This window comes from Schistocerca nitens, chromosome 5 (assembly GCF_023898315.1).
Source record: "Schistocerca nitens isolate TAMUIC-IGC-003100 chromosome 5, iqSchNite1.1, whole genome shotgun sequence".
In the NCBI taxonomy this organism is placed as follows: Eukaryota; Metazoa; Arthropoda; class Insecta; order Orthoptera; family Acrididae; genus Schistocerca; species Schistocerca nitens.
The window spans coordinates 315,195,577-315,267,665 of NC_064618.1; the positions used below are offsets into that span (position 1 = coordinate 315,195,577).

Genomic DNA, 72,089 nt, shown 5'->3' on the forward strand with positions numbered 1-72,089 from the left:
TAACCTTGAAGCAAATGATCATGGAAATGGTTGGGTGACGGTAGCAATTGTGCGGTAACCAGGAGACAAAGTGTCCAGTGTTAGAGGACTCGAGAGCTTCAATGAAAGAGACGTTTTGCTTATCGCACCTTTCAAATATCTTAAGTTTTCGGGGGAACAAGGGGAAGGTCTTGTTTTGTGTCTGGTATGCCGTTGGTTCTTCGCTCAAGCAACCACCGCAAAATAAGTGAACATGAATGCCTGTATTTTTGTTAAAGGTGGAGAATGCTGTTCAATCTGATATTAACTGCCAAGACTTTCAGTTGATGCCATTTATGTGTAAATAAATGGTTCAAATGGCTCTGAGCACTATGGGCCTTAACATCTGAGGTCATCAGTCCCCTAGAACTTAGAACTACTTAAACCTAACTAACCTAAGGGCATCACACACATCCAAGCCCGAGGCAGGATTCGAACCTGCGACCATAGCGGTCGCGGGGCTCCAGACTGTAGCGCCTAGAACCGCTCGGCCACTCCGGCCGGCTATGTGTAAATACGTGTTTGTTAATAAATGCCATTGTAAAATAAGCCCAAGCTTGCACAACCTCTAGCCCAAACCCCACATCTTCCAATACTGTGATACATTTGCTTTCATTTTCGTCATTGCATTTTCAATGTACACTTTGAAGGGTAAGGGTAAACGAGTGTATCGCTGTCTTTCACCCTTTTTAATCCGAGTATTTTTCTGCTGTTCTTCCGTTGTTATTGTTTCCTCTTGGTTCTTGAACATAAACGTAACCCGACTTCCCTTGTGGCACATAACTATTTTTCAGAGACATTTAAAGGCCTTTATTATACATTGTAGGACGCTTCTTCTCGAACGACAAATCATATGATGCTGTCTTGATTTTTCCCCGCTATTCTTGAACAATGCGAGGCTCGTGCTCCATCTCTAACGACCTCGGTCTGCTCGGGGCGCTAAGCCCTAATCCTCTTCCCTCCTCCTGCTGTACCTATTGGCCCGTTACCTATCGTGTGTACCGCCCAACTTGCTCTTCGTGAGATGCGGTGATTCAGCGCTACTGGAGATCCGCTTCGTCACCGCTAGCAGAACCCCGTCGCGTGTAGGCGGCCGCAGCTGTCGTGGGAAGCTGCCGGCCGCTGGTCGTGATCCGCAGGGTCGCGCGAACTGGGCCGCTAGCGGCTCGTCACGGCGCGCGAGCAAACACCGCGCCGCCACAGCTGCGCTAGCACAGGGCCGGCACACTTCTGCCGCGCGCCGCGCGCCGCTTCCGGACAGGGGCAGCGGAGGCGCATGCGCGTAGCAGACGCAGCCGTATGGTCACGGGCGTGCGTGCATACTGGAGAGAGGCGCGCCGGCCCGCCGTTATCTCGAGCTGCAAGGGCTCCGGCGTTCCCAGCGCTGTGCACTGCGCACAGTGGCTGTTATTTCCAGTGCCTCTTTGTTCTGCTAGAAGGGACAAGACGTGGCGGCGGGGCTGGGTACGCTGTCTGCCAAAGTCTTACACGTTGTCACGGCCATATCACACTTTTATGGCTTCCGCGAACCATTTCGCTGACCTCAAGGCAGTTTGCAGCCAAATATTTCAATCCATTGTTACCCAACGAACCCACCAGCACCTTGCAATCCGCCTACACATTCCCACGATCCAATGTGGTTTTTATATTAAAAATGAAGAAATTCTACCAGCTGTATTTGAGGTGTCGATTTTACTTTGGCAACTACACTACTGGCCATTACAATTGCTACACCTCGAAGAAGACGTGCTACAGACGCGAAATTTAAACGACAGGAAGAAGATGCTGTGATATGCAATGATTAGCTTTTCAGAGCATTCACACAAGGTTGGCGCCGGTGGCGACACCTAAAACGTGCTGACATGAGGAAAGTTTCTAACCGATTTCTCATACACAAAAAGCAGTTGACGAGCGTTGCCTGCTGAAACGTTGTTGTGATGCCTCGTGTAAGGAGGAGAAATGCGTACCATCACGTTTCCGACTTTGATAAAGGTCGGATTATAGCCAATCGCGATTACTGTTTATCGTATCGCGACATTGTTGCTCGCGTTCGTCGAGATCCAATGACTGTTAGCAGAATATGGAATCGGTGGGTTCAGGAGGGTAATACAGAACGCCGTGCTGGATCCCAACGGCCTCGTATCACTTGCGGTCGAGATGACAGGCATCTTATCCGCATTGCTGTAACGGATCGTGCAGCCACGTCTAGATCCCTGAGTCAACAAATGGACGTTTGCAAAACAACAACCATCTGCACGAACAGTTCGACGACGTTTGCAGCAACATGGACTATCAGCTCGGAGACCATGGCTGCGGTTACCATTGACGCTGCGTCACAAACAGAAGTGCCTGCGATGGTGTACTCAACGACAAACCTGGGTGCACGAATGGCAAAACGTCATTTTCTCGGATGAATCCAGATGATGGTCGCATCCGTGTTTGGCGACATCGCGGTGAACGCACATTGGAAACGTGTATTCTTTATCACCTGGCGTGTTGGTATGGGGTGCCATTGGTTACACGTCTCGGGCACCTCTTGTTGGCATTGACGGCACTTTGAACAGTGGACGTTACATTTCAGACGTGTTACGACTCGTGGCTCTACCTTTCATTCGATCCCTGCAAAACCCTACATCTCAGCAGGATAATGCACGACCGCATGTTGCAGGCCCTGTACGGGCCTTTCTGGGTACAGAAAATGTTCGACTGCTGCCCTGGCCAGCACATTCTCCAGATCTCTAACCAATTGAAAACGTCTGGTCAATGGTGGCCGAGCAACTGGTTCGTCACAATACGCAAGTCACTACTCTTGATGAACTGTGGTATCGTGTTGAAGCTTCATGGGCAGCTGTACATGTACACGCCATCCAAGATCTGTTTGACTCAATGCCCAGGCATATCAAGGCCGTTATTACGGCCAGAGGTGGTTCTTCTGGGCATTGATTTCTCAGGATCTATGCACCGAAATTGCGTGAAAATGTAATCACATGTCAGTTCTAGTATAATATATTTGTCCAATGAATACCCGTTTCTCATCTGCATTTCTTCTTGTTGTAGCAATTTTAATGGCCAGTAGTGTAGTTTCAACACTGTAACATCATCATCTTCAGACCCATACACTTACTGACGTCAACTGCGTGGGGCTGACTTCTAGTATTAGCCGCACGCAGTTGACGTCAACAAGTGTATGGGCCTGAAGATGACGTTGTTACAGCGTTGAAACTAGTTGCGAAAATAAAATCGACACCTTAAATACATCTGGAGGAATTTATTCATTTTTAATATAAATTTATACCAGCTGACGTCACACTGTCCTCCATTTCAACTATGGATGTACGAAGAATGTGACATTTGTCCCAACTGTATCAAAGGTGACTAACTACTTCAACTTTTAAACCTTATCTCCTACCACCTAAATAACCGGAAAACCGCTATATTTACCTTTCCTGACATGCAAAATGTTTTTGACCCAGTATGGAATTCTGCTCTTCAAACTTTTCACCACCGTCCTAAGTGTCTCACAATCAACGACACCTGCTCCATCATATGTCACTCAAATGCAGGACTGCCGTAAGGTTCGGTCCTTTCCCCGCTCAGAAGGCTTTCGACACCGTTTTAGAACATATACTGTATTCGAACATTATGAAGTACCTCGAAGAAAACGATTTATTGACGCATAGTCAACACGGATTCAGAAAATATCGTTCTCGTGAAACACAACTAGCTCTTTATACTGATGAAGAAATTAAGTGCTATCGACAGCGGGTGTCAGATAGATTCCATATTTTTAGATTTCCAGAAGGCTTTCGACACCGTTCCTCACAAGAGTCTTCTAACCAAAATGCGTGCCTACGGAGTATCGCCTCAGTTGTGCGACTGGATTCGTGATTCCCCGTCAGAAAGGTCACAGTTCGTAGTAATACACGGAAAATCATCGAGTGAAACAGAAGTAATATCCGGCATTCCCCAAGGAAGTGTTATAGGCCCTTTTTTGTTCCTGATCTATATTAACGACATAGGAGACAATCTGCTTAGCCGTCTTAGATTGTTTGCAGATGATGCTGTCATTTACCGTCTTGTAAAGTCATCAGATGATCAAAACGACTTGCAAAATGATTTAGATAAGATATATGTATGGTGCGAAAAGTGGCAATTGACCCTGAATAAAGAAAAGCGTGAAGTTATTCACATGAGTGCTAAACGAAATCAGCTAAATTTCGATTACGCGATAAGTCACACACATCTGAGAGCTGTAAATTCAACTAAATACTTAGGGATTACAATTACAAATAACCTAAATTGGAAGGATCACATAGATAATATTGTGGGTAGAGCAAATCAAAGACTGCGATTCATTGGCAGAACACTTAGAAGGTGCAACAGGTCTACCAAAGAGACTGCTTACACTACACTTGTCCGCCCTATTCTGCAGTATTGCTGTGCGGTGTGGGATCCGCATCAGGTGGGACCGACGGATGACATCGAAAAAGTACAAAGAAGGGCAGTTTGTTGTGTATTATCGCGAAATAGGGGAGATAGTGTCATAGACATGATACGTGAATTGGAGTGGCAATCATTAAGACAAAGGCATTTTTCGTTGCGACGGTATCTTCTCATGAAATTTCAGTCACCAGTTTTCTCCTCCGATTGCGAAAACATTCTGTTGGCACCCATCTACATAGGGAGAAATGATTATCACGATAAAATAAGAGGAATCAGGGCCCGCACAGAAAAATTTAAGATCTCGTTTTTCCCGCGTGCCATTCGAGAGTGGAACGGTAGAGAGATAGCAAGAAGGTGGTTCATTGAACCCTCTACCAGGCACATTATTGTGAATAGCAGAGTAATCATGTAGATGTAGATGTACATCCTGTACGTTGCAGACATTCCCAAACCGCCCCCCCCCCCCCCCCAAACTACCTCCTGCAATATGCTGCCGACACTACCTACCTAATCACTCACCACAGCCTTCAACTCCCCCATATCTCCATCCAATGCCATTTGAATCTCCCATTCCGATGATGTAACACATGGAGACATCAAGTAAATCCACAGAAAAGCCAAGCCAACAACTTTAGTCGCACCACTAGGCGTTTCCGTCGAACAGATTTCCATCTCTCCACCTGCAACGAGTCCAGCTCTCTTACCAATGCACTAAAGTACACTCAAACACAAAAAAGTGGTCAACAACGAAGGAATTATCCGAATTGGAAGGAAACCAGTAGATGTGATGTACATGTGCAAACAAACAAGTGATTAAAATTTCAGAAAACTGGATGACTTATTCAAAAGAATAACAGCTTGCATAAGTGCCAGAGATGGAGCAACGTGTTATTGACTTGCTCAATTTGTGAAGCTCTTTCTCTTGAATAAATCGTCAATTTTTTTCTGAAACTATAATCATTTTTTCTGTAAATGTACATCGCATCTAACAATTTCCATCACATTCGGATAATTTCTTCGTGGTACGTCGTTCGTTTTATTTTTATTATTATTTAAAAGAATGAATATTTCTTGCCGCATCTCCTGTCCACAACGCCACAATGTGGCATTCAGTCTCATGATGGGTAGTTACAATATTTTGGCTGACCAGTGTATTCTGCTTCCGCCACTACTTCAAATTCCTGCATATGGCTTTGTTTTAAATTATTTTCTTATCGCCATCTTAAGCATTTCACTTTTTTTATGTACTACTGTGAGCTAAGCGAATAAATATACTGACTTCTACGTCGACAGCCTTTAAGAGCTAATATTTCGTAGTAGTTGAAATTACATCGCGCTCACCAATAAAGGGTGATCTCGAACTGCACTTACAAAATTTCAGGGCTAGTTCAGAGATTTTTTTAAGCGTCGTGTTCGGTGGGTCGTTCCGGAGTAATAGTGCTACTATGATTTATTCAATTTCTAACCACAGTTTCGTTTGTTTCTGTGAAACACTGAGAAGCCTTTAATATCGAGTCATCAAAAAGTTCAACACAAAACACAGGCCAATTAACATCTCTCACACGATAAAAACGTACTGGTGATATGGTTGCTCTTGCTGCAAAAATAACTCTGCTCCTCTTCGACAGTATTCAGGAGACTGTACAAGAGATGCATATCGGCCAACTCTTCGCCATAGAAGTTATTCAAACTGCCGTGTATGACTGTTAGTGACCGGCCGCTGTGACCGAGCGGTTGTAGGAGCTTCAGTCCAGACCGCGCTGCTGCTACAGTCGCAGGTTCAAATCCTGCCTCGGGCATGGATGTGTGTGGTGTCCTTAGGTTAGTTATGTTTAAGTAGTTCTAAGTCTAGGGGCTGATGACCCCAGATGTTAAGTCCCATAGTGCTTAGAGTCATTCGAGCCATTTGACTGTTAGTGCACAGCTAACACTGCCGTTAAAGACAAACTCGAGACAGAACCGACCAGTAATGAATAGAAGTTTGAGGGCGAAGAGTAAAGTGGGCGTTACTGTTATCAACCTCGTATACTGGGCGAAAGGAACAAGTTTGTTTCCTGAAATGACATAAACTTGCATGTTTTGAAGACATTTTCAATGCAATATAGACACGAAGACAAATGGGTTTAAAAGATCAAATGAAATGCATTTAGGTTGTAACGAACTACCGAAAATCGTAATACTCAAAAAATATAAACAACTTCCGAAATTTTGTCAGTAGATTTCAAGTTTACCCTGTATAAGTTACCGCTCAAAAATATCTTTTTACTCTCTGCCAGTTTCGATCCGTTATCAGGTCCATAAAGAAACAAGAATTATGTTGGAAACTGGATGAGTATATTGCGTTGCTATAAGGAGGTGCTGAACAGAATTGAGGAGAAAACGACATTGTGGCACAATTTGACTATCAGGAGGGATTGGATATAGGACACATTCTGAAACATCAAGTAGCAGTATAGCACTTTAATATTGGAGGAAAGCCGGCCGGGGTGGCCGAGCTGTTCTAGGCGCTACAGTCTGCAACCGCGCTATCGCTACGGTCGCAGGTTCGAATTCTGCCTCGGGCATGGATGTGTGTGATGTCCTTAGGATGGTTTGGTTTAAGTAGTTCTAAGTTCTAGGGGACTGATGACCTCAGAAGTTAAGTCCCATAGTGCTGAGAGCCATTTGAGCCATTGGAGGAAAGTGTGTGAAGTAAACATTGCAGAGGAAGACCAAGAGGTGAATACAGTACGTAGATTCAGCAGTATGTAGGTTGCAGTAGTTACTCGGAGATTAAGGAGCTTACACAGGTTAGAGTAGCACGGAGAGCTGCATCAAACCAGTCTTCGGGCTGAAAATCATAATGACAAACTATCAACCGAATGTACTTAATTAATACTGTTACATCAAAATGGTTCAAATGGCTCTGAGCACGATGGGACTTAACATCTGAGGTCATCAGTCCCGTAGAACTTAGAACTACTTAAACCTAACTAACCTAAGGTCATCACACACATCCATGATCGAGGCAGGATTCGAACCTGCGACCGTAGCGGTTGCCGGTTCCAGACTGAAGCGCCTAGAACCGTCGGCCACACCGGCCGGCACTGTTACATCAATATACAAAATGTAAACTGAGGGCTGCTTTTATAACCATACCCACTGAATATTAAGAAACCAGCAGTTTAATATGTCGTAAATGAAAACAGAAAGACAGAAGGAATGGTAGGTGCAAGACGGAGTGAAAATCAGTTTGGATTCCACAGAAATATGTGAACCAAAACTCACCTAGCAGCTTGTCTTAGAAGTTAGATTTAAAAGAAAAAAAAATGTATACTTACAACACTTGTAGATTTAGAAAAGATTTTTCATGATTTGGACTCGAATAAACTCTTTAAAATGCAGAACGTGAAACCTTATTTACAACTTTTACAGAAACGAAACTGCAGTTGCAGGAGTTGCAGGACATGAAAGACAGTAATTCAGATCGAAAATGAGACTGTCTTATAGTCTATCCGCCATGTTATTTAATCTCCACATTCAGCAAGCAGTAAAGAAAACCAACGAAAAATTTAGATAAGGTACCAAATTTCATGGGGAAGAAATAAAATCTCTAAGCTTTGCTGAGGCCAATACAATTCAGTCGAAGACAGCAAAGACATGGAAGATCAGATTGACGGACTGTGGAATGGACAGTATCTTCAAAGGAAGAGTACAGGAGAAACATCAACATTAAAACAAGCGTAATGGAATTTATTCGAGTTACAGCAGGTGAAGGCGAGGGTATTACATTGAAACATGAGACACTAAAAGTAGTAGAAGAGATTCACTGTTTGAGCAGCAAAATAAATGATGGTGACAGAAGAAGCCATGATTTACAATACTGACTGCCAGTAGCAAGAAAACCGTTTCTAATCAAGATAAATGCGTTAAAGTCTAATATACGAGGAGCGTTCAATAAGTAACACAACAAATTTTTTCAGAAGCAAGTTAGTTTTATTCAGGATTCCAAAACACCTTATTATTTCTCACCCTTTGGCTACAAAGCCCTATTTTTCAACATAATCTCCGTTCAATGCGATGGCCTTACGCCACCTACCTGCATGCCATCTAGTACCACTCTACTGGTCGATGTCAGAGACAACGTCTTGCTGCATCAGCACCCCTCCAGTCCCCTTAACCACGTACTGCTTCCTACGGAGTGTATCCTTCACTAGGTCAAACAGATGGTCCATCGTTGCTCTTTATAGTCTTCTGTTAGGGACGAGGAACCCCAACTGGTGGATGCTAGCGTCAGCATTACCAACAGAGACATCCAGTTGAGCACCGCGGTATTTGATTCTGATCTGTAGATCACCTCGAATGAGAGTGTAGGCGCGTTTCAACACTGCAGGAGTCACAGCTGTTTGCAGCAGACTGGCATGCGGGAGCTCGTAAAAGTTTGTGCGACTTGGTTGTGGTGATGACAGACGGCTCGTTCAGCGATTTACTGCGCGACTTTCAATGCCAGGTCTCCGAAGATATTCTGCGAGCGCCTATCAATATCTGCATTGCTCCGATTTTCCCACGAAAGAAACTCAATGACAGCTCTCTCTTGGAATGCATCTCCGTTACAGACGCCATTTTGAAGGCTGAATATAGCGCCGCCGCCTATCGGAACTTCTTTTTATTGGCTGAAGCGAGAATATTGCATCATGTCCCAAAACGATTTCCGCATTTTTCAATCGAAACTGGCCAAGAAAAAGAAACGTGCTGTGTTACTTACTGAACGTCCCTCGTAAATTTAATAGGTGGAGTATCTCTTCTGAAAGTAGGTGCTTGTAGTGCAGCCTTATGTGGAAGTGAAATTCAGCCAAGACAAGAAAATAAAGTAGTGAAATGCAGTGCTATGAAAGAACACTGAAGATTGAATCGGTAGACTGGAATACTAGCGACGAGATACTTATAGAATTAGGGAGGAAATAAATTTATGACTAAACTTGACCAAAAGAAACGTACATTGATAGGATACATCCTGAGACATGAGGAAATAATTACTTTAATAATGGACGGAAGTGTGCCGCTAAGACAGAGAGAGAGAGAGAGAGAGCAGAACTCGCCTACAAATTGAAATGGCTCTGAGCACTATGGAACTTAACATCTGAGGTCATCAGTCCCCTAGAAATTGGAACCACTTAAACCTAACTAACCTAAGGACATCACACAGACCCATGCCCGAGGCAGGATTCGAACCTGCGACCGTAGCAGTCTCGCGGTTCCGGACTGAAGCGCCTAGAACCGCTCGGCTCAAGCAGAAGTGGGTTACAGCAGTTAGGTAGAGACGATGGTGTGAACAAGTAAGACTAGGATGTAGAACTGCATTAATAAATCTTTGCACTAAAGACCAGAACAACAAGCAGCCACTGACATAAAATTATTTGGCATCGCAGCTGTAATGATCAACAACCATTTCACTTTTGAACAAAATACGCTGAGGAGCCAAAGAAACTGGTACACGTGCCTAATATCGCGTAGGGCCTCCGGGAGCACGTAGAAGTGCTGCAGCATGACGTGGCATGGACTCGACTAATGTCTGAAGTAGTGCTGGAGGGAGTTCACACCATGAATCCTGCAGGGCTGTCCATAAATCCGTAGGAGTACGAGGGGGTGGTGATAGCTTGTGAACAACACGTCGCAAGGCATCCCAGACATTTTCAATAATGTTCATGTCCGGGGAACTTGGTGGCCAGCGAAAACGTTTAAGCTCAGAAGAGTGTTCCTGAAGCCACTCTGTAGCAATTCTGGACGTTCGGGCGTCGCATTGTTCTGCTGGAATTGCCGAAGTCCATAGGAATACACAATAGACAGGAATGGATGCAGGTGATCAGACAGGATGATTACGTACGTGTCACCTGTCAGAGTCGTATCTAGACATATCAGGGGGCCCATAACACTCCAACTGCACACCCCCCACACCATTACACAGACATGCAGGGTCCATGGATTCATGAGGTTGTCTCCATATCCGTACACGTCCATCCGCTCGATACAATTCGAAACGACATTCGTCCGACCAAGGAACATGTTTCCAGTCATCAACAGTCCACTTTGGTGTTGACGGCCCTAGGCGATGCGTGAAGCTTTGTGTCATGCAGTCATCAAGGGTACGTGAGTGGGCCTTCGGGTCCGAAAGCTCATACTGATGTGTTTCGTTGAATGGTTCGCACGCTGACGCTTGGTGACGGCCCAGTATTGATATCTGCAGCAGTAAGCGGAAGGACTGCACTTTTGTCACGTTGAACGATTCTCTTTAGTCGCCGTTCGTCCTGTTCTTGCAGGATCTTCTTCTGGCCGCAGTGAAGTCGGAGATCTGATGTTTTACCGTATCCCAGATGTTCACGACACACTCGTGAAATGTCGTACGGGAAAATCCCTACTTCATCGCTACCTCGGAGATGCTGTATCCCATCGCTCGTGCGCCGACTAAACACCACGTTCAAACTCACTTAAATCTTGATAACCTGCCACTGCAGCAGCAGTAACCGATCCAACAGCTGCGCCAGTCACTAGTTATATAGGCGTTGCCGACCGCAGCGCCGTATTCTGCCTGTTTAAATAGCTCTGTATTTGAATAAGCATGCCTATACCAGTTTCTTTGGCGCTTCAGTATACTTGTGATGCCATATAAGTTTTTGTCAGTGTATATGATTATAAGAGAATTATTATTGACGTGTTTACCTAGTTAATTGCGTTGCCTTCATTTTTCATGAACCAGAAAATAAACTGTATATACAAGTTGTCAGTCACTATCTGCACGAAATTTGATTAGCACTTGTCGTAGAGCTTCACCAGCGTCTAGTCGACTGAAAATTAGCCAATTCGAACCCTCGGTGTTGGAAGAAATTTACATCGGCGGCATTTAGACTGCCTTACTGGATATTTCAAGAACTTGGAAGCTAATATGAAGGACATTCCTCCAGAAAGGATTCTAAACTATGGCGAAACAAATTTCACAGATCATCCTGGATCTTTCAGGGTCATTGTAAGAAGATCTCGACGTCCAGAAAGAGTTACTGACCATAGCAACCAGTCAACCAGTGTGATGTTTACTGTTTCTGCTAATGGAGAAATGCTCCCCCCTTTTATTGTGTACAAGACCTCGTGCACAAGTCTCTACCCAAGTTGGGTAGAAGGTGGTGTTAAAGGTTCACGTTATGCAGTAAGCAAATCTGTTTGGTTTGACGTGCCCTTATTTGAAGAATTGTTTGTCAAAATAGCTCTGCCATATCTGAGAAGGTTCATGGAAGAAAAGTTGTCATAGGGGACAATCTTCAAAGTCATCTCTCTAAGGAAGTGACAAGATTGTGTCATAATCATAACATAGCCTTTATAATGCTGTCTCCAAATTCTACACGTCTAACACAGCCCTTGGATGTTGCAGTATTCAGACCAATTAAAGCAGCATGGAGAGATGTTTCGCTGAATTGGAAGAAACTATACAAGGGCTGTCTGCCTAAAGTCCAGTTTCCAAAAAAAAACTGAAGGAAGCACTGGAGAAGGTTCATAATATGCAGAGGAACATCACCTCTGCCTTTAGAGCATGTGGTATAATACCATTAGGTCCTGAAAAAGTGCTGCAGAAGATTCCAAGTCGAGTTCAGCATTCCGAGTCTGGGAAAGTTTGGACAGATGTTCTGACTGAAAAGTTTGTCATAGCCAGATCTAGTGATTCCACAAGAAGCAGAGGTAGAAAAGTAAATGTTCATCCAGGTATAAGTATTTCTCCTGCAGATTTTGTCATGAATGTTTCTACAACTTCTGCCAACCATAGTAGTGTCTGCAAGCACCAGCCGTCCATTGGTACCCAACAAGGTATTCAAATTCCTGGAGGTAAGAACAAAAGAAGGAAAATGAAACCTAAATTTGCATTGTCGACAAGAGAACAGCCCAGAGACTTCATTGTGGTGAAATTCATCACAGAGCGAGACCACCGAACAAAATTCTACGTGGGAGAAATCGTTGGAGTACCAAAGGACACAATAGTTGAAATAAAATTTCTAAGGAAAAAAGTACGGAAAAAAGTGACAATGTTCCATTTCCCTCAAGTGAATGACATCCAAGATGTTCTCTACACTGATATTGTTTGGAAAATTGACGTATATCAAGACATCAGAGGAGGAAGATTTATCTCCCCAACACTGTACAAGATTGTTGACATTGCAAAAGTCCGATGAAAGAAAATTAGCGATGAACAGTATAGCAAAGCTGCATATAGATTTGTAAGACCTTATTATCATGTTATAGTGTATTAAAATAGTCTCATATTCAAAGTTTTATTCAGAAAAAGTTCCTGAATTTAAAATAAAAGGTTTCCTCTATAAAACTTTTTTTATACTGTAGCATATAATAAAAAGAATTTCTGCTTACCATACTCATTTGTGTAATTTCCCTCTCCTACTTCACCTCCATAGTGAACTTGAGGGTATTTTGAACACAAAGAAATGTCTGTCCCACTTCACCCCAGATGGGGTGAAGTGGGACACACATTTCAGCACTTTAAACAGTCCCTCTATCTAACATATTTAAAAATATGAACCCAAACATAGCATAAAACGTTTTTAAAAGATTATGTATTTAAAGTTTCATAAAGTTGGGAATCAAACTTGGTAGGTAAATTTACCAAAACCTGAAAATCTGTCCCACTTCACCGCATTCTACGGTAATTCCAATATGAAGAACCTTGCACAAGATGGAGATTTTAAAATTCTACCATCAGTTGCCTTGTTTCCAAAATAAAAATGTGGTGGTTCTTTTATGTATTGGTATCTATATGTTATGAAAAGTTGGAGTTCGTGTTATTCTGGCTGCTTCCCAATTGGGAAATTATTTATGTCAGTGACTCAGTTGAGGTACTTCGCCGGCCGCGGTGGTCTCGTGGTTCTAGGCGCGCAGTCCGGAGCCGTGCGACTGCTGCGGTCGCAGGTTCGAATCCTGCCTCGGGCATGGATGTGTGTGATGTCCTTAGGTTAGTTAGGTTTAAGTAGTTCTAAGTTCTAGGGGACTGATGACCACAGCTGTTAAGTCCCATAGTGCTCAGAGCCATTTGAACCATTTTTTTGAGGTACTTCTCGCAGTTAGTTTCCCCTACAAGATGTTTTTATATTAAAAGACACCACTAATACAATAAGTTTTAAGTTTTAGTTATCTACATGCATATGTGCTCTTTCTTAATTCACTGCTTGTTTGTTCCTGATTAGGAATAGGCATACTTCCGTGTACATGCATATCTGCTTTTTCTGAATTCACTGCTGGTTGATAGAAAGCGTGCGTATTCTTTATATTGGCGTAGGTATTCCTCCTGATCGTATCGCCGTTGTTGTTCGGAATTTGCGCTTGCGATTACGCACACTTGGTTTGTTAAGGTTGAGTTTTGGTAATTCATTTTGTTACTTTTATGTCTATGCAAGGCTAGGGAGACTCTCGTAGTTCAAGTCAGGCGGGGATCATAAGTACTTCACTGAAGCCACTATACTAAAATATGATTTACTTTTGGAAAAACGGATTACTATTACTGTATCAAAGAAAGAATAATCAAGCGAATTCTCCTACATTTAGTTTTATTTTTGTTTGTCAATATTAGCAAATATTAAGATATTTATTACTACTCTCAGCCGTTATCATTTAGAACAATGGCGCTGACCACTGCACCAATGTTCCCCCTGTAAAATTTGAATAAGTTATTGAAATCTATCACTTCATGTATATAGGAGCTGTTACAGGAAAACGTTAGTGACACTTTTAAGTAATATTTGATTATACTCAGGCTAAATATTACACGTTTTCTTGCCTCGTCACAAAATGGTTTCCTACAATACGAAGAAACAAAAGGGAAGGGAGGGCGACCTTTTTTGGAAAAGATCAGAGATTCTAATTACATTCGCAGATCATATTAATTTATTACAGAGCCTATTACTTTTCTGCGATAATATTTATTTCGTTACGACGTCAATTTTGTTATATTTGCGAAGTTATTCAATATCATTTTTATCACGTTATGTGGCGAACCGCCACAAAAATCAGGAGTAAATTAAATTCTGGTGGTAGCTGCTCAGATATTTTAGATTTTGTTGATGTGGCAATAAAGTTGTTTATTTCTTATTAAATTTTTTAACAAAATTACGGCCAAAACCCTACCACTCTACATTACCTCCATACCGCATTCCACTAGAAGAGTTGCGCCCATATCGGCATTCAGCGTTCCTGCTCTTCCTTCAGTTTCTATTACCTTACACAACAAAAGGAGGAGGGAGGAGACTAGTGTTTAACGTCCCGTCGACAACGAAGTCCTTAGAGACAGAGCACAAGCTCGTGTTAGGGAAGGACAGAGAAGGAAAGCTGCAGTGCCCTTTCGAGAGAACCATACCGGCATTTGCATTAAGCGATTTCTGGAAATCACGGAAAACCTAAATCACACAACAAAATAAAAACACGGCAACTTTACAAGCACTTATGACACTCTTCTGGAGTATTGTTGCACGGTATGGGATAACACTGACGGAGGACATCGAAAAAGTTCGTGTAATGATAGCTCCTTTAGTATTATCGTAGAATAGGGTACAGAATGTCACAGCTATTACGTGAGTTGGAATGGCAGTCGTAAAAGCAAAGGCGTTACTCGTTGCGGTGAGACGTTTTCACGAAACTTCCATCAACAACTTCTTCCTCGGAATGCCGAAAATATTCTGTTTACTCCCATCCAAATAGGGAGAAATGATCATTGCAATAAAATAAGAGAGCTTGTGCATAGAAAGTTTTGTGTTAATTTTTCGCACGTATTATTCGCGATTGGAACGGTCAAGAAATGGTGTGAGAATGATTCTATGAAGCCTCTGCTATGCACATAAGTGCAAGTTGCAGATTACTCAAGTAGATGTAGATGTACAACTCGTGGAAATAATATCATTCAAGACAAATTGCCTTATTCCCGCTGGTGAATGTAGAGAACGGTTGCTTTCTGAGGCAAAATGTAAGACTGTAACAACGAAGGCAGTCCTAGTGTTGAATTACCTTATGGTATACAGTTACTTGTGCAGAAATGTAATGAAAAGGCGGAAAGATGAGGGTAAACAAATATGAAGCACCTTTTATGTTCAAAGTGCTATTTAAGAATTCAGAAAGTGAGTAACGAACAGGGAGGTGCCTTCAGTGGGCAGCACATTTCTATCTATATGTAGTATAGGCACTGATTCGAGACGTCCTACATATTTACAACTCACTGTAATTTGGGCGCTTGCCAGACAGACTTCAGGTTTCCCGTCTTAATTCTAGCAGCCCATCCTCTGAGAGTTTCTCAGAAGCCATTGAACCTGCACGCAAAACGCATGTGTACGTGGTGCGCGTACATCGAAGTCAAGGGTAAAATTAGTACTTTCCAGTACATTGTTCACACAGTTCCATTGTCTACGGTTCCGGAAGACGAAAATTTGCTTCCACTTACGAGTACTCTTCTTTCCAAGTCTCAGAGAGCCTGTCTGTACAATCGTGCCACCTACTTCCTCTTTCTACGTTTCCCGTACTTTACTTTTTATCCCCAACCCGTAAAATTTTGCTACGGTTCTTCAGGTTTTTTCCCAGAGAGAAAAATACGTTTTCGCATTTCATTGACAACTCCCTAATCTAAAAGTTGCTGGAGGCATTCCGCGGGCTTAGTTGCTAAGGCAAGTTGACAATAAAAAATTACAGTACAGTGAAAGCCTAAAGATAAGTGGCTCGCAGCTTGTGATATAATCTAACCCAATAACGTACTTCCTTAAATTACCTATCATAGAGTAACACAAGGAGGTGCGGAAGCATTTAAGTATTTGTCTTATATGTATCTAGCGAGTTATTTAGTTGGAAATTACAGGGTGGCGCACGAAATGTGTTACCAATTGTTTCTTTAACAATTTACGACGCACATTAGATATCCCGCAGGGATCTCTACAGCAGAGCTTGGAAAAACAAATGAGTTACGAAATGACGTGTAATTCACGATACTGCCGCTAGGAGACTTGTAAGCAGCAATGGCTGACTATGGAAGATTGACGACACAGCAACCATCGGCAATTGTGTTAGTTTTTCATGAAACGAAAAGCCTTGTTGTGACTCAAGAGGCGTTTTCGACAACAGTTTAACACACGATGAGTCCCTTGCAAGAAGACCATCCACAGGTTGTACGATAAATTTGTACAGGAAGGAACAGTATTGGAAGCGAAGCGACCTCGTCCTAAGCCTGTTTGTTCGCCGGAGAATATTGAAGCGGTACGAGTCGCTGTACAGAGAAGTCCTGGGAAATCGTGTAGAAAGGCAGCAGTGCAACTGGGAATATCCAGACGCTCTGTTCAACGCATTCTTAAAAGTAACCTCCATTTATACCCACACAAGATGACCTGTGCACAGAAGATCATTGAAGAACACAAGCAGCAGAGACTCAGTGGGCGAAGGATAGGGAAGAAACTCTCAACAACGTTTGGTTTTCAGACGAGGCGCATTTTCATTTAGACGGTGTGCTTAACAAACAAAATGTACGCTTTTGGGCCACTGAAAACCCACAAGTGCTTCATGAACAACAACATTATGCTTCGAGGATTACAGCGTGGGCAGCAACTTCCGGTCACGGACTTTTTGGACCCTTTTTCTTTGAAGCAACTGTGAACAGCGAGCGTTATTTGAGCATGCTTCGCAATACCTTCATTCCACAGCTTCTTGCTACTGCCTTGCCCTTCAACACGCAGTGGTTCAAGCAAGATGGAGCAAGGCCACATACTGCAAACACTGTGTTGTAGTTTTTACACGAGCATTTCGACATGCGGATCATTTCACTCAGGTTTCCAGGTCGCTTCAGTGACGGACAAAATTGGCCCACCAATAGTCCAGACCTCAATCCATGTGACTTTTTTCTTTGGGGGTACCTAAAGGAAAAAATTTTCCCGAAACGTCCACGTGATTTAATGGAGCTCAGAAGACTTATTCTTCAAGCTTGCAGTGAAATTACGGAAGACATGTGCCGTAGGGTAATCACTAACTTCAGTGTTCGTTTGAAGGAAGTTAGGAAACGAAATGGTGGACATATTGAGCATGTGCTGAGTTGGAACAAATCTCCATGGAACCTCATTGTAGTATATGTTCCTTTTAGATTGTATTGACAATGAAGTTTATTTTCAAAAACAAAATGGTAACACATTTCGTGCGCCATCCTGTATGTTTATTACTAACGTCGTACTGTGTGTCTCGTGTTGTTGTTGCTGCTGTTGTCTTCAGTCCGAAGATTGGTTTTATACATCTTACCATGCTATTATGTCCTGTATAAGGCTCGTCATCTCCGCGTAACTAACACAACCTACATCCATTTGCAGTTGCTTACTATATTCCACACGGTCTCCCTCCACAATTCTCCCTCCCCTCCTCTCGCCCCCTACACACACATGCACACTTTCTTCCATTACCAACGTGGCGAATCCTTCATGCCTCATGGTGTGTCCAGTCAACGGATCCCTTCATTTGGTCAAACAGTGTGTCATCAGTAGAGTAGCTGTAACAGTAGAATGGGCCCTCAGGAGAGCTCAGTGGCTTCGAATGGCGGCTAGGCATTGGATGTCACCTGAGTAACATATTCACAGGGAAAATTCAACCCTTCTAAAGCTGCCCGAGTCGTCTGTTTGTGACGTAATTGTGAAGTGGAAATGCAAAGGAACAATAACACCTAAACCAAGACCAGACACATCTCATTACTGAAGGATAGTGGCTGTTGAACATCGCGGTGGGTGGTCGTTAAAATTTGCATGGCATTAGCTGAAGAAATCACTCGTGAGTTCTAAACTACTACCAACCGCCCAGCTGGCGCAAAGGCTGTGGATAGGGAGCTAATACGAATGGGTTACAATGGTCCAGCAGCTCCTCATATGCCACATACTTCTGTAGTCAGCGTTATACGACGCTTGAGATACTGTAGAAACCGACGCCAATGGATGGTGGTTAACTGAAAACAAGTGATTTTGAGTAACGAATCACGCTATATCCTGCCACAATCCGGGACTGGTGTTTGGGTTTGGCAGATGCCTGGAGAACGTTATCTGGCATCATGAGCAATGCCAATAATGAAGTGTGGAGGACGTGGTATTACGGTACGGGGGTGTATTTCATGTTTACGGTGAGACCCCTTACTGCGGTTAAAAAACTGCTAAATGCAGATGGATACGATTGTATTTTACAGCAGAGGAACAGTCGGGGGACTATGATTGTTTGAATCAGCATGACAATGCACCGTGTCATAACTTCTGTGAAGCAACGGTTTGTGGACAATAACATTCTTGAAACGGACTGTGATGCGTAGAATACCGACCTGGAGCCAAAGGACCACCGTTGGGATGAGTTAGAACGTCACTTCGCTCCAGACCTCAGCGTCCAGAATTACTACCTTCTCCGGTTTTGACCCTTGAGGAAGAGTGTGCTGCCTCCATAGACAGAAACTTCACTCAAAGTGTCGCCGGCAGAGTTCAAGCTATCGTAAAGGTCAAAAGTGGTCACACCTCACATTAACGTCCACTAGAAAGTGTCTGGATAACATGATGAAACAGTGTATCTTAATGATCTCTAGGCAGTTACGAAAGCAGACAATTATTTAACAGCGCTTATAAACACAAATAATGTTTCCGCAGTTGTGCTACACCGTATGGCCTTGGAAGCGACAGACTCGATATTACTTGAAGACGTGTATCAAGCAGTTAGTTTCAACGTTTATTAACCAAAACTTTAGGCCTGTAGGTGAACAAGAAGGTCCGTACCACAATCATAAGAAAGAGAGGATCATAAACTTGACTGATTGAAATATATTATCTACTTAAGATATATAAACAACCAGAAAAATGAATATTAAACTTTGGGCACTATATTGTCGAAAGAGATATTATTAGAACCGTCGCTGCAATACAATTACGAGGTGCATAGTTGAAAATAATGACCTGCTAGAAGTACGAATAACGACTACAGAATGAGGCCCCACCAGAAAAGCAAGAAAACCTCTAAGAGCCGCCAGGAGATGGATTTGAATAAATCCGATATCGGTAACATTTTCATTTGAATAAACCGTTTTAAAGCATCCAAGTGGTGATTGCATTTTAAGATTATAAACTTTAAAGACTGAAATTTGGAGGATAGTTCAGAATCAAACATTAATAAGGTTACAAAACTGCATCAGGGAAGTAACAGTTTGATTTAAATAAACTGTTTTAAAGCTTGCAAATGGCTATTGCTGTTTTAAATTATAACTTTAAGCACTGAAATCTGGAGGAAAGTTGGCACTAGTAATCAAAATCGAACATTAAAATGACGTTACAAAATTATATTAAGCAAGCGACTTTAGGGTTGAGACGAGTGAATGAGAGAAATATTGCCAATGAGGAACAACACTGGAACATGATGGAGTGTTACTTAGGCGATGGCAGTGTGCGGTTGTTTGCTGAAGATGCCGCGGTGTACGTTAAGGTGTCGAAGCTGAGTGACTGTAGGAAGATACAAGACGAGTTAGACACAATATCCAGTTGATATGCTGAATGGCAGCTAGCCCTAAATATGGAAAAATGTAAATTTATACAGATGAGTAGGAAGATCAAACCTGTAATGTTCGAATACAGTATAATTAGTGTTCTCCTTGACACAGTCACGTCTTTTAAATACCTGGGCGTAACGTTGCAAAGCGATATGAGATGAAACGAACATGTGAGAACCGTAGTAGGGAAGGCGTATGGTCGACTTCGGTTTACTGGGAGAAATATAGGAAAGTGTAGTTCATCTATAAAGGAGACTGCATATAGGACACAGGTGCGACCTGTACTTGAGTACTCCTCGAACACTGGGATCCGTACCAGGTCGGATTAAAGGAAGACATCGAAGCAATTCAGAGGCGGGCTGCTAGATTTACTACCGGTAGGTTCGACAACACCTAAGTGTCACGGAGTTGTTTCGGGAACTCAAATTGGAATCCCTGGAGAGAAGGCGACGTTCCTTTCGAGAAACACTATTGAGAAAATTTAGAGAACCGACACTTGAAGCTGATTGCCGAACGATTCTACTGCCGCCAACAGGACTACGAAGGTAAGATACGTGAAATTAGGACTCATGCGGAGGCATATAGACAGTCGACTTTCCCTCGCTCTATTTGCGAGCCGAATAGGAAAGAAAATGACCAGTAGTGGTACAGGATACCAGCCGCCACGCACTTGCGGATTATCTATGTAGGTGTAGGCTGTAGCTTCTCGCCGTATCATGCAGATGGCTGCCGATGGTTGTCTTCCAATCGCGTGAGTAACGAGAGTCATTAACGTATCGTACTTGATTATCAAAGGCTCTAACTACCCCTATAAGTGCATGACGCCTTAGTGATCATCTAATATCATGCTCTGTCTGACTGTATAGCCATCCGCGAAAGGAAAAAAACTTCTGAGGAGAAACCCAAGAGAGACATCGAAACGTCGATTTTTGAGAACATTTCTGAAGAGCGACACAATGTAATAAACCACGAATGTACACCTCAAATCTAATACACATTGTGCAATTGATTCCTGTCTTTTCTCGTCTGCGGCCGCTGTCTTTTTGTGTGATTTTGTTTCTTGTAAGGTATGGCCACATTTTAATTCATCCATTCGGTCCTAATCTGCTGGAAATGCAGGAGCAGATTCTTTATAAATTTCATCTCCTTCAGTATTAATTACCGATCGCGGGAAAGCGCCCAAAACAAGAATTTTATGACGTTGCAGGAACTAGTTAATCCGTTCGTATGCATCACACTCCACTGTTACGCTTTAAGAAGCCATGTTAACGAATTTGCCACTTGATTTGCGCATTTACGAGACATTTACCAACGTAAAAAAAGAGAATTTCTTTGATGTCAGTTACAGCTCTGTACCAGACGGGAATTTTCACGTTTTAAGTGTTTCACTCCGATCTCACTAGTACGATGCTGCATGAACAGATTGTGCCTCTCTATCACTGCACCCAGAAAGCATGGTCGGATGTCACTTTAGCTTCTTACACAGCATCTGCCGATATGAAAATGATTAGAACTGTTTCTGTGACAGGTAGAAAGGCCATCGGAGGACATTAACGTTGTACGTGTTTATTTTTGTTACCAAGGCAGTTCATATAAGGAGTGAACTGTGTCAGATGTTGAGTGACTATGATGTCGCGTATTCAGGTGAGCCAGCATTCAAAAATGGTTCAAATGGCTCTGAACACTATGGGACTTAACATCTGAGGTCAGCAGTCCCCTAGAACTTAGAACTACTTAAACCTAACTAATCTAAGGACATCACCAACATCCATGCCCGAGGCAGGATTCGAACCTGCGACCGTAGCAGTCCCGCAGGTCCAGAATGAAGCGCCTAGAACCGCTCGGCCACCACGGCCGGCGAGCCAGCATTGTCAGCACAGGACAGAGTTTGAAAGAAACCTCATCATGGCAGGTCTCGGTGGTGACAGTGGCCCCATGTTGGAACGTGAGGGCAGACTTACTCCCCGTTAGTATTCTGGACCATGTCTGACCACCACAATGGAGGATCGTAACCCCTTCACATCTGCACCTGCGATAAGAGGATAAGGAATGGATTCCCTGCAACGTTCTGAGTCATCCCCCACCATTCGTCGAACTCTAGCAGCAGCTGTACTAGGGAATTACCTTCCATTGTGTAGCCTGTTATTAACATTACAAATAGCTGCGTTTGGAGTGATGTCGTGAGCAGGAAGCATGGACTGCTGATGAACTGTGTCGTAATGTGTTCAGCAACGAGTCGCAGTTCTGCATTACCTCGAATGACTATCATCGGCGTACATATATGCGACTCGGGAGAGGTCCCATTCTTCCAATATTTTGGGGAGGCGCAGCGGTGTTAATCCTGGCTCAGTTACGTGGGGAGTCATTGAGTATGACTTTAGATCACGGCTGGTAGTAATATAGGAAACCCTGACATCCTCCATCCTCATGTGTGATCTCTCATCTGACAGTACAGTGCTGCCATTTTCAATAGGATAATGCTCGCTCACATTTGGCACGTGTATCTATGAACTCTCTAAGTGATTTGGTTGAAAATGGCTCTGAGCACTATGACTTAACATCTGAGGTCATAAGTCCCCTAGAACTTAGAACTACTTAAACCTAACTAACCTAAGGATATCACACACATCCATGCGCGAGGCAGGATTCAAACCTGCGAACGTAGCGGTCACGCGGTTCCAGACTGAAGTGCCTAGAACCGCTCGGCCACAACGACCGGCTCTAAGTGATTTGGAGCTACTCCCATGGACAGTGAGATTCTCAGATTGTCCCCGATAGGAGAATTGTGGGATCAGCTCGCACAAGAACTCCACCCCTGTGCCGGCATCCGGGATGTCAAGGACCATGTACAACTGTTGCGGGCCATCTTGCCTCAGGAGAGAATACAACGGCTTTTTAACATCCTTGCCAACCTTTTTGGCGCATACATCCAGGCCAGAAGAGAAGCAACGTCATACTGGTACGTGGGTTCATACGTCCAAGTTCCTTGTAAATTCGACTCGATTTTATTATCACTAAAATAACGTTACTCACTCTCTCTCTCTCTCTCTCTCTCTCTCTCTCTCTATATATATATATATATATATATATATATATATATATCTTCACCCAGGGAGTCTCAGTTCGTTTTCTCCTCCCTTTGTATGTTCTTCACTTTTTATGCGAATATTTAACAGGTGTAGACTTCATTATTCCAAACGTGCTCTATATACGAGAGAGAATGCTATTTAAAACATCGCAGTTCAGTATCAGAGAGGCTGTGTCTATAGATGGGAATTCGGAAGAAAGTGGGTTACACAGTAACACTTTATCGACATTTAAGTAAATAGACGGTGCAGTAACTAAATTCAGCAAATACACTGCTGGCCACCGTAAATGCAACACCAAGAAAGACAAGATGTAGCACAACAAAATTTATGTTGTAGATAACATGTTGACCAAGTATCAAATGATTACGTTTACAGACGTCTGTGACATGTGGTTCCTGCCAGAATCAGTAGCCAGAGTAGCCGCCATTGTTGGAGATCACCGCTGCCACACGTCTCGGCATTAAGTCAAAGAGACGTTGGATGTGTTCCTGGGGTACAGCAGCCCAAGCAGCTTCCACACGTTGCCAAAGATCATCTGGTGTGGCAGCTGGGGATGTAATCTGGGTCACTCGTTGAGCAACCATGGACCACATGTTTTCTATCGGCGAAAGATCCGGAGAGCGAGCCGGCCAGGGAAGCAATTCAATCTGGTTATTGACGAAGAACCTTTGGACAATGCGTGCCACTTGTGGTCGCGCATTATCCTTTTGAAATATGGCTGTGGCCGAGCCCTGAAGGTAAGGAAGGACAACTGGCTCCAGCACCTCGGATATGTAGCGCCGGCTATTTAAAGTACCGGCAATGCGTACTAGAGGCGTGCGAGAGTAATATCCAATACCGCCCCATACCATAATACCCGGTGCAAGACTAGTGTGGCGGTGCATAATGCAGATGTCCAGTATCATCTCTCCACGGTGTCTCCACACTCGAATCCGACCATCGTGGTGCTGCAGACAGAAGCGTGCCTCGTCAGTAAAGACAACGTCATTCCATTCTGCCGTCCACATCAGTCTGTCATCACACCATTGGCGACGGAGACGTCTGTGGTTCTGCGTCAATGGTAGACGAAGCAATGGACGTCTTGCGGACAGACCACTCTGCTGTAAACGGCGTCGAATGGTACGCGCAGACACTGGATGATGCGTTACAGACGCAATGTGCTGTGCTATGGTTCGGGATGTCACTGAGCGATCCGTCCCTGCCATGCGCACAATTTACCTATCAGCACGTGCAGTGGTGCACCGAGGTGAATGCGATCGACCACGTCGGTCCGTCGTACCCTCCTGCATCCAACGGTCACATATCCACATTACAGTTGTTTGGTTTCGTCCAACACGACTAGCGATTTCTCTGTATGATAATCCACAATCTCGGTAAGCCACTATCCTTCCTCTGTCGAACTCGGATACTTGATCAAACGATGTTCGCTGTTGTCTACGAGGCATAACTGATCGTCTTGTGAAACAACCACAATGTAAACACACGTGCCGAACGTACACTCGTCGAAATCGCCAAGTCTTAAATGGCGCTATGAGGTGGCGCCACAGGCGCGCGTGATGTGCGTCTGCGCTGAAATTCTAATCAGTTGCATATCTCATCGCTGCAAACCCATGGTGTAAATTTCACTTGATTCGGATGCTTCCTTCAGGGTGTTGCATTTACGGTGGCCAGCAGTGTACATATGAACTTTTTCAAGGAATTATTCCGGCATTCGCCGATACTACTAAACTGAAACCGCCAGAAATGTATCTTTGATTGCTTCACTGGAATTTAAATCATGTCCTTCCGGAGCACGAAACCAGCGTCTCATCCCTGTCGTGGTAGATAGATGTCGCTGTGGAATAAGCTGCACTTAGTTCTATGTTTTTAATATCGCTCATAGTACATGGTTGAATTTGCTTTTTGTGATGGACGCCCACATCAGCATAAGAGTAGTGAGTCAGAGTGTCGCTCCACAACAATTTTAGGACGAGTACACGTACACGGCCTTTGTTAGTGCGTAGACAGAACGCATACTCGTCTCTAAAGCCACCACTGTTACAAACGGGTGTAATCCCATACGCCCTCTCACACTTGCACCGCATAGGAAAGTTCGCATCGTTATAAGATACTAGTTTATCCAGTGATGAAGTAGGACTTCTGCACAGACTACACTATTCTGTTGCCCGTGCACTTGGAACATTATTTTTGGCGTATAGGTCGAGGGAGATAACGAGGAAAGGTCGCCAATTTGGCCCCATATTTTAAGGAGAAAAACAGTACACTTGTCAAATATAAGCCCCAGAAACCGATCCCGCGCAACAATTTGGGCCGTAATTCTGATACTAGGCAGTTATGACCTTCTGAAGAAACAGTTTTTAATACGAGCGCGCTCTCTTTATCACTCGCTCCGCCACATGCAGCATAATGCACGCGGGTGAAATACTATGCAGTGTAGCAAGTGGTTTGTGAAATACTGTTTTGACACAGGAAACATGTTTTATTCATTGTGTCAAAGTGTGCGGTTTCCAGTGTGTAGCTGCTGCCAGATATCTCTTTGCTTTGAACATCTTTATGCTGCAATTGAGCCGGCCAGAGAGGCCGAGCGGTTCTAGGCGCTACAGACTGCAACCGCGCGACCGCTACGGTCGCAGGTTCGAATCCTGCCTCGGGCGTGGATGTTTATGCTGTCCTTAGGTTATTTAGGTTTAAGTAGTTCTAAGTTATAGGGGACTGATGACCTCAGATGTTAAGTCCCATGGTGCTCAGAGCCATTTGAACCATTTTTTGCAGCGATTGACAAACGCTGGTAAATGAACGAAACTGATAGGTGTGCCATTAAAAAAAGAGCGAAGCGCCACTTATTTATTAATATCGCTGGTGTAAGTTATTTTCTTTGGGTTTTAAAGCTGTAATTGTTAAAGTGATGTACATTTGCAGGAGATTAGCTATTCTTAAATGTGATTGGAGTTGTTAAATTATAAATCGAAAATAATTAATTTCATTACACAACAATTCTTCAGGTGCTTAGGTTTATACAGTCTGATTTTGAGGCGTATGTGTAGCTGCAGAATATATTGTTAGAATAATATTGAACGTATATGGGTATCAGGCTGACGTATTATGTACTCGTATTACTTACTAGTTTTCGCGTAGAATAACATACAGTCTAGAAAATGATTTCAAAATACAGGGTTATTACAAATGATTGAAGCGATTTCACAGCTCTACAATAACTTTATTATTTGAGATATTTTCACAATGCTTTGCACACACATACAAAAACTCAAAAAGTTTTTTTAGGCATTCACAAATGTTCGATATGTGCCCCTTTACTGATTCGGCAGACATCACGCCGATAATCAAGTTCCTCCCACACTCGGCGCAGCATGTCCCCATCAATGAGTTCGAAAGCATCGTTGATGCGAGCTCGCAGTTCTGGCACGTTTCTTGGTAGAGGAGGTTTAAACACTGAATCTTTCACATAACCCCACAGAAAGAAATCGCATGGGGTTAAGTCGGGAGGGCGTGGAGGGCATGACATGAATTGCTGATCATGATCTCCACCACGACCGATCCATCGGTTTTCCAATCTCCTGTTTAAGAAATGTCGAACATCATGATGGAAGCGCGGTGGACCACCATCCTGTTGAATGATGAAGTCGGCGCTGTCGGTCTCCAGTTGTGGCATGAGCCAATTTTCCAGCATGTCCAGATACACGTGTCCTGTAACGTTTTTTTCGCAGAAGAAAAAGGGGCCGTAAACTTTAAACCGTGAGATTGCACAAAACACGTTAACTTTTGGTGAATTGCGAATTTGCTGCACGAATGCGTGAGGATTCTCTACCGCCCAGATTCGCACATTGTGTCTGTTCACATCACCATTAAGAAAAAATGTTGCTTCATCACTGAAAACAAGTTTCGCACTGAACGCATCCTCTTCCATGAGCTGTTGCAACCGCGCCGAAAATTCAAGCTTGACTTTGTCATCGGGTGTCAGGGCTTGTAGCAATTGTAAACGGTAAGGCTTCTGCTTTAGCCTTTTCTGTAAGATTTTCCAAACCGTCGGCTGTGGTACGTTTAGCTCCCTGCTTGCTTTATTCGTCGACTTCCGCGGGCTACGCGTGAAACTTGCCCGCACACGTTCAACTGTTTCTTCGCTCACTGCAGGCCGACCCGTTGATTTCCACTTACAGAGGCATCCAGAAGCTTTAAACTGCGCATACCATCGCCGAATGGAGTTAGCAGTTGGTGGATCTTTGTTGAACTTCGTCCTGAAGTGTCGTTGCACTTTTATGACTGACTGATGTGAGTGCATTTCAAGCACGACATACGCTTTCTCGGCTCCTGTCGCCATTTTCTCTCACTGCGCTCTCGAGCGCTCTGGCGGCAGAAACCTGAAGTGCGGCTTCAGCCGAACAAAACTTTATGTCAATGAATGGAGCTACAGTGAATTTATGAAATCGCTTCAATCATTTGTAATAGCCCTGTACTTTGGGCAAATGAGACCACTTCCCTTCTCCTCGTCCCTCGTCTTCAATATTCCCCGAACAGAAGGGCCCTGGTTGTCATCCGCTGTACGGTACTTCAAATGGTTCAAATGGCTCTGAGCACTGTGGGACTTAACATCTGAGGTCATCAGCCCCCTTGAACTTAGAACTACTTAAACCTAACTAACCTAAGGACATCACACACATCAATTCCCGAGGCAGGATTCGAACCTGCGACCGTAGCGGTCGTGCGGTTCCAGACTGAGGCGCCTAGAACCGCTGGGCCACACCGGCCGGCTACGGTACTTCGCGCTCGGGCATTAGGCCCCAGCGGTGCGCGTTAAATCTTAAAAACTGTAACTTCCAGAAGATCATAACTGCATACTATCATAGTTTGTGACCAAATTTTCGTGTGGTACCGAATGCTCAGGTTGATATCTTGCAAGTGTGTTTCTTGAAAGAGAGGCTACTGCAAATACATCTGTAAGGAGACAGTACATCGTGTGGTGTTGACTGAGTCATAGTGGACAATGTGGTGTATTTTTTAAATTTGTAGCAGCGACGTGGGTTCTCAAAGGGAACTATACGAGGTGATTTTCCTAAATAAGGTCAAACTTTAGAAATGATCCCTGAGAGCATATGGAGCAAAAAAGGTCATACGGACATATACGACCGATAGACGTGTACCCACTTGAAGGTGGAGATAAAAAATAGGTTACAGTAACTGGAAGCACCGAATGACGCCATACCAGGCAACTGGGAATTTTCTGTCTGCACAAGTGTTTCAGATCCTCTCATAAGTAACGATCGACAATAATCCGCACCCACAGGCTGACCCGGTGCCGATGGTTTGCTGTTACCATAACACGAGGATTCTCCGTATCCCCACAGCTGGCTGTTGTGAATGTGACGGAACCGCCCCTTGAAAAAGTAGCCGCATATGTGAAAAGGGCGTATCACAGAAATCCCAGCACGGAAGTGGTCTGCGAGACGAACCACCGACAATATCGTTGCCGAGATGGCAAGTCCGTAGGTAATGCAACCTACACGCATTGTTTGGGAAACGGAGAGTGGCAGTTGTGGGGGATGTTCTACACGGTCGTCTGGCTTACTCCATGCTGGTGAACCATCTGTCTGTTGTTGATACCGGAGTCATATTCTACAGCGTTCGACACCATTCGTCTCCACTTTCAAGTGGCTGTACCTCCCTTTGAACACATTTCCGACCCTATGTCCATCTGATATTTTTTGCTCCTTTATCATCTCAAGGATCGCCGGCCGCGGTGGCCGTGCGGTTCTAGGCGCTTCAGTCCGGAACCGCTCTGCTGCTACGGTCGCAGGTTCGAATCCTGCCTCGGGCATGGATGTGTGTGATGTCCTTAGGTTAGTTAGGTTTAAGTAGTTCTAATTTCTAAGGGACTGATGACCTCAGATGTTAAGTCCCATAGTGCTCGAAGCCAAATGAACCATTTCGTCTCAAGGTTCGCTTCCAGCAGTTTGTCCACATTTAGCAAAATCACCCAGTACATTTTTTCTTTGGTATTGGAGACAGCCTTCCAAGAGGTATTCAACAACGTCACATTTGTCGACCTTGATCAAATAGTAACAAGAAAAGAGCGCAACAAACCGCTGTCCCGACGTCAGGATGAGAAGTCCCACAAATGTCTGTCCTGTTGTATTAAACTTAACCAAACATGTAACTTACGTCGATTCGTGAGTTTATTAGTACGTGCTCAAAACGTTAAGGACTGATACAGCAGACGTTATAAATCAATTCCAGACAGACAATACTGCACGCTGCGTAACACAGGGACTTATCGCAGGACAGATCCGTGTTAAACATTCCATGTCTTCGAACAAAACTACATCAGGACTCTCTCGTCAATTTATGCAGATCACATGACATCTGTTTATTTTGAGGGCCAACTGTCAGTAACTGCAACAGGTGCTCAACAACTGCTCGTATTAAAAGTTATGCACAGTCTCGCTAAAATATTACGGCAGACTTGGAGGGGTTGTAGAGGGTGTCTTAAGGAACAAATCGAGGATAAGAACCTGTACCCAGAAACGTCGCCCAATGACGCTACAGAGCGTCAAAGTTGTAGGCGACGGCGCCTGCCTCTAGGTCATCCCTTCGGCGGCAAACGTCACTTTCTACGCTGGTGGACCGTAGGCGGAACGTCTCAAAATGTTGTCTGTTATTCAGTGACCGCAGCTGGTTGCTGTAATCGCCAGTGGAGAAGATGGAGCCAGCTGTTGCTTAGAAAGGCCTCATTTCCTGTGAATTTTATGCTCAATTGTCTCACTGGATGATGGTTGAGAGGTTCCATGCCCGCTTTTGAACGTCGCCTCTCATTTTCATCAATTTTATTCATGTTTTATGTCACTGCACGGTAGTAACAGACCGAATAAGGTTATTGTAATGAGAGTATTTCTACTGAGAGCTCAAAAAATACTTTTCACTTGATTTCTATACATGTTGGGTTAGTTCCCTGGGTGGCCTGTGCGAGGCAAGCATCAGAGGACGCGGCACGCGGCATTTCCGGTTGGGGGCTGCACTTCCCTGAATTCTGAGGGGTTCGTACAATAGGCTTAAGAACCTGGCGGAACGACTGACGTCGGTCGAGTTTCGCCTATTGTATGCAGGGTGAAACAAACTGCCATACGTTTGAGTGTCGCCGCAGTTTGTGTTTACCGTTCCGGCGCGTCCGGAACAAAGACTCCTGGCACCGAATGCGTTGTCCTCTTGATTCTGAGAAAACTTGTGGACCGTGCCCTGCCTGGCACCGGATGGCCGGTCGTCCAGGCATGTTGTTTTCGTAGCTGGTCAAACGGCAAGTTCAGTCCCTCAGCTGAATAGCAGAGGCATGATTGGCCAACTTAAAGTGAGGCTAGCTGACGTCATAAAGCCCTGCTCGAAATTGGAGGGAACGGTCGCTATTGGCGCGAATGATGTTCTGAGACAGTGTGGGGGAATTTTGGAAGCAGCACTGAATGCTGATTCGCGGTTTTCGAGGAGACTAGGGAGTAGAGCAATGTTGGCTTCGCTCGTGCATTGTGCAGGCAGGAGATTCGGGATCTGATCTTCCTCGGAGTCGGACTTTCTTGCGGCTTGGTCGCTCTTAGAATTCTCGGACAGCCTTCGAGGCCAGGGGTTGACACAGAGTTGCTGCACGGCAGAAGTCGGGTCCTACATCATCAGAACGCTGCCTACCGACGACGTGCTGCAGATTTCAGTACTGGTACAGTATTTTGTGGCTCCGGCAATGTAGGACCTTATCAATTTTATACTGAATCCCTCAGCAGCATGCGCGCTCGCTTTGCTACAAGTCCACCTTGCTTGTTTCTCCATGTGACCCCATTTGAGCTCTCACTACTAATTGCGATACTGCCATACAGTCGGAAGATTAATATTTGATTCATTAGAACCTCCAGTCATTATCGTCAATCTATTGCATCACCCAGAGTAGGAGTCCCTTGTTCTCGGGCCAACTCTTGCTCTCATAATAGTTCAGTATACCCTATCCTTTAACCTACTGTTTGTGTCGACATTCATGTGCATTTATGTCCTTATGTATAATAAATCTTATTGTAATATTTAATCTGCTTATCATTTCGTAGATATATCCAGAATCCCATTTCCTGTTGTGTATTATGATACTCTTTTTTTCTGAGTAGATTGCGATTTTTATCAAATTATTGTGAGTGTACACTCCTTATTTTTACCAACTAGCAGGGTCCACCATCATTTTCTTCCGTTAGCGTTGTGCGCATAATTAATTAGGTGGTAGATAAGGAGGGGGTCGAGTGCATGCTCGTTCTCATGCAAAATTCGTCTGAATTAAAGAGGTACAAACTCTTCTCCACCCCGGCACCTCGCATGGTATCGGACACTGGTTTCCATCTGTAGCTTATGTTTCTCCTGGAACCCACTAAAATCTCCAATTTTTTTCGGTACACAGGAAAAAAATAAGCTGCAGATGCAAACCCCTGTCCGAAACCGTCATTCAGCAAGGCGACAGAGCGTTGCATTCATAGGAGATAAGCCCTGTCTATGCAGCAGCTATCTCCATCTTCTCCACTGGCTTTGGGGCAACCAGTCGCGATTAAAAAATGACAAACAACATTGCGAGACGCCCTGACTACGTTCCCTGAACGTACGAAGCCACGTTTAGTGCCGAAGGAGTGTCCTAGTGACAAGTGCCGGCGGCTATAACTTCGATGCTCTGTGGCGACATTCGATTATGTTTCTGCCGGCCGGTGTGGCCGTGCGGTTCTAGGCGCGTCAGTCTGGAACCGCGTGACCGTTACGGTCGCAGGTTCGAATCCTGCCTCGGGCATGGATGTGTGTGATGTCCTTAGGTTAGTTAGGTTTAAGTAGTTCTAAGTTCTAGGGGACTAATGACCACAGGTGTTGAGTCCCATAGTGCTCAGAGCCATTTGATTATGTTTCTGGACACGGGTTCCTATCCTCGCAATGTTCCTCAAGACACCCTCTACAACCTCTCAAAGTTTGTCGCAACGTTTCTGGGACTGCCTGTATAATGTCTTGACAGAAAATGTCAGTCGAATGTTTTCCCTCAGGTGCCTTGGAACCATGTAAAACTAGTTAATTCACAGAACGCTGATAAAAGAAATTATAAAGAAACCGAAAAGCACTAAAACAAGATAGCTGTGTTACTGCATAAAAACACATAAAACGTGACAACAGAAGGGTCTATACTGCAGAGAGGAAAAATTGTTCAAATGGCTCTGAGCAATATGGGACTTAACATCAGTCCCCTTGAACTTAGAACTACTTAAACCTAACTAACCTAAGGATATCACACACATCCATGCTCGAGGCAGGATTCGAACCTGCGACCGCAGCGGTCGCGCGATTCCAGACTGAAGCGTCTAGAACCACTCGGCCACGCCGGCCGGCTGCAGCGAGGAGCTTCCGCATTGGGTAAGAGAAGTGTGCCACAATAAATTCCTTAAATTTGGTTGCAAAAATATGGGGTTTTACTCCTCACCTTTTTTCAGGTCTGCTAGAGGCCTACTAAAAACAGTACCTGCAGAATAGAATGATTAAGAGAATGTTATTCAACAGCTATTCGTTTTTTGGTCTGGTGATGAAAGAGTGAACGCTGCTGCTTCAGAAAAGAGAGCATCCTATAAAAACAACTACATTATATAGGGACAGTCTCAGAAATCTGCACCGTAGATTCAAAAAGTTCCGGAACTGATTTTATTCCTGGCGTATACGCGACGTCAGAGCAGTAACTACGGTGGCAGCTGGAACTAGCAACTGTAAACAACAGATGTGCATTTGACATCCCACTGTCAGCAGGCATTGTTAACTAGTAGACGTTCAAAAAAAATGGTTCAAATGGCTCTGAGCACTATGGGACTTAACATCTATGGTCATCAGTCCCCTAGAACTTAGAACTACTTAAACCTAAATAACCTAAGGACATCACACACATCCATGCCCGAGGCAGGATTCGAACCTGCGACCGTAGCAGTCGCGCGGCTCCGGACCGAGCGCCTAGAACCGCTAGACCACCGTGGCCGACCCTAGTAGACGTGCAGCTGTAGTTTTGCAGTGTTGTTGTTGTCGTCACAAATCACAGTGAAGCAACAGCTGTAAATGAAGTGTGCAAGATATTCCCCGAAACTAATGCATGCTCTCGCGGCGACAGCCATTAATAAAATATTCTCGGGTTTCAAGCCACGCCGCCGCCGTGGCCGAGCGGTTCTAGGCGCTCCAGTCCGGAAGCGCGCGACTGCAACGGTCGCAGGTTCGAATCCTGCCTCGGGTATGGATGTGTGTTATGTCCTTAGTTTAGATAGGTTTAAGTAGTTCTAAGTTCTAGGAGACTGATGACCGCAGATGTTAAGTCCCATGGTGCTCAGAGCCATTTGAACCATTTTCAAGCCACGTCAAGTGGTCAACCGCATGACACACCTTGAAACTCGAGAATATTTTATTAATTGGCCAGAATGTTTTCAAGAAAAGCAAATTTGTTCCCGCACGTCTTCACTCCCGAACAAAATCGAGACGTGGACGCCTGCTGCGACTTGATTGAAATTCAAAAACGCGGAAACTGGTGATGAGACTTGGTATTATCAATACGAAACTACCAAAAAACGAAAAAGTGCAGAAATACGCATGAAGCGTCAGCACTTTAACATCATAACCGAGACTGAATCGAATAAGGCGCGCCAGTTGAACAAAATTCCAATGATGGCCTTTCGTGATAGTTTCACGTGGTTGTATGAAGGTTCTGTGTGTTGTACTCAGGGGCGAGGAGACTATGTAGAACACCTGAAGCATTACAACCACCATTTTAACTTTTCTCCATTTTTAATTATTTCAGTCTCGAAAGTTTGACTGGCGCGGTATATAGCTTACGTATCCGGTAAATTTATACAAGGAGACTTTGGCATCTGTAGAATATTAATTTTGTCGTTATAAGAAAAAGATGCTTTTAGTTCCAGAAGCTCTACCTGCTTACGGTCCTGAAACTTAATAGAAAATTCTAAAAGATACAGCAGTTACTAACATTTAATTTAATGGAGTTATGGTATGTCTTTGGTCCAGAATAGCATCTGCGTAATGAAAGTCAATGATGTAACTCGCTTGTAGTTCCGATAAGAAACAACGAAGTAAAAATGCAATGAATATGCAGATTTTTGGCCGGCCGCGGTGGTCTCGCGGTTCTAGGCGCGCAGTCCGGAACCGTGCGACTGCTACGGTCGCAGGTTCGAATCCTGCCTCGGGCATGGATGTGTGTGATGTCCTTAGGTTAGTTAGGTTTAAGTAGTTCTAAGTTCTAGGGGACTGATGACCACAGCAGTTGCGTCCCATAGTGCTCAGAGCCATTTTTTGCAGATTTTTGTGCTCATGTCACGGCCGTTTACGGCACACCCCAGGACAACTTGAGGCACCGAGGCGAGCAGTACGTGATGTTTGCACCACTCTCAACTGGCCGCAACAACAACAGAAATGTCTCTCCCCCCACCTTGCTCAACGTATTTTTAATTCGTAGGCTCTTGTCAGATTTACAAAGGAGTTATATCGTTGAATTTGTCTCTTAAAAGTCGTCTATTCTGGCACAGGAGAAAGTCTACCATCCGTTTAAAAAACGTTATTGACCTTCGTATTTTTTTAGAATATATTCAAGTGATGAGTTTTTCTCGGGTTATCAGCCAAGTGGAGACGTCGTCTGTGTCAACGTTTCGATCTTCGCCAGAAGATGATGGGTACGAAACTCATCGAAACGTTGCGACAGGACGACGCCACTACTCGGCTGATAACCCGAGAAGAGTTCATCAGTGGAATACGCCGAGAAAGACTGCAGTCGCATATATATTCAAGTGATTTTTCGTAGGGTAAGTAGATAGGGGTTCTGGAACTATACAACCTTTTCAGCACTATTTTCTTGTCACGTCAAAAATTGCCGTAGTTCTTGCAGATGTCAAAGTTTAATGGGACACTGTTAACGGGAAGCAACATATGTATGCCGACAAACTTCTAGGGACTCTAGACTACGTCTTCAGGAACAAATTATGGAAGGAACGCATTTCCGGAATCATCGTTTAATGACGTTACAGAGCGACGAATTACAATAGAAAATGGGCGCCACTACGGCAGTTCTTCGGCAGGAAACGTGAGTTGTAACTACGACGTCTCTACCGTTAGTGCGCTTGGCGGCCACCATAGTTTTCTTTGTGACAGATGTGGATACGTCAGAGGCCATCTGACATCCTCGGGTCCACTGAGACGGAACTGAAGCTCCGATCCGTCAGCGTTATATTTCAGGGTCGCTGTCGGCATGGTGGCCTAGCAGCAAGCGTCAACCTTTGCAAATTCGACTTCCGTACAGTCGATGGATGGCGTTGCTCAATTTGTCCCTCGGTATACGCTCTATAATCCCTCGAAGTTTGTCTGCATACTTTTTGTACGATATTCATTCTGTAAGGCGTATGCTTCGCCGGCGATGGGCGAAGCATGACAGAATCTCTGACCAGAGAGTAGTTTATTGTTAGTTGTTGCTTGTCGCGAGTCTTTAATAGCGAGTCGACAGTAGTCTTCAGTCCGTGCTAGTAGTCGGTCGGCTTTAGTAGCGAGTGGACAGTTGTAGTCTGCGGGAGTCGGCATGCGTCGGCTGTGTGCTCTGCTCGCGACTCTGGTCAGGACTCTGGACGATGAGTATTGTTGCAGAAGGTAAAGAAGCAGCCTTGCGCATAATTAATAATGTACGTTAATTGTAATTTAATTTGTTCAGAAAGAAATGCCCAAATAATAATTTTTATAATATAAAGCAACTCTTTTAAAGAAAAACATTCATTTCAATTTAAAGAATTTCCAATGCACTATCATTCCTTCCAAGAATAAAAAAAAAAATATACGCCAGCATTGCACGAAGCTGTGTCGAAAAATGACTAATTAAGAGCAGATATAATTGCAGTTTTATTGAGGTAAGAATTTTTGCTTGTTTTATTCAGAATACAGGGCCGAAGGTCAGCGCTGCTGTCCTTATAAAATTTACCAGATTATTATTTCTGTTGGGATGTTACATTTCGTTCATGGTTCATTATTTAATTAATATTATTGTGTGGTTTATGGTCTATTTGCATTCTTTAATTTTTGCTGGGAGGTTACAATTCTGCGACTAGATACATACTTTTTTTCACAGTTCTCTTGATCACGTATTTTGTGGATGGTAATCCAAGTACGAACTGCTCAGATTAGAAAGGGTATAAGACAGGAATGTAGTGTTCCGCTCATCCTACTGAATCTGTGCATCAAATGTGCAATGGCACAGATGAAAGATACGTTCAGAACTGACATGAAAATTCATAGTAAAAGGATATTATTGTTAAGATTCACGCATGACATTGCTATCCTGAATGAAAGTGAGGAAGAATTACAAGACGCGTCGACTGGACTGAACAGTCTAACGAGAACACACTGTGCACTAAAACTAAACCGAATAAGGACGAAAATAACGTGTATCAGAAACGCAGTCGTCATTGAATCCAAATTAGACGAAAGTACGAAAGTAGAAAAACTGAAAGAATTCTGCTAGCTTGGAATCAAAATAACACATGAATAACACGTGGAAAACGTGTGGAGAACATCGAAGAAGACGGGACAGGATGATAGGATACGTAATACAGCAAAGTATAACACTTCCATGGTACTTGAGGGAACTATAGGGGGTGAAAACTGTAGGGGAAGATAGAGATTGGAGTATATCCAACAAATAATAGAGGTTGTTAAGTTACAGTGCTACACTGAGGTGAAGAGGTTGACACAGGAGAGGAATTCGTGGTGCCTTCACCAAATTAGTCAGAAGACCGATAGCTCAAAAAAATGGCAGTTCATAGATTTCAAGTTTTATGAGTTATTATCGGATCAGTATCTTCTTATGAAAGTAAAAGGTTAATTAGTTATCTATCACCAATAGTTTTTTTGATTTGAAGAGCCGAGCATGGACAGTAGATGACTATTTGATGTGTTACTTTGGTAAGAAAACACGGGTTCTGATGATGACTGATAACGATCGAAAAGGTATACCCCCGTGATACCACCAAATGAGATCATGACAATTGCGGATAACAGAGAGGAATATGGGAATAGCTGTCATGGACGCTATTATAATAGCAAAATAGCCACCGCTTGTTTTTATCGTTTTATATTTTACTACATACTGTGTTCACTTTAGTATGTGTAGCGTCATTTTCAGTTGTACAAAATTTTAATACGAACTATAGATAGATATCGCTACAAATTGTACTTCACAACCAGCACGTGTAGTGCAAGGTCTCACGTTGCACACCACATTAGGTAATTAGTACAGCAAAAATACACTAACAACAGGCCAGTTCAACAATTTATTTCATGTATATATGTACGAGCTGTACTCTTAGGTTCTTATGTTTCATTTTGTTATGGTCTGCATGCAGTCGTATAATGATAGGGATATGAAACCTGAAAATTTGTTTTCTGTTTTTTTATATATATTATGACATTTAAGTGTACACGCTTTAGTGTTTGATGTCATTTTACGGTTGTATAATAATGTGTACATACAATACTCCTGTCATTATGTTTCGTGCCTCCCCAAGACCATGTCCTCTAACCTAAAAAAACATTAGATTTTTGGACAACATGGTTGTGGAGTAACAGCGATTGATATAAAATTAACTTAGTATTAAGAAAACAGTCTTAATAAATAAATAAATAAACAACGCGATTAAGACTGTTTTCTTAATACTAAGTAAAATAAATATTTCTGATTGGCCCTACCCCTAACGAGGCACTTTATGACCTTTTTTTATTGCGTTAACTGTAATTTTTACCACAAGTTACAAAACGATATGTACATTACTTTCTTTACCGTTATACTTATGATAACTGCCTTTCTGTATAGGTTTTTTTTCCATTCGTTGCCTTCACTTGTGTAGGATATGCTGCCACCTGTTGGTCTTCTTGCGTGGCTGGAGAGCCACGGATGATCAGTTCCTATTCAATATGGTTCAGTACATTGTACTGTCTCTGGTAGACTCAGTATATTGTATGGTGTCTGTTTCCTTAATTGGTATGTATAACATCTGGCTATACCACATTTGTACAATCTGTTTGCAGCTGGTTTTGTAAAAATCTCTTTTCGAAATCTGATGACTATATTTTCGAAACGGGTCACTAACAAGAGCGGTCACAGAAATACCTGTGGCTATTTTATTCTTATCATAGCGTCCATAACAGCTATTCCCACACTCCTATCTGCACTGAAGCGCCAAAGAAACTGGTATAGGCATGTGTGTTCAAATACAGAGATATGTAAATAGACAGAATACGGCGCTGCGGTCGACAACGCCTATATAAGACAACAAGTGTTTGACGCACTTCTTAGTTACATACTACAGTGGCAGGTTATCAAGACTTAGGTGAGTTAGAACATTGTACTATGGTTGGCGCACGAGCGCACATTTAAATGAGACATATAGTTACTAAAAAACGTGTCTCTGAATATCAGCCATCTCCGAGGTAGCAATGAAGAGGAGATTTTCCCGTACGATCATTTCACGAGTGTACCGTAAATATCAGGAATCTGGTAAAACATCAAATCTCCGACATCCCTGAGGCCGGAAAAAGATCCTGCAAGAACGGGACCAATAACGACTGAAGAGAATGGTGAAACGTGACAGAAGTGCTACCCTTACTTATATTGCTGCAGATTTTAATGCTGGGTCATCAACAAGTGTAAGCGTGCGAATCATTCAACGAAACATCATCGATATGGGTTTTCGGAGCCCATGATGACTGCACGATACAAAGGTTTTCGCCTCGACTGGGTCCGTCAGCCCCACATTGGTCTGTTGATGACTGGAAACATGTTGCTTGGTCGGATGAGTATCGTTTCAAATTGTATCGAGCGGATGGACGTGTCCATTTATCCATGGACCCTGCATGTCAAAAAAATGGCTCTGAGCACTATGAGACTTAACTGCTGAATTCATCAGTCCCCTAGAACTACTTAAACCTAACCAACCTAAGTACAACACACACATCCATGCCCGAGGCAGGATTCGAACATGCGACCGTAGCGGTCGCGCGGTTCCAGACTGTAGCGCCTAGAACCGCTCGGCCACTTCGGCCAGCCCTGCATGTCAGCAGGGGACTATTCAAACTGGTGGAGGCTCTGTAATGGTGTGGGGTGTGTGCAGTTCGAGTGATATGGGACCCCTGATACGTCTAGATACGACTCTGACAGGTGACACGTACGTAACCATCCTGTCTGATCACCCGCATCCATTCATGTCCATTGTGCATCCCCACGGACTTCGGCAATTCCAGCAGGACAATGCGACACCCGAAACGTCCAGAATTGCTACAGGGCAGGGAATCCAGGAACACTCTTCTGAGCTTAAACACTTTCGCTGGCCACCAAACTCCCAGTCAGTAACACTTTTGAGCATATCTGGGACACCTTGCACGCCTTGCAAGGTGCTGTTCAGAAGAGATCTCCACCCCCCACCCCACCCCCCGTACTCTTACAACTTCAGAAATTAGTAGAGTCCATGCTACATAGTGTTGTGGCATTTCTGCGTACTCGCGGGGGCCCTGCATGATATTAGGCAGTTGTACCAGTTTCCTTGGCTCTTCAGTGTGTTTCTCTTAGACAGGGGTCTCGAAACTTTTTAGTCCGCGAGGCACATTGACTCTTCCACGAAGTCATAAGGGCCAAGATCTACCTAGTGGGATTAAAGCACCCTAGCACTCCATGATCACTGTAATGTAAGGCTAAAGGAAAGATGAAATCGCAGAAATCTAAGGTTGTGGGAATAGCGCCTGAAACGAACTACGATTTTTATTTAATTACATAATTTTCATTGGTGGACGTACCCGACCGAAATTCTGGCGTATTTTATTCTGTCGAATTTCACCGACAAAAAAGTATGTCACTGCATATTGTAACGGAACATATTAAAGACTTTACTTTAATGAAGTATGCGATACCCTCCAAATTCAACCAGATTATCGAGTATTTATGATTATAGAAAAGTTATTGTGTATGTTAACAATGATTGCACAACATGTCTCCATAAACAGTCGACCCATTAAATTATACTGAATAACTGACCCACACAAAAGTTAATATCATTTGATCACTGATACAGCAAATGTCATCATGTAAAAACACTATGTTTTTCTTAAATAATTAATATGAAGTACGAAAAATAGTGGCCAACTTAGGTATTTTGGATCTCCTTAAATAAAAATCAGCCAGTGAAACCTATTTGTTCACTAGGAGCGTTTTCACTCAGTATTCATGTAATCAATCCTATTTTAGACGAAAACCAATGTAAATCTTAATAATTCATGTTACTTACTTATTTATGCAAATTAGAGAAGTCAATTGACAAACTTCTAAATAACGGCCTTTTTGTAACAGAGAATTATTCTGTCAAGTCAACAAATCTGTCTGTCATTTTCATAACAAGTTAAATTATGTCACTCGATGCAAATTAATAACTTATCTGCACAAATTATGATAACAGATGTACATGTGACTTATAAACTGTATGTCTTTTTAGTAGTTCTTTGACAATGTTATAAATACAAGCAGCAAGAAGGGTCGGGGGGGGGGGGGCGCAGTCGGAACGTCACTTTGGTAAAGTGTGTTTGTGTGTTATTGTTTCAGGTGGATAAACAATGCAAAGAACTTGTAAAGGAAGTACTACTTTGTGTTGTGTCATGGTCTTTGGTGGACAGTGGAGTTAAGATGGCCACCAGAGTAATAAATATTTGAAGTTTGCATATTTGTTGGTTTCGCTCGTTCTTTATCATCAAAAGCACATAAAAAACAGGGGACCTCATGTTTTTAACCCTAGACAACCAGATTTAGAGCCAGCATCAGCATCGAGACACAGCAGCGATCCAGCATGCAGCAGCGATTACCACAATGCATTTTAATGGTGCCAACCTAACATCAAGTGCTAACAAGCTCCGTAAATTGGAGTGAAATAGTGCGATTATAGCAATTAGGAATATCTACGACTAGGCGACCATTACAACATTCTTCACGAAAGCGTCCTGAAAAGTTAACGAAATCTCAAAATCATTGTTAGCAACACTATTACTGCAAGACGTAACAGAGGTAGAGTGTGTCAACTCATTGTTATTTCAAGCGGCGCAACAATAAGTTTAGTTATGTAGTCTTGTAGCGAGTAGCAGAGCCAACGTTGCGGTGTATTGGTCGCGATAGGCCTCGAAACTCAATTGTTGTCAGTATAGGTACCACCTCACAGATTTGGCGGGCCGGATACCGGGGATGTCCGGCCCGGCCCTCGCGGGCCGGTTTCGGCCCGCGGGTCGTAGTTTGGAGACCCCTGCTCTAAGAAAGTGTATCTGCTGAGAGGTTGCAAGAAAAGGACTACGTTGAAATATGTCAGGTAAGAAGCATTTCGTCAGGTCTCACCTGCGCTACGGCTTCCGTTGGTGCTGCCGGCACCAGGAGGGGGGCCAGCGACCTCGGCGACGATGGCCGCCTCCTCCAGCAGCGCAGACTCGGTGGAGCGCGCCGCCTCCTGGAACGGCCGGACGTCGAGGACGCGGGACAGCGTGAAGGCGACGACGGCGAAGCTGACGAGCACGAGGCAGCCGACGGCGGCGGCGGCCGCCAGCGCCGGGCAGCGCAAGCGGCGCGCCGGCTTGCGGGCCTCGGGCTGTCGCGCAGCTGCCAGCGGGTACATGGCGAAGGCGGAGGCGGTGGCGGAGGAGGCGGGGGCGGAAGCCGGACGAGGACTGCCCGCGCGAGGCGCGCCGCCCGCTGGTATAAGCGGCCCCCACCACAGTCTCGCCGAACGGCACATCGCGCCTCGCTGCTCCGCAGACGGAGCGACCTCCATTCCCAGAGCGCTACCATCACTTCCGGCCCGTTGTTAGGGTTCGCCTTGTTGCGCGCTCCCATGTCTGGCGGCTCCTTACCTCCGGGCGACCCACCTGCGGCGAAACCCGGCATTTCTGTAATAGGAGAATCGGAACTCTACCATCTGGTTTGAAACTTCCTGTGCTCTTGTGTTCCGTGCATCAAATGCTCAATGAGTATACAATCTATATAACACCAGGTGTGCATGCACCTAAGGTATCACACAGAACATACCACAACTACCAACAATCAAGCAGACAACTACTGAATATCATGTAGTGTCCTGACATGCAACACTCCAACTAATTTATCAACACAACAAACATACATAAAAACAAACTTTTTCAGATGAGAATAACTCGAGGTTCTACCGAGACCTGCCGGCCGGTGTGGCCGAGCGGTTCTAGGCGCCTTAGTTCGGTACCGCACTACTGCTTGGTCACAGGTTCGAATCCTGCCTCAGCCATGGATTTGTGTGATTTCCTTAGGTTAGTTAGGTTTAAGTAGTTCAAAGTTCTAGGGGACTGATGACCTCAGGTGTTAAGTACCATAGTGCTTAGAGCCATTTGAACCAACTAGAGAGAAACAAATTATATAGAACCGCTTTAAAAGTTGCTAAGAATTCAATTAGCTTAGAGAAATTTTTATTTATTATGTTCCTTATAACATTTAAAACAACGTTAAAAAACTGCTTACCAATAAGATTGTAATAATAAGAAATCTTTGCTGTTAGATTTAGAAACATCCGACCCACCTTACATTTCGAGGCGGTGGTTTATTCTGTACTGTTGATGAAATAAATAAATACACACATCAAAAAAAGTTTTGCATCACCTTGGATCCGAGAGTTCCGGAACCTGTACAGAAAATTGGAATAGAGATCAACATAAAAATCGTTTCCGCCCTTTTTATTGCTAATGAAAACCACACATTACTTATTGTACTACCACATAGAGGAACCTTCAGAGGTGATGGTCCAGATTGCTCTACACACCAGTACCCCTAATACCCAATATCACGTCCTCTTGCATTGATTCATGCCTTTATTCGTCGTGGCATACTATCCACAAGTTCATCAAGGCTCTGTTGTTCCAAATTGTCCCACTCCTCAACGGCGATTCGGCGTAGATCCCTCAGAGTGCTTGGTGGGTCACGTCGTCCATAAACAGACCTTTTCAATCTATCCCAGACATGTTCGACAGGTTTCATGTCTGGAGAACGTGCTGGCCACTCCAGTCGAGCGATGTCGTTATCAAATGGTTCAAATGGCTCTGAGTACTATGGGACTTAACATCTGAGGTCGTCAGTCCCCTAGAACTTAGAACTACTTAAACCTAACTAATCTAAGGACATCACACACATCCATACCCGAAGCAGGATTCGAACCTGCAACCGTAGCGGTCGCGCGGTTCCAGACGGAAGCGCCTATAACCGCTCAGCCACACCGGCCGGCGATGTCGTTATCCTGAAGGAAGACATTCACAAGATGTGCACGATGGGGGCGCGAATTGTCGTCCATGAAGACGAATACCTCGCCATATGCTGCCGATATGGTTGCACTATCGGTCGGATGATGGCATTCACGTATCGTACAGCAGTTACGGTGCCTTCCATGACCACCAGCGGCTTACGTCGGCCTCACATTATGCCACCCCAAAACAGCAGGGAACCTCCACCTTGCTGCACTCGCTGGACGGTGTGTCTACGACGTTCAGCATGACCGGGTTCCCTCCAAACACGTCTCCGGCGATTGTCTGGTTGAAGTCATATGCGACTGTCATCTGCGAAGAGAACATGATGCCAATCCTGAGCGGTGCATTCGGCATGTTGTTGGGCCCATCTGTACCGCGTTACTTGGCGTCGTGGTTGCAAAGCTGGACTTCTCCGTGGACGTCGGGAATTAAGTTGCGCATCAACTACTGCGCACAGTTTGAGTCGTAACACGACGTCCTCAGGCTACACGAAAATCATTATTCAACATGGTGGTGGTGTTGTCAGGATTCCTCCGAGCCATAATCCATAGGTAACGGTCATCCACTGCAGTAGTAGCCCTTGGGCGGCCTGAGCGAGGCATGTCATCGACAGTTCCTGTCTCTCTGTATCTCCTCCATGTCCGAACAACATCGCTTTCGTTCACTCCGGGACGCCTGGACACTTCCCTTGTTGAGAGCCCATCCTGGCACAAAGTAACAATGCGGACGCGATTAAACCGTGGTATTGACCGTCTAGGCACGGTTCAACTACAGACAACACGAGCCGTGTACCTCCTTCCTCGTGGAATGACTGGAACTGATCGGCTGTCGAAGCCCCTCCGTCTAATAGACTCTGTTCACGCGTGATTGTTTACATCTTTGGGTGGGTTTAGTGACATCTCTGAACAGTCGAAGGGACTGTGTCTGTGATACAATATCCAAAGTCAACGTCTATCTTCAGGAGTTGTCGGAACCGGGGTGATGCAAAACTTTATTTGGATGTGTGTATAATGAAATAATAAGCAATCAGTTGGATAGAAAAATTTTATTTCTCGACCGGTTTCGGTCACTTAGCGCCTTTCTTAAGAAGGATGTGCCTATCGTATTATTGACACTCGCAAATAATGCGATAGGCATGTCCTGCTGAAGAAGAGCACAAAGGTCCGAAAGCGGTCCAGAAATTAAATTTCTTATATGCAACTGGTTGGTTATTATTTCATTATATACGACTATAGTTGCTGAAGATGGACAAAATACTAAACAAATAAATACTTCTGTCAGATTAAAACTGTTTGTGGGACGGGGCTTCGAACTAAGGCAAGTGCTATATCGCTGGGCTACCCGAGCACGACTCACAAACCGTCTTCACAGCCAACTGCAGACAGTCTTAGCTCCTACCTTGCAAACTTTACGGAAGTTCTCCTGCGAAGTTTAAGGGACTAGCACTCTTGCAAAAAAGATACTGCAGAGTCGTGGCCTGGCCACAGTCTGGAGGATGTTTCCAGAATGAATTTTCACTCTGTAGTGGAGCTTCCCCGCGAAAATCAAAGGTCGCAGGATCGAGTCCTGGTGTGGCACACACTTTCAATCTGCCACGAAGTTTCACGTCGCCGCACATTCCGCAAAGAGAAAATTCATTCTGGATACCTTTTGGTTTTTGTTAGGAATGCAGTATTCATAGGCGTCGGTGAGGCTGGATGAGGGCGGGCAGCATGAGGCATTTGGTCTCTCCTGGAAAGTGAATACTGTCTCTTTATTCATTACAGAATTCCCTCGAATTTCTTGCATCATTGTCAGCAACTCCACGAAACCGCCAACCGCGAGTAGAAATGCAGCGGCTTCAGTAATCACTATATAAGGTGGTTCCATGATGATGTTACAGAGTTTCAGGAATGATGGGTAACGGTGAAATAGGGGACCCTGTTCCGGAAATGACCGAATCGAGAGGAGGTAGTAAGGATAAAAAAAATTAAGTGTCCTGTAAACTTTGTCTTTGAAGTGCATACCTTAAGACCTATGAGCACATGTTCAGGAGAAGAGATGTGTTTCGCCGTAGCAAAGATGAAAAACTGCTCATTGATCTTAACGTATGTACTTTTTCCTCTGAGTCATCAGTCTTCTGACTGATCTGATGCGGCCCACCACGAATTCCTTTCCTGTGCCAGCCTCTTCATCTCAGAGCAGCACTTGCAATCTACGTCCCGTCCACAATTATTAGCTGTATGTATTCCAATCTCAAACCCCACCCCCCCACCCCATAACCCATGGGGAGGCTTGCATGCCTCAACGATACATATAGCCGTACCGTAGGTGCAACCACAATGGAGGGGTATCTGTTGAGAGGCCAGACAAACGTGTGGTTCCTGAAGAGGGGCAGCAGCCTTTTCAGTAGTTGCAGGGGCAACAGTCTGGATGACTGACTGATCTGGTCTTGTAACACTAACCACAACGGCCTTGCTGTGCTGGTACTGCGAACGGCTGAAAGCAAGGGGAAACTACAGCCGTCATTTTTCCCGAGGGCATGCAGCTTTACTGATAATGGCGTCCTCTTGGGTAAAATATTCTGCAGGTAAAATAGTCCCCCATTCGGATCTCCGAGCGGGGACTACTCAGGAGGGCGTTGTTATTAGGAGAAAGAAAACTGGCGTTCTACGCATCGGAGCGTGGAATGTCAGATCCCTTAATCTGGCAGTAGGTTAGAAAATATAAAAATGGAAATGAATAGGTTAAAGTTACATATAGTGGGAATTAGTGAAGTTCGGTGGCAGGAGGAACAAGACTTCTGGTCAGGTGAATACAGGGTTATAAATACAAAAACAAATAGGGGTAATGCAGGAGTAGGTTTAATAATGAATAAAATAATATGAATGCGGGTAAGCTACTACAAACAGCATAGTGAACGCATTATTGTGGCCAAGATAGATACGAAGCCCACGCCTACCACAGTAGTACAAGTTTATATGCCAACTAGTTCTGCAGATGACGAAGAGATTGATGAAATGTATGATGAGATAAAAGAAATTATTCAGATAGTGAAGGGAGACGAAAATTTAATAATCATGGGTGACTGGAACTCGATAGTAGGAAAAGGAAGAGAAGGAAACATAGTAGGTGAATATGGAATGGGAGGAAGGAATGGAAGAAGAAGCCGCTTGGTAGAATTTTGCTCAGAGCACAACTTAATCATAGCTAACACTTGGTTCAAGAATCATAAAAGGAGGTAGTATACATGGAAGAAGCCTGGAGATACTGGAAGGTCTCAGATAGATTATATAATGGTAAGACAGAGATACAGGAACCAGGTTTTAAATTGTAAGACATATCCAGGGCCAGGTGTAGATTCTGACCACAATTAATTGGTTATGAACTGTAGATTAAAACTGAAGAAACTGCGAAAAGGTGGGAATTTGAGGAGATGGGACCTGGATAAACTGAAAGAACCAGAGGTTGTAGAGAGCTTCATGGAGAACATTAGGGAACGACTGACGGGAAGAATAAATATTGAATTTAATTGATGAAAGGAGAAAATATAAAAATGCAGTAAATGAAGCAGGCAAAAAGGAACACAAATGCCTCAAAAATGTCATCAAAAGGAAGTGCAAAATGGCTAAGCAGCGATGGCTAGAGGACAAATGTAAGGATGTAGGGGCTTATCTCACTAGGGGAAAGATAGATACTGCCTACAGGAAAATTAAAGAGACCTTTGGGGAAAAGAGGATCACTTGCATGAATATCAAGAGCTCAGATGGAAACCCAGTTCTAAGCAAAGAAGGGAAAGCAGAAAGGTGGAAGGAGTATATAGAGGGTCTATACAAGGGCGATGTGCTTGAGGACAATATTATAGAAATGGAAGAGAATGTAGATGAAGATGAAATGGGAGATATGATACTGCGTGAAGAGTTTGACAGAGCACTGAAAGACCTAAGTCGAAACAAGGCCCCGGGAGTAGACAGCATTCCATTAGAACTACTGACAGCCTTGCGAGAGCCGGCCCTGTCAAAACTCTACCATCTGTAGAGCAAGATATATGAGACAGGAGATGTACCCTCAGACTTCAAGAAGAATATAATAATTCCAATCCCAAAGAAAGCAGGTATTGACAGATGTGAAAATTACCGAACTATCAGTTTAATAAGCCACGGCTGCAAAATACTAACACGAATTCTTTACAGACGAATGGAAAAACTGGTAGAAGCCGATCTCGGGGAAGATCAGTTTGGATTCCGTAGAATTGTTGGAACACGTGAGGCAATACTGACCTTACGACTTATCTTAGAAGAAAGATTAAGGAAAGGCAAACCTACGTTTCTAGCATTTGTAGACTTAGAGAAAGCTTTTGACAACGTTAACTGGAATACTCTCTTTCAAATTCTAAAGGTGGCAGGGGTAAAATACAGAGAGCGAAAGGCTATTTACAATTTGTACAGAAACCAGATGGCAGTTATAAGAGTCGAGGGGCATGAAAGGGAAGCAGTGGTTGGGAAGAGAGTGAGACAGGGTTGTAGCCTATCCCCGATGTTATTCAATCTGTATATTGAGCAAGCAGTAAAGGAAACAAAAGAAAAATTTGGAGTAGGAATTAAAGTCCATGGAGAAGAAATAAAAACTTTGAGGTTCTCCGATGACGTAATTCTGTCAGAGACAGCAAAGTACCTGGAAGAGCAGTTGAACGGAATGGACAGTGTCTTGAAAAGAAGACGTAAGATGAATATCACCAAAAGCAAAACGAGGATAATGGAATGTGGTCGAATTAAATCGGGTGATGCTGCGGGAATTAGGTTAGGAAATGAGACGCTTAAAGTAGTAAATGAGTTTTGTCATTTGGTGAGCAAAATAGCTGATGATGGTCGAAGTAGAGAGGATGTGAAATGTAGACTGGCAATGGCAAGGAAAGCGTTTCTGAAGAAGAGAAATTTGTTAACATCGAGTATAGATTTAAGTGTCAGGAAGTCGTTTCTGAAAGTATTTGTATGAAGTGTAGCCATGTATAGAAGTGAAACGTGTACGATAAATAGTTTAGACAAGAAGAGAATAGAAGCTTTCGAAATGTGGTGCTACAGAAGAATGCTGAAGATTAGATGGGTAGATTACGTAACTAATGAGCAGGTATTAAATAGAATTGGAGAGAAGAGAAATTTGTGGCACAGCTTGACTAGAAGAAGGGATCGATTGGTAGGGCATATTCTGAGCCATCAAGGGATCACCAATTTAGTATTGGAGGGCAGCGTGGAGGGTAAAAATTGTGGAGGGAGACCAAGAGATGGATACACTAAACAGATTCAGAAGGATGATTTTTCAGGCTGGAGTAAACGTTTGTGACGTATGTGTTCCACACATTGGTCATGATCCGTACGACTAGTCTGTTCAGTATATGCCTTTCCTCAATAACAGGGAATTTTATATACCCCAGTCTTCCTCAATGATAAATCATCTTTAACAGATTCAAGAAAGTCTCAAGTTTTGGCCAAAGGCAAAAGGACACTTTCAATATCATGATTGTGCGCTTGCAATCTCACCTGATGTTGGCGGCCACTTGGACCGTCGAAGTATCGTGTCATCAGGACGATGAAATCCAGCAGTACACCTGTGAAGGGCATCAAAAATCATTACGCCGGAAAAATCTGCGTAACCGTAAGGTGTGTATTCTGTCGGACAGACATCACCCACATAATAAAAGAAAATTATTCTTAATTTATTTTGGAAATGTATGTTTCATTAATAAGTGTCAAATGTACACGCGCCGCCCATAGGCGCTTGCCTTACGGACTATATGAACAATATGGATTCTACTGGACCACTATTTTATCCTCTGATGTAACATGTACATTTTGCTGTTAAGCTGGACTGGTTACTCTTGAACTGATAATATCAAGTACGGTCTGGTTCATTTGATATTCGACAGTAGTAGCGTTGTATGTCGCAAAGTATACGTTAATACTTGTTTATTTTTATCTTCAGATCTAACGATGTTTCACGTAAAACGAAACCGGTCATCTCAAAATAAATAATGTGACCTAGACGGACCATAAAACATCTGTAACACGCCTCGTCGCTTTTTTTCCTTCGTTAAATTTTGTTTTACATTGTTGAACAGTTGTTGTGCCTCAATCCGTAAACTGAACTAGCGGTGCAACTTTGAATTCCTGAAACACAGGCCACAAAATTGAAATAAGACGGTTCTCACATTTCGCAGTTTACAAGGTGAACCGATGTGACCCTACTCTGCCACAATGTTCACATAAGGAGCGCATGATTCATCACAATAGATGTCGCATCAACATAGTCCACAAGCCACGTTTCACTCGGTGCTGGAGGGTACTTATTATGCAACAATTGTTGTATGGTAGTTCTGTGAGAAGTTTATTGGAGGCCGAAATATGTTACTTTCAGTGTCTTTGAAACTTATGCTCTTCTTTAGAATAAACCCCTCTGTGATGTACAACGCTTCTATTCTAGCGTCTGCCTGTGGAGTTGAATGACGATCTCCGTGATGTTCTCGCTTTTGCTACCCCCCCCCCCCCCCCGCTATTAAAGAGAGAGTAATGATGCTAGTTAGTTACCTATCTAGATCTTCTCCCCCCCCCCCCCAATGAGCCACGCAACAGAGTTAAAAAAACGCTAATTTTAGGCTCGGCGACGTATCAATGGGCGAGGGTAATAACGAAGTTTCGGAATTAAATTGAAGAATACGATAAATTCCTGATTTTATTAACACAAGCTGATTTCGTTAAGAAGGGTGTCAAGTAATTCAGCAAAAGTTAGTCCAGATATAACCACAATTATAAAATACACAAAAGAAGATAGAACTGAAGTGACTCTAGAACAGTGATTGCATTCATGCTTGAAATATAAGTGTACTTGTTGTGCAACTTTGCCATCCCCAGTGGCCAGGTAGATCCTAAACGTGAAATAATTCAGGGTTGTTGAAGTCAATGCGACTTATACTGCTGGTGCTGCCCTTAAATCTCACCATCATTGGAGTATGAACGTGGTCGCTGCGGGTAGGTGCTACTGGCTCGTTACGCGCGCCTGACAAGGGGAAGGCCTCAGACACGGCCAATCGATTCGGCTCAGATTTGGCAGGTCGCTTGTGTACAAACTTAAACGAAGGAATCTAAGACATTTTGGGTCAACACCCCCGCGTTTTTGAGAAAATCACCCCTAAAGGTTATGACGAGCAACCGACTCAAAAATAGCGGGATCGATAGATAATTGTAAATAGAGCATGTTTCATCATCAGGTATGGGGTCCGCAAAAGCATACTTTTCCAGAAATCGAGGCAAGAAACCTTTACAACTGCTACTTCTGTACCCACATGGTAAACGCTTTTGCGCGAGCAGCACCGATAGCGCAACGGCAAAGGTAACTGCCTGGGACTCGGAAAATCCGCGTTCGAATCTCGAAGAAACATACGGGGGCTTTTTCTTTTCTTTGTATTTTTCCATATATCAATTGATAGGGATAAGAGGGTTAATAAGTTAAGTAAATCAATAAGGAATGATAATAATAAGGTAAGCAAATAAATTTCTCAAACCTCTTGGGATAGTAAACAACTAAAATGATACTCCAGGTCACTTTACAATTGCTCTTCCAGTCACCGTTACATGTCCTCACTTTTCTTCGAACAACTAGATGGATGGTATTGTCATATAAACATTCGAAACAAATATACTCACGGCACCAAGAACATCTAATGAATGCAATCTTTCGACAGTTACACTGTTCCTTCCGAAGAGTCGACGGAAAACAAACTTGGTTTACATTTAATAATATGTCTTTTTCGGGAATTAATTTTGATGCGTACCACGCATACGATATCATTGCCTGAAAAATCGGTGCTGAAAGTTGGTTATAAATTATGCTGTGAATAGTTATTGCATCCGTGCGGCAGTGCAATTCCCGCTGGGTTTCTAGAAGCACACTGCAATTCTGAAGCCTGGAAATAAAGTTTTTAACCTGGCGATAGAAATAAACATCACACGGTTGACATACAGGTGTGCAGTTTGGCGGTATTACTTTTACTGTGCACGTCGGCTGACCCTCGCCATCTACAAATATTGTGTCATATATTGTAGTATTAATTTGTCCATTCCAGGAATCCAATATTAGACAAAACTTGATATCCGAAACGTATGGTTTTAAAACATTCTCAAGAAATGTTCTGTAAATCGCATTCGTCAGTTTCCCGGATTTGGAGCAGGTAATGTAAACGTTTTTCGACGAGTCGGTTAAACGATTGACCTCTTCTATAACCCGAGGACCAAATGTAACATTCGTTTCTTGTAAACACAGGAAAACCTTAGGCAACACTTTTCCAGAGGCTATGACGGCATATTACGTCGTGTACGAATATGCTACTTTGTTTTTACTACCAACTGCGACAAGAGTTCGTTTTTCTCCCTCATGCGATAACGTGCGTCGAATGTTCACCCGATACTCGCATCATGTTTGATCGGTGTTGATCACGCAATCACGATTAAAACCGGTCATAAGTGACGCTGTTTGGGTGCTGAAAAGAGCCACCACTTGCTGTATATCTACTATATTTTGTTCCTCCTTATCAGAGACGTATTTAGTGACGTGCCGTTGACGAATTTTATTCTCCCGATTTGAAATTTCTTGCCCAAGATAATGATGCAGCAAACGTGAAATCCTTGTTGGCCTTGTATTGAAGCGCTGCACCTGCATCCCACTCCTGGAATATTCTCGTAGTTACATTCACGTTACGACAACGAGATTCGACAAATCTGCCGTATGTCCACTTATTTATCGCCTGGTATTTGTCGTATCTTGTCCCTTCTTTAACGATATCAGTTTCCCACAATTTCAAGTCCTTCTTCCTTTTCAGGGTTGTTGTTGCTCCATTCTTTTGCTGTGTTTGTAAGTTCCAGTTTGGATGATTTCTGTCTAGTGCTACCGCCTTTACTTTTACTTCAAAGGGTATAGTGCCGTAGTTCAATCGTTTAGTAACCGGTTCGTAATACTCACCGGGAACAGATGAAGCACATATTCCCAGTGACGTGGAGATTTCCAAAGTGTTATGACCATTTTGCGATTCACTAATCGGGATATCTTCCACTGAATCACCTTCTGCTTCGTCTTCATGGTACAGTACTTCAGTATCAACAAAAGTCATTTCGTTCGTCAGCTCCAAAAATCGCTCGACGACAGCCGAGCCGAAAAACAGAACTGCCTGCTTCCGGTAGTGCATTGATAATGCATCTGTCTTGCAACACATTTACAAACCAAAACACAGCGTCTGTAACTTCCCGCTTGCCATCGTCTGTGACAGGCTCCCAACTACATATTACAGCGCTACTCGAAGGGTGTGCATCCTCCATTATTCAGATTATGCACCTGAAAGATCGGTTCTAGGCGCTCAGTCCAGAATCGCGCGACTGCTACGGTCGCAGGTTCGAATCCTGCCTCGGGCATGGATGTGTGTGATGTCCTTAGGTTAGTTAGGTTTAGGTAGTTCTAAGTTCTAGGGGACTGATGACCACAGATGTTAAGTCCCATAGTGCTCAGAGCCATTTGAACCAACCTGAAAGATATGACACAACAAACAAGAACTAGTTACTACGGCATAAACAGACGAGCTAATTACTACAAACTACATACAGTACTCGTCATATGTTACTTACGGAAGAACACTGTATTGAGCCACAAAATGTATTTCATTCGGCGCATTAACGATGGAAAAATCACTACATGTATCCACGAGGTTCGCGGCAGCCTAAAGATGGAAAACAAATCTTTCCGATTGACATCTATAAGGCTCGTGCTGGACACCTTCACTCTTCCAGGTTCACAACTATGATATGACGTAGAGGCAACTGGGACAACATAACTCTCCCCGCGTGCATTCCGTCCAGTGCATTCCGTCCCGTGCCTCGTTGTAAACAAGCGTCGAGCGGTTGGCTATCTGTGATCCCTCGTAAGGAATTCGCAGCACTCTTACTCGGAGTTGTTTTCATGTGACAAGGCTTAAAAGTTTAATACTTTACTAGCACACGGCGTTTGGGAAATTAGTTTGCCAACCTTATTATTATCATTCCTTATTAATTTACTTACCTTATTAACCCTCCTATCCCTATCAATTGAGATACGGAAAAATACGAACGAAAAGAATAACATCTGCGACGTTTCTTCGAGATTCGAACCTCGGTTTTCCGATTCCCAGCCAGTTACCTTGGCCGTTGCGCTATCGCCGCTGTCGGCGAAAAGCGTTTACCATGTGGGTACAGAATCGGCAGTTGTAAAAGTTTCTTTCCTCGATTTATGGAAAAGTTTGCGTTTGCATACCCCATACCTGATGATGAAAAATGCACTATTTACAATTATCCATCGATCCCGCCAATTTTGAGTCGATTGCACGTTATAACCTTTAGGGGTGATTTTCTCAAAATTGCGGGGGTGTTGACCCAAAATATCTTAGATTCCTTCGTTTTAGGTTGTACACAAGAGACCTGCACAATTTGAGCCGAATCGGTTGGCCGTGTCTGAGGCCTTCCCCTTGTGAGTGCGAACCGCCTTTGCATTGTCCAGAAGTCTGCTGTGCAATGTCTCCGCCTGCAGCGTCCTGACAGAAGAATGTCCCAGCCGCGTACGGAACCCAAGCTGTCACTACCGTGTGTAAAATACGAACTGAATCTGCTGCAAGCAGAACTGAAGTCTGCCTACTCAGAGCAGAATTCGAAGTGAAGTGTCGAAAAAGCACAGAGCGCGTCAATTCTGCGGGTGTTTGTCAGGTCGCAAGCAACAACTGCCAATCAGAAATTAATGTTAAGCATACCCAACTATACTCCCATCATCGTAGGAGAAATGCTGCCCTTCCAGTCTAGTGTAGTGAAACCCCGGTCCCAAAAACGTACGTCTGAAAATTATGCGTCACAATACTCCAGCCAATCCAGATGTCTTATTTTTGGCGCCTTTTAAGCACTGTTTTCTAGTATGCGAATTTATAAAGAGAGAAAGAAAAAAAGGATAAAAATGTTGGACTAGATGCTGAATAGGCAGCCGATGTATGTGACCGTCATATCCAGGAACTGCCCATGACATTTAGAAAGTTTCCAAGATCGATATTTCCCATAGAGAGTTTTCTCTTAAGAAGGCTCAAAAAACTGGCCGTCTTATTTACAAAATCCTCTTTCCACCAGGAAAACGTTTTGCAGATTGTTCTTAGCGGTAAAATGTTACAGAGTGCGCCTGGCTGGTAAAGTCTCTCCAGGAAGCGATAAACTACAATGACCGACTATCTCCAGCATTTGTCCTCTCCTACCTGAGCCCGGCTCCAGAGGCCAATGCTTCCTCTGCTTGCTAAACCAGCGGGGGTTTTGATTGTCCTTCTGTTGACCTGTCCATGCTGCTCCGCGGCTGGCACAGCATGCGGAAAGTACATGAAGTGGAATACCTACAAAAGTAGAGATGGAAGAAAAGAAAGAAATCACCTTCCGCAATCAGTGGGGTTTTCATTCAGCTTTTATGAAGTCAGATAATATCAGCTAGCTCATAATCTTAATGGATTCGATCCCTTTAATAATTGCGCGACCGCGTGATTATTAAATGGTATTCTTTAAATGAAAATCTCATTTAGTACAATATTCGGACTTCGTTTATTATTTCTGCAGGTTCAGTTTTTAAAAAATGGTTGTGAATAAAGTGGAGTCAAATGGTGCTCGTAAATTTTTACACGAAACGAATCGATTCCGTTTAAAGATGACCACAATTAACATTATTCAATTGATTTTCTCGGTAATATTTTCTAAAACTTCATTTTGCGATAGTTATCATGACACGATCAATGCTGAGATGGATTACTGTTTAACAGAACGTTACAAACAACTCACGTTTATATAAATTGAAGGTGGAAGGGGGAGAAAGAAAAGAAAAGGGAAGGAACTGATGACATCAGCAGCATTGCGACTTTATAGAGAATCAGCGGCGGCAGCATAAAGGCCCGATGCAGCAGATGTCAATAGTTCCTTCCATTTTCTTTCCTTTCTCCCCCCTTCAACTTCAATTTACATAATATTTATTCACAGTCGCGAATCCTGCGTCGTGTCTTTCCTCTCGGACATGTAGGAAAGAACAGACACCACGCATTCATAAAACTCACGTTTAATCAGGCCGATATCCAACAGAATAATAAGATAAAACGGGCATTATTCCTTCTTTATTACTAATTATAAAATCATTATTCTTACACGTCTCTGGGTTTTTATTGTCTCTGCTTGTATTTTTCGTCTTGAGATTGCGACAACAGGAAACTATCTCGTATTATTGTATTTTGGGGTTGTACTATAGAAAAATTGAAAAGCAGCGTTTGGTTTAAGGGCATTGCGCATCTGATCTGTCTTTCACTAAAGCCATTCTGACAGAGGGTGACTTAGAGGTGGGCTAACTCAGTTGGGAAACTTACAGGGTCTGAAATGACGTGGGCCCTATGAACCAACGTACAAAGTAGCCCATCACGCTGAGCAGGACAGTGAAAACCGCCAGCCAGAAGATAAAAAACAATTGGAGTTGGTTTCCCATTAACGGCATGCCCCCCGGTGCACCATCAAGCCTGCACCTGACCGATAAATCAAGGAAGGATAGACAGTCATCCTTTTCCACTTGCAGAGTCAAACGAATATTCGCGTGAATTAAATTCAGGTGTTCTAAAAAGCTGTTTACATTCTCACTGTCATTAGGTCAAATAACGGAAGTATCGTGTATATATAAAAAAAAAAATCGTGCATGTCAACGTTGGCGACTCCAGGACCCCTTCCTCGAAATCTCTGATAAAGAGAATGGTAGTAATAGTTGACAAAGAGCTATCCATCTGTCTTTACATAGAACTGGCCATTGAATAAAAAGTAAGTAGAAATCCACACATATAGAAATAGGTTCGTTAATTCAGCACCAAACCTAACTTCTATTAACCAGAAAGAACAGAGACAAGTGAATTAATAAAGAGACCTCATGATAAGTTTTTAAAATATCAGTCACTCAAATGCAATGCCTCTAACCAAGGTAAGAAATCCGCCGAGTTCTTAATGTGTAATATACATCGACCTACTAATGGAATAACAGAATGCCAAGCTGTTTTGCTACACGGTATACCAGAGCACCAAAAGGCCTAAGAGGAATCACTTCTTACTGGGGTTTTAAACTTCCTGGTATAGCGCTCTCTCTCTCGTTGCATTTGTGCCTCGATAATGCCAAATATTGGCAGTTGTCGTTGACGTCATCCAGATGCATTCCCGAATGATGTTTGATGGAGTAGGTATAGTTGGAGTAAACTGCCTTTATGAGTGCTAGATTGCAGTAGTGGGGTCTAGGATTGCCAGAGTGGAACCAGCCACGCCTGAGAAGGCTCTTCGTGCGCTCAGAAAAAAATAAATATCTAGATGTACAGCGAGCTCGTGATGCTCGATAAACAACTGCAGTTGATGTCCACTGGCTCCTAACGCTCGAATACATGAAAAATCAGCTATAATGCTGTTTCAGGCAAAGAATAAACTTAACAACTGGCTAATCTGCGCCCTACAGCTACGCTTCACAGTAGATGAGGCAATACAAATAAATATTGTGTTCCCCCCATAGAATTCAAATTACAGCTTTGCGACATAGTAATGTATCATAGCTCTCTGTCGGAATATGTAACACGCTTTTAGCCAGCACAGCCCCTCCGTCTTGTGCGGGTGAAGGTAACTGTGTGAGACGAGAATGAGAGATGCGTTCCTCTTACTGCCTGAAGTGATACGTACCACACTAGCCGAATTAATGTCCGTCATATTTGAAATCAGTTATAGGGCTGCAGCATATTAGTTCAGGGCGGATCCTAAAACACACGTAGCATGTGCTAACTTAAAAACTGGCGACTAAGTGCTCGGTAACGCAGTGGCGGGAAAGCGATGAAGGTAAAGTAATACACATTTCTCATCGTTTCTCCACTTCACAGAGCGGGTGAGTGTGGTCCTGTTGGACACCGTCGGTGCATGGTACACTTCGTCAGCAATAGATGCTTGATGCTTAGTCAGATAAGAGTACACCCTTGCGGAGAAGAGGGAAAGGCTCTACAAGTGGTATATTAACCGTAGGTTATCAACCCCTCGTAAAATTTACGACTTCAGTGGGCGTAAAGGCTTCTTAACTACCAGGGGAGCAATAACCAGTGTGACTACCTTTCTTGTAACTAAGTTCGTCAAGAAGCACTCTACCATAATTTTAATACGTGAACACGAAAATTGAAGTACCGATTTCAATATTAGTTACAGAAGGAGGACAATGAAACATGCAATTTGCCATAGAAGTGAACAAAGAAAAAATCATGCATGTACGTAGCCGTGAAGAGTGGTAAATGGAAGTAGATGTTTCAGTATTCGTAACTCTGATGTTGGCTTCTCTATCACGCATTAAAATCTCCAATACGTGAACATCGACAACTAAAGTGCTGCCAATTTTTGTCCTGCATAGTGATAAGGTGCTATGGTAGAAATGACACACGGAAGCAATCCCATTCTAGGGGCGTTCATGTTTACGTGGTTCATTTGCAGTAACACACACATACGGGCAGCCACAATGCGACAACTGCTAGGTCGATGATGTTGTCAGCAGTGGAAATCAAAACGTAGTTGTAACGAAGTCTGTAAATAACATTGTATATTGGCGTCGCTATTTCCCTTACTTTTCTGTAAGAGTAGCTTTGTGGACATTTGCCACAGTTGCCACAAAATTTTAAGTAAGTTTCTGATTTTTAATTTCTTCGTTTTGAATAACTATGACTTCCGACTTCCCTTATTATACGGAAACTATGTTTGTTTTAGGCTGTGACTAGCAGGAGAACGCTAACAGTTCACAGTGAAAGACGCAGAGCTAGACAGACAATTTTTACGTAGAGAAAGGAAGAGTAATGTTGACATTCATGATGATAATGCATCTGTTTTACTGAACAATCATAATATCTGTACATGAACATGCAAAATTGAAATACCGATTTTTAAAATTAATGTACAAGGAAGTCAGTTAAAGGTATATAATTCAAAAGATACCTTGCCATAGCTGTGCACAAGAAAATCATGTGTATACATAAAGATTAAGAGAGGGTAGGTATACGCACATAATAGAAGTTTTCCTCTGTCTCTCACATTGCAACCAACTTCTACCACGCGTACCGATCATGTGCTATAGTAGAAATGACACACGAAACTTACAACGTTTAGTGAAATCTCATTTTAGTAACTTTCATATTTAAATGTTGCAGATGGTTCATTTCCAGTAACACACGCATACCGAGCAGCTACGAAGCCGCAACTGCTACGTCATTGATGTCGTCAGCAGTGGAAAACGAAATTAGTAACGAAGTCGTCGGCGGCGTCAAACGTTGTTTATCGGCTTCGTTTTTCCCTCACTTTCGTCTAAGAATAAGCAGAACAAACTTTGTGTTCGTTTGCTGCCGTCACCATAAGATCTGAAATGTTTTTAATTTTCAGTTTCTTCGTTCTGAATAGTTACTACTCCCTTATTACAGTAAGGGATCGGACTGAAAGACGAAGAGCCAGAGAGAGACAATTTTTGCTTAGGAATAATGTGGATGTCGATAATGATAATCCTACTATTTTGAAAGATACATTGAAACGTGCAGTGATCGTAATTCCAAATAATTTTGAGAGTTGTAACTGCAGTGTCATTATTTTATGGTGCAGCTTTTGTAATGCAAATAAGTTGGCATCTGAGGTTACTTTACGCGATACAACGGCATTCGCATTGTGTTGTCATAAGTTAACCTGCCGCCGTTAACACAAAATTTATTACTCAGGTTACAGTATCAAGGACATACTTCAGATTATCAAAAAGAAATCAAAGAATTATTTCAAGAATATTCGTAACTACAGTGCAGCATTTACTAAGGGTCAGTTCTGAGGGTAAAATTTCAATTTTAGGTGGATTGCATCACTTTAAGATAGACGACTTTTTTATCATAATCAGGCCCACTGACTCAATTGGTCGAATTTCGACCACAGGCAATACTGGTATCTCGGTGTATCCTTTACGTAAATTAAAAAGGTAACGCAAAACTGACTTTGATTCTCCTGTATTGGCAAATAGTCAAGATACCCGGTGTAACGTAACTCGTCCACTTTTTGAAGCTGAGAGTAAATAAATGGAAACACAACGAAAACGCACACCATTCAGACAACCGCCTTCAAATGAAGATTTGTGTCAGTGCAATATACGACAACGAAGAGAAGACAGATATACCGCTCATCTAGGGGGAATTTAAGTTCACCGGACTCTAAGTTACTCACCTCTACAGGAATCACTACATGCACCATTTAATACCGTGTATTGCTGCCCCTCGACTTGAAAACCGCCTAGATAAGGCTAGGAAGTGAATCGACAAGGCCGTGCAGGTATGTCGGATCCAGCTTGAGTCATTCGTTAAGGGTTTCATAGCGCAGTTCCATCAAATTGTAGGGATGCTGAGGTCGGCGTTTTACTAGCTGTTCTAGCATGGCCCACTGATTTCCTAAGGGGTTCAAGTCAGGTGATTTTGCAGGCCATTAGAGACGTGATAGGATGGGGGAGGATTCAGAAAACCAGTCACATATTCTTCCACCCCGTCGAACTTTCCTGTTATCTGTTTGTGCCTGTGTGGGCAATGGCCTCTTTCGAGGTGACCGACTCCAAATGTTCGTTGCAGGCAAGTTTCATCGCAATGTTCTCTCGCTAACAGGTGGGGATGGGCTTTCATTCACTACCCGCAGCAGTTCCTGTTGGAAGCGATTTTGATTCTCAAGCCCCAAAACACGCCTCTTGTCGCTCACAGTCAGGATCTTTTATCTTTTTCTAACCAAATTTCTGACTTCACGTTTCGTGGCCGCGTGGGTTACTCCACTGCTTGTAGACACGCTAAAGAGTCCGCCTCGACACACCAACAAATCCAGCAACTTCACACATCGTATGGCCATGGGCATGGCCAATTCCAGATTGCCCTTTTTTGCCTCTCTCTCATGCCTTTACATTTTCACACGTTTCAGAACAGTGGCCGCTTGAAAAATAAATACCTCACTCATTGCTAATGCCTCATGCTCGCGTAGATGCGCGAGGTTCAGCACGTGACTCGATTTCTGCGCCAACTGTAAGGGCTTAGTGATTCATCTGTACGTGCGCACTGGGGTGACTAATTTTATGTCAGAAGAACAGTAATTGCAGTAATGTGTTCTTAAATAAGAAAACTATACAGTGAACGCGATAATATAATACATAAAAAGCTGACATTGTCGTCTGCAGAGGAATAATGAATTCATTCTAAAGAAAGCTTCAGATATAAAGTTTTCATTGCCTTCATCGCTTGTAGGTACGTTGTATTATTCGTTTCAGCAGGGCTAAGCTGCCATCTTCAGATCCTCGGTATACAGATTGTGAAATCACACTTTACACCGAGGAGTTGATAGCTTAGCGCAGTCAAAATTTGTAACTCAGTTTACCTACATGCGATCAAATCGATAAAAACTTCTTATCTATTGCTTTCTTTACATTGAATGCAATAACGATTTCTTAAATAAGGAAACGTTCTGTTAATTTACACTGATGTGGCAAAAGTCATGGCATACCTCCTAATACCGTGTCGGATCTACGAGGGCAGTTCAATAAGTAATGCAACACATTTTTTTTCTGAAACAGGGGTTGTTTTATTCAGCATTGAAATACACCAGTTTATTCCCCAATCTTTTAGCTACACAACACTATTTTTCAACGTAATCTCCATTCAATGCTACGGCCTTACGCCACCTTGAAATGAGGGCCTGTATGCCTGCACGGTACCATTCCACTGGTCGATGTCGGAGCCAACGTCGTACTGCATCAATAACTTCTTCATCCGCGTAGTGCCTCCCACGGATTGCGTCCTTCATTGGGCCAAACATATGGAAATCCGACGGTGCGAGATCGGGGCTGTAGGGTGCATGAGGAAGAACAGTCCACTCAAGTTTTGTGAGCTCCTCTCGGGTGCGAAGACTTGTGTGAGGTCTTGCGTTGTCATGAAGAAGGAGAAGTTCTTTCAGATTTTTGTGCCTACGAATACGCTGAAGTCGTTTCTTCAATTTCTGAAGAGTAGCACAATATACTTCAGAGTTGATCGTTTGACCGTGGGGAAGGACATCGAACAGAATAACCCCTTCAGCGTCCCAGAAGACTGTAACCGTGACTTTACCGGCTGAGGGTATGGCTTTAAACTTTTTCTTGGTAGGGGAGTGGGTGTGGCGCCACTCCATTGATTGCCGTTTTGTTTCAGGTTCGAAGTGATGAACCCATGTTTCATCGCCTGTAACAATCTTTGACAAGAAATTGTCACCCTCAGCCACATGACGAGCAAGCAATTCCGCACAGATTGTTCTCCTTTGCTCTTTATGGCGTTCGGTTAGACAACGAGGGACCCAGCGGGAACAAACCTTTGAATATCCCAACTGGTGAACAATTGTGACAGCACTACCAACAGAGATGTCAAGTTGAGCACTGAGTTGTTTGATGGTGATCCGTCGATCATCTCGAACGAGTGTGTTCGCACGCTCCGCCATTGCAGGAGTCACAGCTGAGCACGGCCGCCCCGCACGCGGGAGATCAGACAGTCTCGCTTGACCTTGCGGCGATGATGACACACGCTTTGCCCAACGACTCACCGTGCTTTTGTCCACTGCCAGATCACCGTAGACATTCTGCAAGCGCCTATGAATATCTGAGATGCCCTGGTTTCCCGCCAAAAGAAACTCGATCACTGCCCGTTGTTTGCAACACACATCCGTTACAGACGCCATTTTAACAGCTCCGTACAGCGCTGCCACCTGTCGGATGTCAATGAAACTAAACGAGATGAAGCGGGAATGTTTGAAAATATTCCACAAGAAATTTCCGGTTTTTTCAACCAAAATTGGCCGAGAAAAAAAATGTGTTGCATTACTTATTGAACTGCCCTCGTACTTTTGCACGGAATAGTACAGCAGCTTGACGTGGCATCGACTCAACAAGTCGTTGGAAGTGCCCTGCAGAAATACTGAGCCATCTGCCCCTATGATGATGAGGTCCCATCCTCTGAGGAGCGTAGGGGACAATGCGGGAGACCCACACCGCCGACTAGGCAGCCGTCCACAATTGCAAAAGTTTTGCCGGTGCAGGATTTTGTGCACGAACTGACCTCTCGATTATGTCATATAAAAGTTCGATGGGATTCATGTCGGGTGGTCTGGGTGGCCATATCATTCGCTCGAATAGCTCAGAATGTTCTTCAAACCAATCGCGAACAACTATGGCCCGGTGACATGGCGCATTGTCCTCCAAAAGAATTTGATCGTTGTTTGTGAACATGAAGTCCATGAATGGCTCCAAATGATTTCCAGGTGAACGAAAATAACAATTGCCAGTCAATGATCGGTTCAGTTCAGAGGACCCAGTCCATTCCATATAATGACAGCCCTTACCATTATGGAGCCACCACCGGCTTGCACAGGGCGTTGTTGACAACCTGCGTGTATGGCTTCGTGGGGACTGAACTCTTACCAACCAAAATCTGGACTCATCTGACCAGGCCATGGTTTCCCAGTCGTTTAGGGTCCAACCGATACGGTCACGGGCCCAGGAAAAGCCCTGCACGCTATGTCGTGCTGTTAGCAGAAGCACTTGTCTCGGTCGTCTGCTGCCATAGACATAGTGTTGCTTCTCTTTAGCAAAGACAACTACACGCAAACGCTGCTGCACTCAGTCGATAAGTGAAGGTCATCGTCCATTGCTTTGTTCGTGGTGAGAGGTGATGCCTGAAATTTGATATTCTCGGAACACTCTTGGCACTATGGATCTCGGAATATTGAATTCCGGAAGGATTTCCGAACTGTAATGTTCCACACGTCTGGTTAAAACTAACATTCCGTGTTTAAAGACGTGTAATTCCTGTCAAGCGGCCTTTAATAACGTCGGAAACATTTTCACACGGATCACCTGGCTATACACTTCGCCTTTGAATGAAAAGAATGATTTTACTGGTGAAACTTCTACGTTACTTGATTTTCAAACTGCGGAGTGAAACTGAACGTAGTGAGACTGTTTTCCCTTTACTTATTCTCAACATATCTAAACTGACACACAATATTTTAGCGCAACGTAATCCCTAAAAAAGAATAGCCCTGACTAACAATAATCTTGTAAGTAGGCTGTTTATGTTTTCTTATTGGCAACGTTACATAGCGCTCTGTATGAAAATCACTGGGTGTGCTGTGTGCAGTCTGTGGCTAGTTTGCATTGTTGTCTGCCATTGTAGTGTTGGGCAGCGGCAGCTGGATGTGAACAGCGCGTAGCGTTGCACAGTTGGAGGTGAGCCGCCAGCAGTGATGCATGTGGGGAGAGAGATGGCGGAGTTTGGAAATTTGTAAGACTGGATGTCATGATCTGTTATGTATATTATGATTTTTCAACACTATTAAGGTAAATACATTGTTTGTTCTCTAAAAAAAAAAAAAAATCAGGTTGTGGTACAGCAGTAGCAGACAGGAGTGTTATACGTGGCGCCGCGTGATAGGACGTTGTTCCTCCAAAAAATTTATTAAACTGGCGACCGTGACAGGACAGATTGTCTAGTGGTCGCCAGTTTAATAAATTTTTTGGAGGAACAACGTCCTATCACGTGGCGCCACGTATAACACTCCTGTCTGCTACTGCTGTACCACAACCTGATTTTTTTTTTAGAGAACAAACAATGTATTTACCTTAATAGTGTTGAAAAATCATAATATACATAACAGATCATGACATCCAGTCTTACAAATTTCCAAACTCCGCCATCTCTCTCCCCACATCCACCACTGCTGGCGGCTCACCTCCAACTGCGCAACGCTACGCGCTGTTCACATCCAGCTGCCGCTGCCCAACACTACAATGGCAGACAACAATGCAAACTAGCCACAGACTGCACACAGCACACCCAGTGATTTTCATACAGAGCGCTATGTAACGTTGCCAATAAGAAAACATAAACAGCCTACTTACAATCTATACCCTTCAAGAATCACTTACCTCACAAAAACCTTCGTTACTCGAACTACGAGCGCCAATTCTGCCAGCTAAATAAAAGATTCTAACTACTGATAGGCACATAGTTAGTAAATGAAAGATTTTGATAGAGAACAAATAATGTATTTACCTTAAAAGTATATATATATATATATATATATATATATATATATATATATATATAAATTCGTGACATCCAGTTTAACAAATTTCCTTTTTCTGACAGACACAAGTCCATATCGTCCGCTCGTATTAACATCTCAAAACTCTAGCATCTGTCTCCCCACATACACCACTGCTGGCGGCTCACCTACAACTACCCAACGCTACGCGCTGTTCACATCCAACTGCCCAACACTAAACTAGCGAAAAACTTCCAAAAATGAGTCCAATCAGCCACAGACTGCACACCGCGCAGTCAGCGATTTCAATACAGAGCGCTACGTGGCGCCACCAACATAAAAACCTAAACAGCCTACTTACAAATACAAATGACAGTTCCGCCAATTCACTGACTTTTATTACCTTGTGTATGCAATACTACCGCCATCTGTATATGTAAATATCGCTATCCCATGACTTATCATCTCAGTGTATATTCTCCATAGATGAGTAGCTTTTCTAAATTCTCTTCATTGGTGTCCACTGCACTCACGCAAAACTTTAACTGAAGGTTGATTAAATGACCGGTCTGCATTTTCCTTGTGCATCCGTTTATTTACTGACAGCTCCAGCAAGTGGACGAGTTACGTTACACTGGGCGCCTGCAGTGTATGGTAGCACAGAAGAGTCAAAGTCAGTTTTGTGTTGCGTTTTTAATAACATGATTATGTAAATGGTGCACTGCGGTACGTTTTTGAACCGGTGTTGAAAAGAGGAAGCGGAATGCCAAATAAAAATATTAAGTTCTATTTAAAAAAGAACGAACGAAGTGACATCAGAGGCAATCATTCCGTTTAATGTCCCCCTAGTAGCTAAAGAACATTTACTTGATGCATTGCCAGCCGGTGTGGCCGAGCGGTTCTAGGCGCTTCAGTCTGGAACCGCGCAACCGCTACGGTCGCAGGTTCGAATCCTGCCTCGGGCATGGATGTGTGTGATGTCCTTAGGTTAGTTAGGTTTAGGTAGTTCTAAGTTCTAGGGGACTGATGACCTCAGATGTTAAGTCCCATAGTGCTCAGAGCCATTTTGAACTTGATGCTTTTTTTCGTTTCTGGACAAAGATTATTGAGGTGTTCAAGATAAATGAGACTCATCACACGAATTTAATATCAAACAAGCCGATCAGAACACAGAACAGTGACCATGAAAGTAGACGGGCCCTTCAGTGTTGATTGCAACGTGCTGTGATTTACTTTAAAGCAGAAAATGATTGACCCCGAGAGCAACACCTCTGCGAAGAGACATCCTATTCGAGGCTGGAGCTGTCGACGATGTGAGACGTATGAAGGCGAACAGTCTTTGACCCTGTTTCGGCCAGCAACAAGGCGTCGCGAACTGTGTTAGCAGCTACACGAGCAGGACCGTTAGGTGGCTATGTGGCTCGCGCTCCGGTGTGGTCAGATGGAAACGGTATCATCTATTGGCACTCGCAGTGAACCGTCGGCAAATGTCGCACAAAATGACGAGGTCGATTCGTAGAACGACGCTACAGTCCGCAAGAAAACTCGATCAGAAAGGGGGGGGGGGGGAGTACAAATTTCTGCTAATTAAGCTATGTATAGGATGACAGTTATTGAACTACATGAAATAAAATCGTCATTACCTCTGAACGGTTTGCGTTAGGGCATTCACTGCATTAGTACGCGCATGCATGGTTTGGTTTAGCGACGAAGCCCACTTTCATTTGGATGGGTTCATCAATGAGCAAAACTGGCACATTTGGGGGGACTGAGAATCCTCATTTCGCGATCAAGAAGTCTCTTCAACCTCAACGGGTGACTATGTGTGTACTATGTGTGTGCCAGTCTAGATCTGTAATTAACTACAGATGGAGTTGCAACTACATACTGACTTCGTTCCTTCAGCTGAAACCCTCGGAATGAGAGGCTGCGATCGATTTATAAAATCATATGTTCACGTTTTGTCCATATTTGGAGAAGAGGAGAAGATGACGTCAGTGGTAAAATTGGAAGTTACGTCGACCTGTCCCCAGTTTATAGAGAGCATTATTAACTATATATAGACCGTTGCGAATCGTCACGTGATGCCGAATTCGTGTGATTATATCTGACTACTGACGTCATTCTCGATTAAAAGTATCGATCGTAGATTTACTCACTTTGTGCAGTGTTAGCAAGCATTTTTTTAATTTTAATCATTTAGCTTCCTTATTCTTTCCGTTATGATTATTACGGTGTTTAGAAGTATTTATTGCTATTCGGATTGCGATTGGATTTATTATGGAGGTATCGATTTGTACCCGTATATGCTGGTTTTTCCCACCTTTCAGTTAATTTTTTCTAAATGAAAAGAAAAAAGATGGACAAAATGTCCTGCAAGAAAGCAGAGATTTCCCCTTACATTGCCTAGGTGCAGTTCGTCATGGGTGTTAGAAGCATTCATCTGGCAAGCGACATTTTGTTCAACTACTTCTACAGATCGTGTGATTTTAAGGAGAGACAACCAGCACAAGATTAATAAACTTAAATATTATTGATGGTAAAATTTAGGATGTTACTGCGTCTCATGTTACCCCTCAGTTTCTTCTTACACAATCGACATTTCGACAAATCTGCTTCGACATTCTTCAGGATTTACTGGTGCTACGGTTAAGTGAACTTTCTCAGAGATCGGTGTAGTATTCACAAATGAAAGGTAGTTATCACCCGCTTGTTCTGAAGAACTGACGTTATTGGCCTGCTGGGAAATAAAAGAATTTTCCGATGCAAAATAGGCACAACTCATCAACAAATGACGTGTGAATGTGGAATCGTGTATGTAGACTAAATTTGAAGGACGGTAAAGGGACATATTAAAGAGCACGAACGCCGCGCGCGATTAAAACGAAGTGTGAAACCTGCAGGAGAACTGCAGCTAGACACGTAGCAGTACTAGCAAAGGAAAGCAACAGTTATAAACGGTAAGTCTGAAATACGGTTGAGAACTCTATAGGCTTTCAGCTTCCAGGCTTCCCGCCTTTAAGAAAGTAAAAACACAGCCACAATGTGCGACGAATACAAACAACGACCAGAAAACGATCTCTGCAGCACGACAATAATATTTTTATAAACATTCGCCTTATCTTGATACACTTGTCTCGCTACTTATCTCATGGCGATGGCCCACCATAGTAACTGGAAAAACTTCAACGAATAATGACACTTCTTCAGACCAAGTCTTGCAAAACACCCTTTTACAAGTGAACGTAACTTTGGTCTTTCACAGTATTTAGATAACTGGAAGAATCATAAGACCTTTAAGAAGACCCCAGAACAGGGGTTCAAACGCTGATTGCGAAAATAAATGAAACATGACATGGTCTAACAACCTAAAAGATTTTATGTTCAATGGCAACGGTCACGGAAGCTTGCAGGTATACAGAAATATTATTACTGGTAGGCGCTTCTGCTATGTTTCCTGCAATTAAAACATTAAGATTTAATGGTTACTCTATTCCTGTCAAATAATCATCGAATTCATAATCATTTTCTCTCGCACACCACAGTCATGCAACAACGAGGAAACTCTGCTTTCAGGAAGGCGCCACAGCATTTTGCTCCAGACTATTCGTTGCCGGAATCATAGGTGTCTGCAAAAATGGTGGGCGTGGGAGGGCGGGGGAGTGAAACAGCAAGAATGGGCACTTGACCCGTGTAGCAATCTGTGGTGGGTGACTTTCAACCCTTTGACTGAGTGCTGCAGACGTGCTCTCTGCAGAGCGTGGCTTTGTCGTCGCTGTACTGCTCGCCTAATGCGCTACTTGTGTAAAGAGACGGCGTTACAGCGACTATGAAATACTTATCAACCGATTTTTCGAAAACTATTATGTGGAAAAAAATTTATTTTTGCACATCTTACAGCCTGATACAGTCGCTCAATAAGGACTGAATTTCTTTTCGTTATTAATTATTCATTACAGTTACTGTGATGCACCAAATTACATAAAGCGTTGCAAGAAATTTTAGAGCGTTTACAGAGGTAAAAACGCACTGAGTAAACTTTGCGTATGGTTGATATTAACTCATACATTACTGCGTGTGAAATGTACACACATCAGAAAAAGTTTTGCATCATCCCGGTTCCCAGAACTCCTGAAGATAGACGTCGACTGTGGATGTTGTATCACAGACACAGCCCCTTTGACTGGTCAGAGATGTCTCTAAACCATGCATGAGCAGCGCCTATTAGACGGAGGGGGTCCGACAGCTGATCAGTTAAAGTCATTCCACCAGGAAGGAGGTACACGGCTCGTGTTGTCTGTAGTTTAACCATGCCTAGACGGTCAATACCGCGGTTCGATCGCGTCCGCATTGTTACTTTGTGCCAGGATGGGCTCTCAACAAGGGCAGTGTCCAGGCGTCCCGGAGTTAACCAAAGCAATGTTGTTCGGACATGGAGGAGATACAGAGAGACAAGAACTGTCGATGAAATGCCTCGCTCAGGCCGCCCAAGGGCTGCTACTGCAGTGGATGACCGCTACCTACGGATTATGGCTCGGAGGAACCCTTACAGCAACGCCACAATGTTGAACAATGCTTTTTGTGCAGCCACAGGACGTTGTGTTACGACTCAAACTGTGTGCAGTAGGCTCCATGATGCCCCATTTCACTCCCGACGTCCATGGCGAGGTCCATCTTTGAAACCACGACATCATGCAGCCCGGTACAGATGGGCTCAACAACATGCTGAATGGACCGGTCAGGATCGCATCACGTTCTCTTCACCGATGAGTGTCGCATATGCCTTCAATCAGACAATCGTCGGAGACGTATTTGGAGGCAACCCGGTCAAGCTGAACGCCTTAGACACATTGTCCAGCGAGTGCAGCAAGCTGGAGGTTCCCTGCTGTTTTGTGGTGGCATTATGTGGGGCCGACGTACGCCGCTGGTAGTCGTCGAAGGCACCGTAACGGCTGTACGATACGTGAATGCCATCCTCCAACCTCTAGTGCAACCATATCAGCGGCATATTGGCGAAGCATTCGTCTTCATGGACGACAATTCGCGCCCCCTTCGTGCACATCTTTTGAATGACTTCCTTCAGGATAACGACATCGCATGGCTAGAATGGCCAACATGTTCTCCAGACATGAACCCTATCGAACACGGCTGGGATAGACTGTAAAAGGGCTGTATATGGCTGACGTGACCCATCAACCACTCTGAGGAACCTACGCCGAATCGCCATTGAATAGTGGGACAAGCTGGACCAACAGTGCCTTGATGAACTTGTGGATAGTATGCCACGACGAATACAGGCATGCATCAATGCAAGAGGACGTGCTACTGGGTATTAGAGGAACCGGCGTGTGCAGAACTTGGACCACCTTCTCTGAAGGTCTCACTGTATGGTGGTGCAACATGCAATGTGTGGTATTCATGAGCAACAAAAAGAGCGAAAATGATGTTTATGTTGATCTCTATTCCAATTTTCTGCACAAGTTCCGGAACCCACGGAACCGAGGTGATGCAAAACTTTTTTGATATGTGTAGATAAGATATCAAAATTTCATTTAAAACTGAGAGCAAAACGATATCTCATTTCTTTCTCAAGCTATTGGTTTTTATATCCAACTAATGGTTAAGCATGATGTGCGATTTTCTGTCCCTGTAATTCAGGAATCATGTGGTTGTAACAATCGTCGTATTTCACAAATGGTTCGAGATATCGATACGATGTAATGAGGCCGGTACGTTGTATGATGAATACTTTATTCACCGAGATAGGGAACAACTCGTATGCAGCAATGAAAGGCACAGCGGAATCGGATCTGTAAACAGGTCAACAGGGCTTAAGGAGATGCCAAGGGCTGCATTTAAACACGCCCTCAGTACCTGGGGACCGGCGCAACATGAAGAGTTAATTCGTCCACAGCAGTCAGAGGGTTAATTCATTATGGAATACTCACGAATTTCTAGAACTAGTTGTCTGTGACTCTATTAAACTGTAGATTTAACATTTCCGAAAGTGAAGTAATTTTAGCAATCATTATACAGGGTGGTCCTGAGCTATATTTCAATAATATAAAGGCAGGTAGAGGGCACCTAAATTAGCAGATTTCGTATAGGAATTTTTGTGCGGTAATGATACAATACAGCGGTAGCTTGTACAGCAGTATGAGTCACAGGAAACTGAAAAGGCATGTAAAGACAAATGAAATAAGTTTGTTAATAGTTTTCAAGAAGTGCTCGAAAGACAGGCCACCAACAGAGATACACGATTCACAGCGACGGTGCATGGGTCGGTGTACTTTAGGAAAGACTTCATGTGTGTCGATCACATGTCCAGCAGCAACAGACACTTGGGAGTCTCGATCTTCTTAAGATGTGACGAGACTCTCGAACAACAGGCTTTTCGTATTACCCCACAAGAAAAAATCCACGCTGGTTACATCGGGAGAACAGGGTGGCCAGGGAACTGGACCGCCCCGTCCTACGCGCTGCACGCCGTAACCGCGTTCTGGTGATTCCCAACGTGTCGACTGATGTGAGCTGGAGCTCCATCGTGCTGGAACCACATTCGTCTGTGGACAGCTGGAGGAACATTTCAGTTCAGGTAAGACCTCCTGTAGGAAGTTGCTGAATGTGTGGCCAGTTAAACGACTAGGTAGAATGTACGGTCCTACTAAGTTATTGTGCACAATGCCTGCCCAAACATTAATGGAAAATCTTTCTTGGTAGGCGTGGGCCATGTGGCTTACCATGAGCCCACAGGTGATAATTATGGATGTTCAACATACCAGACCGCGTAAAGCTACCCTCATCAGTAAATAAAACATCTGCATTGCCTGCAGTCTGTAATAGGTGCCAACGAACAAAGTTGAGACGTGAAAGATAATCGTCAGGGCTCATTGCTTACACTCTATGTAAATGACACGGATGCAATTCGTCATCACGTAAAATCCTCAAACCACTTTGTGGTTCACACCCAACACACGTGCCGGCCGAAGTGGCCGTGCGGTTAAAGGCGCTGCAGTCTGGAACCGCAAGACCGCTACTGTCGCAGGTTCGAATCCTGCCTCGGGCATGGATGTTTGTGATGTCCTTAGGTTAGTTAGGTTTAACTAGTTCTAAGTTCTAGGGGACTAATGACCTCAGAAGTTGAGTCCCATAGTGCTCAGAGCCATTTGAACCATTTGAACCCAACACACGTTCTACAACTCTCGAGCTTGTCAACGGATTACCCTCTACTGTGTTTCGTATTGTTTCTTCCTCTGCAGGAGTTCTGTGATGTCTTCCAGTGCCAGCTCCACGCCTAGAACCGTAAAACGATCCACTCGTGCGTAACACACCATGAAGACGCACAAATGTTCGGCGACCCCAGCTGATTCCTATCCGGGAATCGTCCACTGTACGTCCTTTGAGCAGCTAATCTATTTCCCTGTGCAGCCCCATACACGAAATGCATGTCGGCCAGCTCCG

At 43.6% G+C, this 72,089-nt stretch overlaps 1 protein-coding gene across 1 annotated transcript; it reads right to left on the reverse strand.

Moving 5' to 3' along the window:
* Positions 1-1,176: 1,176 nt before the first annotated feature.
* Positions 1,177-41,933, reverse strand: LOC126260423 (translation initiation factor IF-2-like). Its single transcript, XM_049957752.1, has 2 exons — positions 41,540-41,933; positions 1,177-1,409 (listed from the first exon to the last, which is right to left on the reverse strand). Exons 1-2 carry the CDS (start codon positions 41,931-41,933, stop codon positions 1,177-1,179), a joined length of 627 nt encoding a protein of 208 aa, XP_049813709.1.
* Positions 41,934-72,089: the final 30,156 nt, after the last annotated feature.

Bases quoted from the DNA above. Each gene is read 5' to 3' on its own strand.
- LOC126260423 (XM_049957752.1), bottom strand. From the start codon at position 41,933: ATGTGCCGTTCGGCGAGACTGTGGTGGGGGCCGCTTATACCAGCGGGC. The intron at 1,410-41,539 runs GTGAGACCTGAC...CACTGTGCGCAG, and splicing joins CAACGGAAGCCGTAGCGCAG to TGCACAGCGCTGGGAACGCC.